Genomic DNA, 68,831 nt, shown 5'->3' on the forward strand with positions numbered 1-68,831 from the left:
ACTCCCATGACTGGAGTGCTGCAATGGGTGGCTACAAGCTCTTCAGAAGGGATAGGCGAGGTAGAAGAGGTGGTGGGGTGGCTCTCTATGTTAGGGAATGTTTTGACTGTACAGAGCTACACGATTCTGATGACAAGGTGGAGTGCTTATGGCTGAGGATGAGAGGGAAAGCCAATAAGACAGATATTGTGCTGGGAGTCTGTTATAGTCTGCCCGACCAGGTTGAAGAGATGGATGAATCATTCTACAAGCGGCTGGCAGTAGTCTCAGAATCGTGTGCCCTTGTTCGCGTGGGGGACTTTAACTTTCCAGACATCTGCTGGAAATACAACACAGCAGTGAGTAAACAATCTAGGAGGTTCCTGGAGTGTGTGGAAGATAACTTCCTGACACAGCCGGTAGGTGAGCCAACCAGGGGAGGAGCCTTGCTAGATCTGTTGTTTACGAACAGGGAAGGACTGGTGGGAGGTGTGATGGTCGGAGGCCGTCTTGGGCTTAGCGACCCTGAAATGATAGAATTCTCAATTCTTGGTGAGGCAAGGAAGGTGGTCAGCAAAACCACCACTATGGACTTCCAGAGGGCTAACTTTGGCCTCTTCGAGGCACTGGTTGAGAGAGTCCCTTGGGAGACGGTCCTGAAGGGCAAAGGGGTCCAGGAGGGATGGACGTTGTTTAAGAAGGAAATCTTAATGGCTCAGGACCAGGCTATTCCCATGTGCCGCAAGTCGAACCGCCGAGGAAAAGGACTGGCCTGGCTGAACGGGGAGCTTTTGCTAGGACTCAAGAAAAAAAGGAGAGTTTATCATCTCTGGAGGAAAGGGCGGGCAACTTGAGAGGAGTACCGGGATCTTGTTAGATCATACCGAGAGAAAATTAGAAAGGCAAAAGCTCAGCTAGAACTAAATCTGGCCACTATCGTAAGGGTCAACAAAAAATGTTTTTACAAATATGTTAACAGTAGAAAGAATCCCAAGGAGAATATCTTTCCTTTAATGGATACAGAAGGGAACGTAGCAACCAGTGATGAGGAAAAGGCCGAGGTACTTAATGCCTTCTTTGCCTCAGTCTTTAATAGTGAGTCCAGTTATCCCCAGGGTACTCCACCCCTTGAGCTGGAAGGTAAGGATGAAGAGCATAACATACCCCCCTTAATCCAGGAGGAAATAGTTAGGGACCTACTACGCCATCTGGACACTCACAAATCTATGGGACCTGATGGGATCCATCCAAGAGTACTGAGGGAACTGGCAGAGGTCCTTGCCAAGCCACTCCCTATCATCTATCAGCGTTCCTGGTCAACAGGGGAGGTCCCAGAGGACTGGAGGCTTGCCAATGTGACTCCCATTTATAAGAAGGGTCGGAGGGAGGATCCGGGGAACTACGGGCCTGTCAGCCTGACCTCGGTACCGGGGAAGATTATGGAACGGTTTGTCTTGAGAGCACTCACATGGCAAGTCCAGGATAAGAAGGGGATCAGGCCCACTCAGCATGGGTTTACGAAAGGCAGGTCCTGCTTGACCAACCTGATCTCGTTCTATGACCAGGTGACCCGCCTAGTGGATGAGGCAAAGGCTGTGGATGTTGTCTACCTTGACTTCAGCAAGGCCTTTGACAGTGTCTCTCATGGCATACTCCTTGAGAAACTGGCGTCTCGTGGCCTGGATAAGCGTACTCTTCACTGGGTGAAAAACTGGCTGGATGGCCGAGCCCAGAGGGTTGTGGTGAAATCCAGTTGGCGGCGGGTCACAAGTGGTGTTCCCCAGAGCTCGGTGTTGGGCCCTGTTCTGTTTAATATCTTTATCGATGATTTGGATGAGGGGATCGAGTGCACCCTCAGCAAGTTTGCAGATGACACCAAGTTGGGAGGCAGGATCGATCTGCTTGAGGGTAGGGAGGCTCTACAGAGAGATCTGGACAGGCTGGATCGATGGGCTGAGGCCAATCGTATGAAGTTCAACAAGGCCAAGTGCCGGGTCCTGCACTTCGGTCACGGCAACCCCATGCAGTGCTGCAGGCTTGGGGAAGAGTGGCTGGAAAGCTGCCTGGCAGAGAAAGACCTGGGTGTGCTGGTTGACAGCCGGCTGAGTATGAGCCAGCAGTGTGCCCAGGTGGCCAAGAAGGCCAATGGCATCGTAGCCTGTATCAGAAATAGTGTTGTGGCCAGCAGCAGCAGGGAGGTAATTGTTCCCCTGTATTCGGCACTGGTGAGGCCGCACCTCGAGTACTGCGTTCAGTTTTGGGCCCCTCGCTATGGGAAAGACATTGAGTTGCTGGAATGTGTCCGGAGAAGGGCAACCGAATTGGAGAGGGGCCTGGAGCATAAGTCTTATGAAGACTGGCTGAGGGAGCTGGGGTGGTTTAGTCTGGAGTAAAGGACGCTGAGGGGAGACCTTATCGCTCTCTACAACTACCTGAAGGGGGTTGTACAGGAGGTGGGTGCTGGTCTCTTCTGTCAGGTGGCTGGAGATAGGACGAGAGGAAATGGCCTCAAGTTGCGGCAAGGGAGGCTTAGGTTGGAGATTAGGAAAAATTTCTTTACTGAGAGGGTTGTCAAACATTGGAATAGGCTGCCCAGGGAAGTGGTTGAGTCACCATCCCTGGAGGTATTCAGAAAGCGAGTGGACGGGGGTACTTCAGGACATGGTTTAGTGGGCATGGTTGATGGTTGGACTCGATGATCTTGAAGGTCTTTTCCAACCTAAATGATTCTATGATTCTTCCACACTTGTGTAGAACCAGGAGATGCCATAGTGTGCCGATTCAGTAATGCCCTGGCAGCGGGGCTGCGCTGGGGAGGCCTGGCGGAAGGGGTGGTCCGACAGGGCTGTGAGGTCACAGAGCCCCGCTTTGACATGCTGTGCTGTGCCAGCTGCGGGCAACGCTGCGGCAGCAGTGGCAGCAGCGGCAGCAGCATGGTGCGAGCCTGGGGGGCCGTGGTCCTCGCCTGCCTCCTCGTGCTGGCCCTGCAAGCCTGGGACGCCCAGGCTGCTCCAAGGCGAGCGCAGGGAGCAGGTAGGCAGGGGGGCAGGGGGCCAGCACCCAGCTCCGAGCAGGGCAGCGTGGCATCCACCGCACCTCAGCGGGGCAGCAGTGGGGCCGGGGCTAGGGCTGGGTCCGGGAGAGCAGCTGGGTCAGGCTGAGCGAGCCAGGCAGACACCCTGTGGGGAGGCATAGAGGGGCTGCAGCTGCTTCGGGGGCGTTTTCTGGGTGAGCAGGGGAGCTGGGAGCGGCGGTGCGGGGTAAGAAACCCAGCGCTGAGTCCCTGCGGGACCCTCCCTGCCGCCCAGCCCAGTCTGCCCCCAGTATGTGTGTTGGGCTGGGGGTGGCGAGTAAGTGGTGCTGCAGGAGCCAGGCGACAGCCCGTGGCAGCGCTTCTCCCCGGGCTGGCTGCAGCCGTGCCCAGGGCCGTGGGTCTGGCCTTCAGCCTCGGGGACGTCCCGGAGGGGCGTGCTCAGGACTCGTCCGCTTGGGAAAATGGGAGCATTCCTGCTCCCCTTGGATGACCCGCAGGTCCCCAGCCCGGAGGAACACGCAGGGGTAGCGCTGGCGCAGCCTTTCACAGGCTCTTGTCCCCAAGAAGCGTGGGCGATCACTTTTTCCTCCAGTTTGTTGGTGTTGGCTTCCTCAGCCAGTTTAACAGAGTGATTCGATGGAATTTGTTACAATGAAATCTGTGACTTAAAGATTCGAAAATGGCAAGGATCGCCCGAAACTTGCAGCAGGGTTGCACACAGGTGGAGGTTAAATCAAATCACACATGTGCACAGACGGAGAATTCCTGAGGTTGGGGGGGAATCCCAGAGGTAAGAAGTATTCAGTCTTCATTTGTTACTGGCCTTTTGTATTTTTTAATATTTGGTTTGTTATCTGTTAATGTTTTGTTGTGGTAGTTCAGCCTTCCAATGGCCAGCAGGCTCTTCTCTGTAAGAATCGTGAATGATCATTTTTTCCTCCGGGGCTACACGCTCCCACTTTAGTGTGGGCTTCCTTTTGTGTGTGTGAGAGGTCTGGTGAGAAGGCCCTGAGAGGCCGTATGTTTGTCCATCTGGTCCTTGAGGGGTGTTGCACATGGGCTGGAGACAGAGGTTTGAAAGCTGCCAGGTCCCAGCCAGGTCCCTCTGCAGCTTTGGACATCTCAGCCCGCGTCTGGGTCCCGTGTTGTTGCCTGACCCCCTTCCAGTCACTGCGGGTCACTAAGGAAGAGGTAGATCACAACATGCGATGGGAACGTTTTTCATCTCTGCTTGGTTACAGCTGTCCGTGGAGACAGGGGCTACTTGACTTCTCAACTTGAGCCTGTCCGTGAGCCTTGGGGTGATCCCACAGGTAAGGCCCTTCAGTGAATGAGCATTTACATTTTAATTTTCTGTTCCTGTGAAATTTAGCTTACTACTCTCTTGTCTGATGCTCAGGCAGGCAGAAGAGCAGAGAGGGAATGGGTCTGGCTCAGTGATGTGCCCCGGGGCGCTCTGCCTTGCTAAGCTGTCTTTGCCAGCCTCTCTGCCCCTGCAGTGCTTCTAGGGCTGGCCGCAAGGCCAGTGGGCATGTCGGGGTTGAGCTTGGAGCTGGTGTGAGCTCCAGGGAGTCCTTTCTCCTGACAGTTCCATGCCTGGTTAGTGGCCACTGCAGGCGCCCGGTAAATGTTTGCAAGATTCTCCTGAGTGGAAGGGAGAGGGGAGTGCTCTGGAGTAATCCTGTGTTTGAATTGCATTCACTGTCATTCAGATCTGAAGAAGTATGTTGGAAGTATTTCACGGGAGCTGCTCTGTCCTATGTTCATTTACAGATGTGGCTGCAGGCGATGGTTATCCAGCTTCCTGGCTGGGTTTCAGGGCTGACCCACAGGCAGGTCGCATGGGTACGTCATGGCTTTTCACTTCTTTGAGAGCTGCCAGCTCAAAGTCCCAATGTCAGCCAGGTGCCTCTGCAGGTGTGAGCATACAGACCTGCATGTGCGTGCCGTGTCATGACGTGATCCCCTTGCATGTTCTGCTACTCAGTTATGACGATGTAGATCAGAACACGTGATGGTAACTTCTCGTGGGTGTTTGGTTGCAGACGTGGCCAGACAGAGGGCTTTTCCAGCTCCTTGGCTGAATCCTGGGCTGAATCCCAGCTGGCATCCCAGGGGTGAGTAGTCAGTCTTTATTGACTTGACAGAATAAGCACTCATTTTCAATATTTTATTCATGTGACTTTTACCTTCATAATTCCTGTTAATGTCCTCAAAGACGAAAGTATAAAGCTAAAATAGGGAACTATTCCCAAAAGATATCTGCAGTTCCAAAGGAAATCCTGAAAGACTTGGAGAAAGCAGCACCTGGTTAATGTATTTCACTCTGTTAACCGTACAGCTTGGGAAGCTGAGGTTTTAGATTCATGTGTGGACGTGCTGTAGCCTGCACAGCAGGAAGGGATCAGTCAGAGCCTCGCTGCAATGGCACTCGATTTCATGCCTTGCCTGGGCCGATGAGCCACAGAGATGATCCAGCACAGCGTCTGCTACCCGTTGTGGTTCTGGCTGAGTCCCAGAGGCAGCTGCTGCCCCAGTTGTACCATTACTGGTCAGAGCTGCTTTGTGCAGATGCTGGTATCCAGATGTCAGGAACCAGTGTGTGCTGAATTTCTGTTCAGCTCATGCACAGCCCAGTTTGCGGCTGGGCAAGTTCAAGGCAGGAATGACGTCCCAAGAAGTCTTGGCTGCCCTTTCCTAATGTTGGAAGTCAGGTGCAGATGCTGATTCTGCAGGCATTTGTTTGTGATTGACGTTCAGCCTGCAGACTGATAGCTGTGGTAGGATGACTGTGACTGTTGGTGCTGCTCCCGGAGCATGTGAGGCACATGCGGAGGAGCTAATTGCTCATGAGCCATGAGAGGGCCAGCACCCTGCCAGTCGCTGGAGGGGAGAGGGCCCTTGGCTTGTGGAGATGATGCGCAAGCAGATTTCGGTCGCTGGGACCAGCAGGCTTTGCCTGGGCTGCAGGCAGGATTGATCCTCCAGCCGGGTTTGGAGCAGCCCAGGCTTCACAGCCTGGTCCAGCCCCTTTGCTCTCCCTGATGTCTGAGGACTTTCGGTGACACCTTGGGGTCAGGGGTGGGTTGCAGCCGGACACCCAGCTTGAGGCCGGACACCTCCCTTGAAGGCGGCCTTAAGTGGATCGTTCAGTTAATTCAGTCTTGGGTGGTTTAGCTCTCCATTTCTAGTTGTGTTTCAGAAAACTTGGCTGTGGTTTTCCTCTTGTTTTGGGGGACTTCACTGCCGCTTGTGAAAGTGCCCAGAACATGGTTGCAAGAGCTTGGGGGTCAGTCCACCGTGTGTGTCTGTTCCCCTTCCCGTGTGCTGGAGTTGTCACGGTGGGATGTGCTTCTCAGAAGGCCTCTTTCGCCAGCTGAGCTGGCTGCGGCTTTTTCCCATCCTCTTTGAAGGAAGCAATTTAGCATCATCTTGCAGTTTGCCAAAAATGCAGTACATGTAATGTGAACAAGAAGATCACACGTGCAATTTCCTGTTTCCCAGCAGGTCAGGTTTTGCTGTCTGTATTGGTAGAGTGAAAAGTGTCATGTGCTTAATTTTTTCTCTGTGAACGTCACATTCTTTGGACTAGATGCACTCCCCAAAGCCCAGGCTTTGTTTCTAAGCTTTATTAATGTATTTGGAGAGTATCGCCTCGTGAAGGTATCGTCTTCCTGATGAGGAACGGTTGCTTCTAATTGTCCCGCTTTCTTTCTACAGAGACCAACCGTGAGAGTGTGCAGAAGGAGGCCTTTCAGAAGGGAAGCAGGCACACCGTGCCAGTCTCCAATGAAGAAAGAGAGGCAATGCAAGAGACTGGCATGCCAGGTAATTGCTGTCCCGTGGTCATCCAGTGTCACCAGTCAGAATCACTGTGTGCCTGCAGGCTCTTCCCCCGGAGCCCGCTCTTGCATGTCATGTCAGCAGCCAAACCTGGAAGTGTTAGTGCAGAGAAGGTGTTGTCAAAGAAGCCAGGAGTGGCTCTCTGAGGACGACTGTCGTCTCTGGTGTGTGGAGGTTATTGCCAGCAGCGTGCCAGAGAGATGCTCTTAGACCTCTCTGGACGTGGTTAGAGATTGCTCACCTCCTGCCGCACCCAGTTCCCAGGAATTTAGGAACTTTGCCCTTTTGGGCGTGAGGTCATTTGGGGGCTACAACCCAGCCCTGCGCCACGCTCTCCCGGGGCCAGCCTTCCCGCAACGTGTGCATCGGGGCTGGGGGTGACAAGCAGGTGGCACTGCAGGAGCGAGGCAATACCCCGTGGGCTGGATCCCATCTTTCAGCCTCTGGGACGTCCTGAAGGGGAGTGCTCAGGAGATGTCCGCTTGGGAAAACAGGAGCATTTCTGCTCTACCCCTGCAGTGCTGTTCGTTGGTTGACCCGCAGGTCCCCAGCACACAGCCCTGGCCTGCAGCCCAGAGGAACAGAGAGGTAGTGCTGGTGCAACTGCTCGCTGGCACGTGGGTTCTTCTCCCCGAGAAGTTTAAGCGATCCTTCTTGTCCTCTGGCGCTAAGACACCAGAGCCAGAGGCACCAACCACTGAAAAACAAATCTCTTGGGCATGTGAAGCACACTGTGAGGCTATCCATAGCGCAGAGCACAGTAATGTGTGGCGTTGTCTTTTCTCCTGCAGGGGCAGATGCTGGGAGAAGGTCTGAGGCTGCTGGTCACGAATTGCTGCGCAAGTACTATATGCCAGTGACCGCAGTAGCCTTGGCTGTGGTGCTGTCTGGGCTAGTTGGATCTTGCGTAGTCATTTCACGGCTGAGGAAGAGAGACCCGTGAGTTGGCTTTTCCCCAGAGTTAGTTATTGCTGCAGTTGGCAATGGGGTATTTGCAGTTAGAGTATCCTGGAGTGCCAAGGCAGCTGCTGGCAGTACTCTGCTGAGATTTCTGCTGTAAGATTTTTTTACCTGGCCTCTTAATTCATATCAATGAGTAGTCTTTTCTGAAACCCATTTCTACAGAAGGAGCCAGGGAGATGAAGCAGCACTGGGACAAGCTGATACTGACTCTGCCTGGAAAAGTGAAGATCCAACTAGAGATAAAGGCAAAGCAGAGTCAGGAGAAGGAGCAAGAAAAGTTGAGGTTGCTCAAGAAAATGGGACTTTCAACAACAGCTCCAGCCCATCACCATGGCCTTTTGTGGCAGAGCTCACGCAGCTGTACAGGAGCGCGAGCGCAGACCCCTCACCTCTGCCCGCTTGTCCCAGCTGCTCTTTCACCGACGATACCTCTTCACTGGACACTTCGATTTCTCTCGACTCACCTCAGCCTAACCCCTTCTGGTGTCCCTGTCACCAGTTCAACAGGGATACTGTACCTCAGAAGATGAGTCTTTTTAGAGTAAATAAAAAAACCATTTTGGCCAAAAGCAGTGCGTCCTTGGCTGTTTTGGCCGTTTCCGTCGGGGTATAACGCACAGAGCTGGGACCAGTGCTGGATCTGTGAGAGAAGCTGTCAGAGACCTGCGCTCCAGTGAGGGACCCCTTTGTCCCAGCATCAGCCTGGTTTCCCAGCTGGGGCTGTAAGAAGGCTTTCACCCACCAGAATGGGGGCGTGCTGGTGGGACGCGAGATGCGAAGGGTTGTCCTTGAGCTGACTGGGGATGCTGCCCTGAATGAGGATGGACTGGGCAGAGAGGGAAGGGGGTGCTGGAAAGGATGGCCGACCAGCGCTGAGCATGTCAAGGAGGGCTGATGGGGTGGCAGAGGCTGGGGGGCTGGAGCAGCGTTCCCCACCCCAGACCTTGGAGATGATAAATGAGCGGAAAGCTGGAGTGGGGCTGGGTGGGAGAAGGAGTGGAAGGAATGTGGTATTGGTAACCAGGCTGGCATTAAAAATGGAACAGAGTATAACGAAATATTGATAATACTGTAAAAAGAAATGGGTTAAGCTTTGCAGACTGTCACCAAAGGGGAGGAACACCTTTGGAGTACATCTAAAGTCACGCTGGCCAAATACAGCGGATCCCGTTAAGGATGACGTGGAGGCCTGACCTCGCTGGAGGTGATCCAGGGTGAGACCATTGGAGCTCTCTGGGACTTCAGCGGGCTGTGTGACCCAGTGTCTCCACCTGAGCTGGGAAGCCTCTCAGGGTAGATTTTGTGAGGACTGAGAGATCGTCTTTTGATGATTTCATGAGGGCTTAAAGCCTTGAACAAGGATTTTGACCCGAAAACGGGGCTTTGGGCCCTACAAATAGGTGTTTGGACACTCAAAATGAGGCCTTGGACATGAAGGAAATGGGGCTTTGAGCCCTAAGTAAGTGAGGCGTTTGTACCCTAACATGAGGGTTGGGACCCTAGCATGGAGTCTTTCAACCCTGGAATCAAGGATTTGGACCCTAGAAAGGAGGCTTTGGGACCTAAACCTGAGGCTTTGAGCCCTAAAAGGGGGTTCTGGACCCTCCAAATGAGGGTTTGGACACTCCAGATGTGGCTTGCACCCTAAAAATGCCTGTCTGGACCCTAAAAAGAGGCTTCGGACCCTGAACATGAGACTATGCAAACTAAAACTAAGCCTTTGCACCCTGAAAATGAGGGGTGTGGAGCCTAAAATGAGCATTTGGTAGGCAAAATGAAGACTTGGACCCTAGAAATGCGGCTTTGGACTCTACAAATGAGGCTTTGGACCTTCAAAATCAGACTTTGGGGCATAAAAATGATGCTGTGGGCCCTAGAAATGCATCTTTGAACCTTAAAAGCGTGAACCCTGGAACTTTGGACCCTCCAAATAAGGGTTTGGACACTGCAGATGTGGCTAGGACCCTAAAAATGCCTGTCTGCATACTAAAAAAGCAGCTTTGGACCCTGAAAAAAAGGCATTTTTGGAGCCTGATGTGAGGCTTTGGAAGGCTAAGACTTTAGAAAGTAAACAATGAGGCTTTGGACCCTAGAAATGCAGCTTTGGACTCTATAAAGAGGCTTTGGACCATCAAAATCAGACTTTGGGCTTAAAAATGATGTTCTGGACCCTTTAAAATGAGCCGTTGAACCTTAAAAGCGTGAACCCTGGAACTTTAGGAATGAGGCTTTGGACCCTGACAGGGAGGGTTTGGACCCTAAAACTGAAACTTTGGGCCTGGAAAAAAGGCTGTGGGTACTAAAAGATGGGCTTGGGCCCTAAAACCAAGGACTGGGGCCCGAAAACTGGGCTTTGGGGCCTAGAAATGGGTCTTTGGACGCTCAAAATGAGGCCTTGGACATGAAGGAAACGAGGCTTTGAGCCCCAGGTGAGGAGTCTGTAGCCTAAAATGAGGGTTGGGACCCTAGCATGGAGTCTTTCAACCCCGGAATCAAAGCTTTGGACCCTAGAAATGAGGCTTTGGGACCTAAACCTGAGGCGTTGAGCCCTAAAAGGGGGTTCTGGACCCTCCAAATGAGGGTTTGGACACTCCAGATGCAGCTTGGACCCTAAAAATGCCTGTCTGGAATCTAAACCTGATGCTTTGGACCCTGAATATGAGACTGTTGAAAATAAAACTGAGCCTTTACACTCTAAAAATGAGGGGTTGGTTGCCTAAAATGAGGCTTTGGAAAGTAAACACGAGGCTCTGGACCCTAGAAATGCAGGCTTTGGACTCTACAAATGAGGCTTTGGACCTTCCAAATCAGACTTTGGGGCTTAAAAATGATGCTCTGGACCCTTTAAAATGAGCCGTTGAACCTTAAAAGCGTAAACCCTCGAACTTAGGAATGACACTTTGGACCCTGAAAAGGAGGGTTTGGACCCTAAAACTGAAACTTTGGGCCTGGAAAAAAGGCTGTGGGTACTAAACAACAGGCTTGGACCCTAAATACGAGGATTTTAGTCCTCAACTGGGGCACTGGACCCTTACCATGAGGCTTTAGACGTGAAGGAAATATGCAGTTTTGCAGCCTAGAATGAGGCCTCGATAGCAGACTTTGGGCCTTCCAAATGATGGTCTGCGCCCTTGAAATGAGTCTTTGAACCTTTACGAAGCCTGTGATGGAATTACTCCTTCATTGTTTATAATGTTGAGCAGATGCATGGATTAGTAATGTTTCATAGTATTAATTCAGCAGGCTCTCAGTCACTTACTGAGGACCTGTGACGGGTAAGGGGTCTCTCTTCCTTGGGTACGGATCTGAAACCTTGAGAGGTGTCCCTGCTCGAGGGGACAGTCGCTGGGCGTGCAGTCCAGCTGCACTTCAGGGAGAGCTCGACGTGGGCACAACCTGATGAGCCAAGTGGCTGGCTGCTAGCCAAGAGCCGAGACAGGCTGGATGTCTTCATTTCCTCTCCGGTATCTTGTTCTGTACTTTGGTTATCTTGCACTTCTTTTTGGGTGTCGAAACCACCTTTCGAAGTCTTTTCCGAGACACCTTCGCTCCCTCGCCTGTGAGCCAGGGGCTTTCCAGCTTGCAAGTTCACCCCCAGGACGCCAAGGAGCCTGTCGCTCCTCAGTCACCCCGCACCAAAGCACGGCTAGGGGTCAAGTGTATCCATCCCACCCGTGCCGGTGAAGGACCGTTGTGAACAATTAAAAAAGTCGGCGCTCTTTCGCAGCTTCCCGTCCCCGCAGAGCTTTCCCTCCCCTCAGGGCTTTCCCGCCTCTCTGCCGCCTCCCGAGAGCGGCGCTGGGATTGGGCAGTGCAGGCCCAGCTCTGATTGGCGGCGCTTCCCGCGGCAGCAGCCGATTGGCTGTCGCTCTGCCGGCCGGGGAGGGCTCTGGGCTGCAGGGGGGAGCGCTCCGGGGCGGGGCGGGGGGGGGGCGGTTGTCATGGCAGCGGCGCGGCCCAGCCCCTGCCGCGGCCTGCGCTGTCAGGCGCTGGTGGCGGGGGGCTCGGGGCCTGCCCTCCCGAGCAGCACCGCGAGTTAAGGCTGGGCAGTGTCAGGGAAATTCCCTTCCCGAGCGATCCTGTCGGCCAGTCTTCACAGTAGGAGAGCGTATGAACTTTGTGGCTGTAGCTGTTAGTTCAGCGTAGGGGCTGCAGGGTAATGAGGTACTGGAATGTGGCCGCAGGCTCTGGGGTTGCTTATGCCGAAGGAAAACAAACAAAAGGCAGGATGCGAGCTGCAATCCAGCTTGCTTAGAAGAAGGAGCACTACCTGCGCCTAGCGTCAGGCTTCAGACCGCGTCAGGATGGCTTTGTCCCCTCAGAGCAAGTAGTGAGGCTTTAAAAACGAGGCTTGGGGCCCTAAAAATTAGGGTTTGGACCCCAGAAAGGAGGCTTTCAGTCCTCAAAAATAATGAACGTTTGGGCCCTACAATGAGGCTTTCAGCCCTTCCAATTAGGCTTTAGGCCTGAAAGAGTTAGACCCCCAAATGAATATCTGGACCATAAAAATGAGTATTTGGACACCCAACGTGCGGCTTTGGCCCTTAGAAATGCGTCCTTGTACGCCCCGAATAACCCTTTGGACCCTGAACCTGAGGATTTGCTTTTTAAGTGGGGGCTTACACCCTACAAATGAGCATTTGGGCTGTCAAAATGAGGCTTGAGACCCTTAAAATGAGGAGAGGGATCCTACAAATGAGGCTTTGGGCCCTACAAATGAGACATGCAGGGAGAAATTGTGGCTTTCAAGATGAGGCTTTGGACCCTAAAAACTAAGATTTGGACCCTAGAAGTGAGGCTTAGAACCCTAAAAATGAGGCATTGGACCCCGAAAATGAGACTTTGGAACCTCAAAATTTGGGACTAGAAACAAAAGACAAGAATTTGGACAATAAAATGAGATTTTGGACTCTAAAAGATAAAGATCGGGGTCTTATAAATGAGGCTGTGGAGCCTCCAAATAAAGCTTTGGACCCTAAACCCAGTCCTTCGTTCCCTAACAAGAGGGTTTAGACCCTACAAATCAGTATTTGGCCACTCAAAATGAGGCTTTGGACTGGGAAATCAGGTTGTGTCCTATAATAAGGATTTGAACCCCATAAATGCAGCTATGGATCCTAACAATGAGGGGTTGGGCCATATAAATGGGAACGTTGACTCTCATCATCCCAGTAAACTAAAACTGAGGCTTTGGGCTCTAAAAATGAGGCTTGGTACCCTAAAATGAGGGCGAAGGCCCTACCAATGAAGCTTTGGATTCTAAAAATGAAGGTTTTGATCCGAAACTGACTCTTTGAGCCTTAAAAATGAGGCTGTGGACAAAGAATGCCCCAAGCCTGTCAGTGTTTAAGAGGCATTTGGACAATGCCCTCATTAACATGCTTTAACTTTGTCAGCCCTGAATTGGTCAGGCAGTTGGACTAGATGATTGTCGTAGGTCCCTTGCAACTGAAATAGTCTATGCTGTTCTATTCTAAAAAAACGAGGCTATGGGAGCTAAACTGAGGGTTTGGACCCTAAAAATGAAGCTTTGGACATTCAAAATCAGACTTGGGGCATTAAAAGTGATGCTTTGGGCCCTTAAAAAGTCTTTGCACCTTTGAAGCGGGGTTCGGAACTTACAGATGCGTGTTTGTATCATAAAAATGAGGTTTTGGACCTTAAAAATGACTTTCTGGACCCCCAAAAGGAGGCTTTGGGCCCTAAAAATGAGGCTTGCATCTTGAAAATGAGTGTTTGGATCTTAAAAATGAGTCTTTAGAGACTAAAACGAGGCTTTGGACCCTGAAAGTAATGATTTAGGCTGTAAATTGAGGCTTTGGGGCCCTTAAGTAGGTTTTTGTGCATTTAAGATGCAGCTTTGGGCTCTCAAAAGGAGGCTTTGTACCCTAAACATGAGGGTTGGGCCTCAGAAATGATGATTTGGGCCTTAAAAAGGAGGGCTTTTTTACCCAAAGTGTGCACAGACCTTGTAGCCCAAGGGGCAAGACTTGGATGGTATTCATACCTCAACCAGGCATGTCCTTGAGCAGCCTGATGGGCCCTGCTGTGAGCATGGGGTTGGGCTAGAAACTGCTTGATGTCCTGATTTGACGAGCTCAGCTGGGCAGGGTGACACTACAGACTCCCCGGTGAGACACATCTCACCCCAACACTGAGCTCCTCGTTCTGGGTAGATCTCTCAAGTTTGGCACTTCAACAAGATATTCAAATTCCCAGCCTGGCACCCTCAGATCTCTTGCAAACGGTGCAGAAAGATCTGCCCCTGCAAAGTGAAATTCAGCTTTACAGACACTCATCACACTGTTCCCCTCAGGAACAACCTTCACTCAAGGTCAGGCTTGAATTTTTAGGGACCCTTGCCCCAGATGCTGGAGGGGGTCCTAAGCAGAAGCTTCCTGTAAGGACGGTTTGGTTCCTGGGTTGAATAGGATGGATTTGTGCAAAGAGGAAAATGCCAGGAAACAGGAGGCTACGTGATGAGTGCCATAGTGCTGGGACTGGAGCTGGACCTTCTGTCAGTGTGCTTGGCCCATGGGATGGCCACATGGGGCACCTACTTGGAGGATTTCCTAAGTAGAGATATAAATAGGATATAAATTGGGTAAATTGGGAGTCAAGAGCCCTGAGTGGAAGTAGAAAGTCCAGCCCAGCAGAGCTGGGCTCAGCCTTGCTCTCTTTCCTTCCCTGGTCCCTTATGGCCCTGGGTGAAAGCTCGAGTGGCCTCCACTGCCCCTGCCATAGGTGCCCTCCATGCCTCCCGAGCTGCACTCGCATCTTCTCCTTTCCCCTCCAGGGACTTTCAGTTCTTCACAACATTGCTCCAAGTGTCTGGTTGCCCTCCCTTGCCCCAGAAAGCAGGTTCCTTTCCATAGCGGCCATGGAAAAGGTCCCTTGGATGGAAGAGGTCCTGAAAGAAGGTCCCTCAGATGGCCCCGCTTCCAGGACCATGCTGGGCTGGTCTCAGAGCCATGGCCAACTGTAAAACCCTTCTGCCCCATTCCAGTGAAGGACCATTGCGAACAATTAAAAAAGTCAACACTCTTTTGCAACCTCTCCTTTGTGTTCTTACTCATCTCTCTCCCAAGCTCCTTGTGTCCCAAAGACAGATGGGTTTCTTGAAAAGAAGAGAGACCTCTAAAACAGTACTGCACGTTTTGGGAGCTCTTTGCCCACAGGAATGGCTTCAGGTCAGGACACTGAGGACAGGGCAGCTGTTTCTCTCCCTCTGTTTGCCCCTTCTCTGCAGCCTCTCCAGCAGCAGTGGTTTGCTCCCAAGCTGTGCCAGATGCACCCAAAAAGCCTTTCTTTTCCCACCGGGGATGTGAAGGAGCAATGAGCTGGGAAGAAACAGTCCCCTCTCCGGCCCAGAGCAGCCTTGTGGTTAGTTAGACCTTCCAAACATGGCCAAATAACATGCCCTTGTGTGTTTCCTGAGAAAAGAGAACGCCACTGGAAAATGAGTACCGCGCCCCAGGTGATGGAAAAGCCCAAGGTGGCAATTTAGCCATGACATCAGTTACATCTAAGGGCTCTTTGAAGAGTCCCCACTGTCCCTCTAAATGTGCATTTCTAGAAGGAAGCGGCACCCCAGAACACAGATTCAAATCACGTACCTGTTTTGCCACTTCAGGTGGTGCTCCCTCTGCTCCGGGCACTCCAAGCTCTGGTCATTCTGGCTTGGGTCACTCCATCCTGGGTAGCCGTGATCTTCTCTTCTGGTAGTAGCATCGCATTGACGCCTCGTCCACTGGTGGCATCAGAAAAGAGGTGTCGTAGAGGGGCACCTCGAGTGGGCTGGTCTCAGGGCTTGATGGCGAAAGTATGGCTATTCGGGGTGGTGGAGGCAGGGTCTGGACTCCGCAACTGCTGGAAGGTCTTTCCTTTGGCCATCTTCAGCTCTCCACCTTCAAGGGCATCTTTCTTCTCTCCTTTTCCCTTTCCCCTGCACCTCGGAGGTTTTGCTGCCTGTGCTCGGCCCAGCTCTGATGCTCGGCCTTTGGGTGCGGGTTTGCCCTTGGGTTGGCCGGTCTTACGCTGCTTTTTGGCAAAGGAGGCTCCTGGGATCTCTGGCAGCCGCCTGGAAGGACACAACAGGAGGAGTCTGCCTGAGGGCACGGTGGGTTTGGGGCTGCATCCTGCCAGCAAGCCGTACACCTGTTTGCGCAGCCTCTGGCAGCTCAGCTCAGGAGAGGAAACCCCTGAGCTGAGACCCTCGGCTGACACACGGCTGTCCCCGTGCACAGCTCAGGAGGCCATGCTGGGGGTCTCCTGAATGGCTGGAGAGGAACCAGCCCTGTGAAATGGGGAGCTCCCGGCAGCCTCATCCCATGCCTCCAGGCGCTGCCTTCACCACTGTCGGGCAGCGATGAACGGCAAGTGTTTGGGTCTGCACAATGGGCTCTTGCCGGGTCAGAAAATGACCCTGTGCAGCACCAGCCCTGAACCTCCAGACTCACCTGACCCGCAAGTTGTTCCTCATCTCCATCACCGCCTTATCCCAGAGCTGCTCACATTCGTTATTAGTCAAGCTTGAATTAGCAGGCAAGGGCGGTTCAGGAAATCTCGCTGGAAGCGGGAGGGAGAGATCTCGTCAGAAGAGCACTGTTGTGACGCTGCCGGCCCCACTGATACACAGGGGTGCTCAGGCCTCTTCCCAAAACACCCGAGTGGGCTGTTCTGCTTCCCTCACAGCTGCCAGAGGCCTCATGCCCTCCTCAACACTAGCTCTTTCCCAGCCCCCTCATTTCCATGGTGTAATACGGTTTTGCAACCACACCATTGGCGCCAGATTTGGAAAAGAGGAGCAGGTGCTGTTGAGGTGACAGTCTCTTTTGGAGATCTAATTCCTCGGGGGTGGGTGGGGAGGGGGGGACAGGGTCTTGGATCGCATCCTCCCACCACACCCTTGGGTGCATCCCACCCCAGGGCTCTGTTTTGGTGAAGCCAACGAGTTGTCAGGATAAAAAGCTGTGCCAAGCTGGTGTGAAGCTTTGGTGCAAGTCAGAGCCTTTTGACTGTCATCACCGGGGACTTTCTCATCAGATCACAGAAGGTGGTTGCCCGCGCTATGGAAACAAGCCAGGAGCTGCTTTACCTTCCGTGTCTTGCCCGAGAGGTGGCAAACCCTCTTTTTTCTTCCCCTTGTCCTCAGCAGGGACATTTCTCAAGGCCTTCAGAGGGTCCCTGGGTGTTGGTTTGGTCACAAGCTCCAGTTCAAACCTGGAGACAAAGAGATGACACCAGCATGACCCACGGCACCAGCAGCCCTTGCCGCTTGCCGCGATCACCTGCTCACTGGCAGATTTTGGCACTGTTGTAGAGGCCGTTGTTTTCTCAAGTCAACTCTCCCCCGTCCCTGAGGGCTGTCCTAGGAAATGGGGTCACCTGCCAAATAAGTCCAGGTCACCTAAACTCCTCTACCTGTGCCATCAAGTCTGCCTACAGGCTGGGGATATGCATGATTGTCACTGCCTGTGTCTCCCTGGGAGGACACCCATGGTCATAAGGAGCAAATGCTACCAAACTGCAGCTGAGCAGCCGCGTCAGCTGGAAACATACTCACTCAGGAAAGATGATAACACGGCCAGAGAGAGTCAAGGAAGCAATGGATGCCACCCGGGACACCACCATTTTGAGCAGCTGGGGGACCTGCAACAGATGAGCATGAAGGTGGCGGGAAATCCTCAATGTGGCCGAGGCACTCAATTTGGGAGGAGTCCAAGGCAGCGAGAGATGTTGAGACCGTAGCTCTCACTGGTCACGACTGGCTGGCCACGTCCTGGCGGGCCACATGCAAGCAGTGCTGGGGCACTGCAGTGGGACTGCCCGAGCAGTGGGGAGACCAAAAGGCTCACCTTGAATGCAGCCTTTTCTAGGTTCCTCTTCCCAGACATCCTTTCCAGGAAGTCAAAGTAGAATCTCATTTGCACACTCCTGCCTTCGATGAGGAGCACCCCCACGTCCCTCAGGACAAGGGCAACGTTCTCCCCCTTCCCCAGGCACTGAGACAGGAGGGACGTGACGCCTAGGATGCAGCCCTCCACTTTTCGCCGGGACACAGAGGCATCCATGGCCACCTTGGCATATTTCATAGGCTCCAGCACCTTACTGCCTGGAAAAACACACAAGAGGGACAGAGGCGCTCACCCAGTGGCCGTTCCACAGCCATTTCCCAAGGGCTGCTTATTGCAGTCATCGCCCAGAAAGGCCCCATTTTTGGACCTGCTCCGCAGAGGGGGCAGTTTGCTTTCAGAAAAGGGATGCGATATCCCCTTTCACCCCGACCGTGCAGGCAGCCAGGGTTTAATCCGCCATCTTACCAGGAAGGTTGTCTTTATCGTCCATGAGATTGTGCACAGTTGCAAGGTTCCTGGCCAGGCGAAACACCGGCCTCTGGATAATCACAATCTCATTCCCAACCTGTGTCCGTGTGGGGACCACATCGAAGGAGCCAAGGGTGGGAATTCGGACCCTCTGTGAGTGGAAGAGAAGGGAAGAGCTGAAGGGTGAGGACTGGCTGGAGGGAAGAGCGGGGGGTGGCCCTGTTTAGGCCGGACCCTGCCAGCTCCCGCTGTTCAGAGGCACGAGCCAGGGCAGTGGGGAGAGCTTTGAGGAAGAGATGCTGAGTCCTCTCCCTCTCCTTTCCCCTCTAAAAGAACAGTGCTGGAGTCAGGGCAGAAGCAGCCCGAGGGCATCCAGGGGTCTCCAGTGACCAGGATCAGCCCTGTGGTACAATACCACCTACCACAGGTGATACCACCCTTGCACGAGCCCTGTTTGTCCCTCAGTGTGGGCTTTTGGGGGGGGTGTCCTGCCTGCTGAGGAGGGGAAGAGTAACTGCAGGCCATGCCCCAGGGCCATGGGGACTCCCCACTTCTCTGGGTGGATGAGGAGGATGCGGGTGTCGCCCCACCTTGTGCAGCAGGAGCTGTTCTTGAACGTAGCCGGCCACTGCATCCCAGACAGAGGTTTGCTCTGGAAAGCAAAGGAAGATCAGGTCCTGCTCTGCATTTGCTGGCCCTCAACCCTCCAGCATCCCCTGAGCTGCGGCACATTGGCAGATGTGAAGTGTCATTGCTGTCCCCAGCCCCAGATGGAGACACCCCTGAGGTGGCTGCTGTGCTGAGTCTCGCCTACACAATGCTACAGCTGTTGGTCCTGACAATGCTCCTGCGGTGGCTGTGGCTGCCTGTACCTTTGGCGGTGGCGCTGGGCATCATGAAGGCGTGCTCCATCCCATCCCAGAAGTCCATCTTGGTCCGCCTCACGCTGGTGGGTTGCTCCTTAGGGGCGACAGCCATGTAGGAGCTCATCCCTGCGTTCATCCTATGGATGCTCCTCCAGGGTGCAGGACCCACTGTGGCCCACTTTTGTACTCCTGTGCAGGCGTGTCAGAGACCCAGTGTGACACCACGGTGACATAGCCACTGCTGACTCTGCTGCCCACTGTGACATACAAGTGACCTGCTGCCCACTGTGACACGGTCTCAAGTGACCTGCTGCCTGCTCTGACATCCATCACCTTCTGCCTGCCGTGACATTGCCACCACTATAACTGTTCGCTCAGCTCCTGCTCAGGTTTTGGCTGGACACGCAACTCACACTGAGGCCTGACACGTGCTGGGAGCAGGGCCATTAGGTCAAAGCGTGGGTAAGACATTCGCAAGACACGATAGACAAGACAGGGTGATGGCTGTTCTGCAGCCCTTAAGACCTGCAGCTCACTGTCTCCGGTGGCCTTCGCCGCCTGTATTTTTGCCTAGTAACTGTCTGGCAGTTTCTTCAATATCCACTAACTTCCAGACATGGTATAGCTGGGAGGTAGAAATACGTCAGCTTGCCCAAAAAGCTATTGAAGTGGAGCCAACAGCAGCCGGGCTGTTGGGGCTGACGTGCTTCCCAGTGCGATACAGGGGACACCCACACCATGACGGAGGAGGAAGGATGAGCACTCTCACCATTGCCTCAGGAACTACTTTGCTCATAAGCGCATGAGTTGGAAGTGAGGAGTCAGAGAACGTGGGAGTGAGACGTGTCGTGAATTACTGAGTTAGTGACTCCAGGTGTCAGACTAGTCTGTGCTAGTGGGATTGAGCCCTTCTTTGATGTGTTTGGTTTTTTTCCAATGAGCTTCATAAAGTAAAGTTTCATTTACAGAGTACATTGGCCTGCAAATTTAAGAGATCCAAATGGACCGTAACATTGCATTGGTATCAGAAGCGGGATCTCTCTCAGACGGATTTTGTTGGAGGCACAAGGTGCTTTCGCCATGCCAACTGAGGCATTCATTTAAGGGTGAGTGTAGAGATACTGCGTGTCTGTAGATGCATGTCATGATGCAGGAAGAAAATCTGGACAGTGAGCAGCCACAACTGGGAGATAAATTTGAGAAGGGGGAGTGGCAAAACCCCCCAAGTGGGATTTATCCTGGGTTGAGAGCCACTGCATGAATACTGGTAGTATTTGGCATGAGTTTGACAGATGGCAGCTTTCTTGTCAGTTAAGGAAGGGAAAAGGAAAAGATGCGGTGTGTTGGCTACTGGAGAGGTGTCTTAGAGCAGCAATGGATACGATTGATGAGTTGAAGGGGGAGGATGTATGACCGAAAGAAGAAAACAAGTGTCGTGGTTTAACCCCAGCCAGCAACTGAACACCACACAGCTGCTCACTCACTGCCCCCCCACCCAGTGGGATGGGGGAGAAAATCGGGAAAAGAAGTAAAACTCGTGGGTTGAGAGAAGAACGGTTTCATAGAACAGAAAAGAAGAAACTAATAATGATAATGATAACACTAATAAAATGACAACAGTAATAATAAAAGGATTGGAATGTACAGATGATGGGCAGTGCAATTGCTCACCACCCGCCAATCGACACCCAGTTAGTCCCTGAGCGGCGATTCCCCCCCGCCCCCACTCCCCCCAGTTTATATACTAGATGATAGGAGGAGGAGCATGGCATCTGACTGCTGCAGTGCCGGAAAGGAAGAGGAATCCAGGAATTGAGGAAGCATCAAAACTTCCCCCAGCAGGGACCAAGCTGCACAAAGGGCACCAGCAGCCCACCCTGTCCCTCCTCCCAGTGCTGCCCCTGGCCAGGAAGAGCTCAGAGAGACCTTCCAGAGACTCGGACAGCTCTGCCGGCTGGCCTGCCTGCCCACAGGTCCCTCGAGGAAGAGCTTTAATCCGTGTTCAGCTTCTGGGATTGCCTTGCAGAAACAACACTCGTTTGGACCCAGCAGGCAGAAAAGCCAAAGCCAGAATTAAAAACACTCGTTGGCCTTGCCTGTGGAATTTATGGGGTGTTTCCTTTCTCTGTAGGTTTTGCGGCAATTGGTGGAAATACCCAGTCCGAGAAGTTTACATTGTGGGATTTTGAAAGCAGTGTGTTTGCATGTGCCCATCTTGCAATCTCTTCTTTTTAAAGCTGGAGTTAAAGTCACTCGAATGGAAGTGGGCTGGATGAGCCGACAGCGAGCGGGACTGCAACGGGCTGAACGGCCGGGCCCTGAGGGTGCTGCTCAGTGGCACCAAGTCTAGTGTGAGGCCAGGAGCTAGCGGCGCCTCCCGGGGGTCAGTACCGGGTCCGATCCTGTTTAACATCTTCCTTAACTAATGGTCTGGGTGATGGGCAGAGTGCACCCTCAGCAAGTTGGCAGATGACACCAGGCTGGGAGGAGAGGCGCTTCAGCCAGGGGGTCGTGCTGCCATCCCGAGGGGCCTGGGCAGGCTGGACAGATGGGCTGACAGGGACCTCACGCAGTTCAGCAAGGGGGAGTGCAAAGGGTGCTGTGCAGGTGACGAGCACCGGCACAGGCTGCCCAGGGAGCCTGTGGAGTCTCCATCCTTGGAGATGTTCCACAGCCCTCTGGACATGGTCATGGACAACCGGCTGCAGGCAGCCCTGCTTGAGCAGGGGGCTGGGACCAGGTGACTTCACCCTCCAGGTGACCTCCTGGCCAGCCTCAAGTAGCCTGTGTTTCCGTGAAATGGGCACCTAGAAGAGGATCCAGCCACCACCGCTGTCACCCTCAGGTGGCCATCGACAGCCCCACCAGGAGCTGTCCCACCACATCATCCCAAGTAGGTGACGGGTCAGGAGCAGGCCCCTGGCTTCTGATGTCATAGGTGGCTGAGTAGGTGACTGGGCAGGAAGATGCACCTGGCTTGTTCAGGTGCTTGTGATGTCACTGGTGGCTGAGTAGTTGATTGGGTATGAATGGACACCTGGCTTGTGTAGGTGCTTGTGATGTCACATGTTCCTAAGTAGGTGATAAGACAGGATCAGCGAACTGGGTCGTGCAGCTGCTGGTGAGGTCATACGTGCCTGAGTCGGTGATAGGGCAGTAGCTGGCCAAAATCTCATTTTTACTTTCCAAAGTCCTAGTTTTGGCACCCAAAGCCTCTTTTTAGGCTTCAAAGCCTCAGATTTAGGGTCCAAAAGCTCAGGTTTAGTGGCAAAGTTGTATTTTTAGAGTCCAAAGCTGCATTTTTATCTCCAAAGCCTCATTTTCAGGGTCCAGCATGTGGTTTGGAGGGTCCAAGTCACATCTTGAGTGTCCAAATGCTCATTTTTATGGTCCAAACCCCTCTTGAAGAGCTCAAAGCCTCATTTTTAGGTCCAAAGCTTTGATTCTAGGGTCAAAAGCCTCATTTTTATGGTCCAAACCCTCACTTTTAGGGCAGAAAGCCTCTTTGTAGGCTCCAAAGCTACATTTATAGTCGTCACACCTCATTTTCACTTTCCAAAGCCACATTTTTGTGTCCAAAGCCTCATCTCCAGGCTCCAAAGGCTCAGTTTGAGGATCCAGGTAGTCATTTTTAGGGTCCAAGCCACATCTTGAGTGTCCAAACCCTCATTTTTATGGTTAGTACCCCTCTTTTAGCTCCCAAAGCCTTAAGTTTAGAGTCCAAAGCTTTGATTCTAGGGTTGAAAGCTTCGTTTTTATGGTCCAAACCCCCATTTACAAGTTCCAAGCCCTGCTTGTACACTCCAAAAGCTCATTTTAAGGACCCAAAGCATCATGTTTAAGGGCCAAAGTCTGATTTTGAATGTCCAAAGCCTCATTTATAGAGTCCAAAGCCTTATTTATAGGGTCCAAAGGCTCAGTTTCAGGAACCATAGCCTTATTTTTAGGATCCAGTCTGCAAGTTGGAGGGCCCAAAGCCTTATTTTAGGGTTGAAACTCGTCATTTAGGGCACAAAGCCTCATTTGTTATAAGTCCAAAGGCTCATTTTGAGGGTCCAGAGATCGATTTTTAGGGTGCAAAGCCTTATTTTTTGGTACCAAAGCATGATTTGAGGGCACCAAACCTAACTTCAGGGTTCAAAACCTCATTTGCATTTCCAAAGCCCCATTTTTAGGGCCCAAAGACTCATTCTTAAGGCCAAACCCCTCATTTCAAGGGTCTAAACTCACATTTTGAGGGTCCAAACTCTCATTTATACAGACGAATCCCCTCTTTTACAGCTCTAAGCCTCCACTGGAGTGCCCAAAGCCCTGTATTTGGGATCAAAGCTTCATTTCTGGGGACTATAGAGGAACCAAGAGGTTCCCCTCCTTTTCAGGGTCCAAAGCATCATTTGTAGCACCTAGCCCATCATTTTTAGTGCCCAGAGGCTCATTTTGAGGGCCCAAAGCCTCATTTGTCTTGTCCAAACCCACCTTTTATGACCCATAGCCTTTTCTCAGGGCACACAGTTTCATGTGGGGGGTCCCAACCTCCACTTTTGGAGCAGAAAGCCTATTTTTAGGGTCCAAAGCCTCATGTATAGTATACAAAGCCTCATTTTTCCTTTCCAAAGCCTCATTTTCAGGCTCCAGCTGCACATTTTGAGGGTCCAAACTGCATCTTGAGTGTCCGAGCCCTCATTTTTGTGGTCCAAACCCCTCTTCTAGGGCTCAAAGCTTCATTTTTAGGGTCCAAAGCTTCGATTCTAGCTTTGAAAGCCTCCATTTCAGGGTCCAAACCCTCCTTTTTATGGTCAGCCGTCCCATGCCCAGCTCCCTGCCTGCTGACACCACAGGCCTCCACGTGCCCCCGTGCCCCGACACGAAGTTCAGCCCAGAACTGGTGAATTCCTGGGTTTGCTGCCATTACGACCCAGACAATTGTGCTACTGCTCCATATTTATTGCTGTGCTCTTATTCAGCAATAAACGGTCAACCCCTGAAGCTGTCCATCGGGAGCGTCTCATCGCACCCCGCAGCCTGTACCCTGCTGGGGCCACCTCAACCTCTTGTAGGAGGATCGGGGCCATGCGCTTGCAGGGTGGGCGGACAGTTTCAGTTCCTCTGGGTCCCGGAGGGCACTGGGCTGGTCCCACAACAGCCGGCTGGGTGAGTAGGAAAGCCACTGGGGCCTTGCTGGGGGCGGGCGGGCCGGGTGGCTGGCCAGGCTCGCGCGGGCCCATCCCTCGGTGCTCCACGGCAGGCGGGCCGGTTTTCCAGGCACAGGCGGTGGCTGTTGGCGTCGGGTCCGGCTCTCGGGGGTGCTTTGGTGGGAGGTCCAGTTGTCTGGGCGTGAGGGGTAGCTGCTGGTGTCCGGCCAGGCTTGCGAAGCTGCGGCGAGGCGCCTGTGGAGAGAAGAGGCTGCTGAGGCCCCAGTGCGGCTGTGGTGCCGGGCGGGTGCGAGGGTGCGGGGCAGCGCTGGGTGCACTGTGGGGTGCGGGCACCCGGCTGCACGTGGGAGCTGTGGGCACGGAGAGCTCCGTGCAGAAAACGGGACGCCCCGCACCCCTCGGCTGGGGCTCTGCTCGCCTGCCCATGGCTTGTCTCCTCTCGGCCCTGACCATCCTGACCGGCCGGCTCTACACGTGCCAGGAAGGAGACCTGACCCTGCAGACCGAGGGGACCAAAGCTGGGCATGGTAGGGAGATGGCACTCTTGCGGGTCTCACTTTCTATGGCCATGTCATCCCTTGCTGGTTTTACTTTCTGACCTTGCTCTGCCTACGTCTGTCGCTGGGTCTGCTCTTGTCCAGGCAGGGTCACTTTTAACTAACAATTCCCACAGGAAGAAGGCGTTTCAGAAAAGAATGCCCATCAATTGAGAGGTCAGTTGAAACATGATACAGTAGAAACCAACTCAGTCGAGCCTGGCCAGTAAATAACTCAGCACTCCAGAATACCTTACCTCTAAATGCTTCATGTCTAATACATCTCAGCCAGCTAATACACAAGTTTGGCAAAAAACACTCCCAACAACTCACCGTCTTCTCTTCCTCCACAGACGGACCACGCAACACAAGACCATGCCAAGCAGCACGGAGACCAAGACCACCGTGGCACCTTCTATGCCGTACTTCTGGAAATCCTTAGCGTCTGCGGCATTTGCATTTCTCTTGCCATCCACACCTGGAGGAAAAATTCTGCACGTTAGTGGGTCCTGCGCACTACTGGTGATCTCACAGGAGGTCTGACATTGCCAGGAAATGTTCTTTCTCACTTTGTTAGCATCTCCGAACGAGTGAACATCCTGGGGCTGCAACATTTCCTTGGTTTCAGCAGAAACAAAGGAACCTTGCAAAGCCATTGCAAGTCAATGCACTCTGGAGCCTCTCTTTCTCCTCTCAGCTTTGCTTACACTCTGGGATGGCCGTAATCCAGTTTTCCCAGTGTCATGGCTTTGCTCCCCCTTCTCGGCCACCTTCACATTTGTGCGCAATTTCTTTTCCGCTCGCCCACGTTCACTCTCCGAGGCTCGCTAGTGCTGCTGCCTGGAGGCTCTCGCTGACCCGTTGGGACAAGCTGTCCCACTGAACAGAACTCAGGAGGCCAGATGGAGAGCACGTGGGGGAGCGCAGCTCTTTGACCAATCGCTCCTTTGAGCCACACCGACAAAAACCATCCCTGCCTCAGGGAGTGCCACCCGCAGCTCTCCCCCCCAGCCCAGCACCCACACCCCTGAGGGGATGGAGTCAGGCCCTCTCAGGAGACACCTGAACCTCGCTCTCCCCCTTTGCCTTTTCTCCAGCACGGGCACCGCTTGCACACCCCCTGGTTTTCAGGACTTGTCTCCCACTTATGGCTCCCTGCAAGACTGCTCAGTACCTGGATTCTTTTGAAAAACATCATACATCCCGGCGTGGTGAGCTTCCCCGGGGCTGCCCAGCACTGCTAAGAATCAGAGAAAGGTAAAGCCTCAGCGTGGCTCAGGCACAGAGGATGCGGAAGGATGGTGCAGGTTCCCTCTAAGCCCGTGCTGGATCTGCAAGTCAGTGCATCCCTTTGGCCCTCAGTTCACGGGAGGGATCCCTCTCTGTTGTGCCTAGGGCCTCCAGGGACTCACGGCAAGCTCTGGGATGCAGGGACTGGGGGAGGTACATTCAATCAAGAGTCACATTTCCCATCATCTGCTGAGCGTGGTTCAGATGGCCTCATTACCAAAACAGCAGAGTTCTGAAATTCCTGTGAATGGGGTGCGGTGGGCGGTGAACATCTCACCGCGTCCAGAGAGGGTTACCGGCATCTCTGGCACGCTTATGGCGATAACCTCCACACCCCAGAGATGACCGTCATCCTCAGAGAGCCGTGCCTGGCTTCTTTTCGAACACTTGCTCTGTACTAACAATTTGGCTGCTGACAGGATGTGCAGTAGGAGGCACCAGGGGAAGAGCCTGCAGACACCCAGTGATTTTGATTCACGACACGGGATGATGGAGGGACAGCAATTACCTGGCACGCCTGTTGATTGAATTACCCCTGTTTTTTCATCAGAGACTGGCACTGTGGGACCGTGTCCTTCCTCAAGCGCCTCCTCCTCCACAGTCTCACAGTCCGTCTCTTTAGAAAGAAAGTTGGTCAGTTTAATTAGAAGGAACCGCTCCTCGTCAGGAAGACGACATCTTCAGGAGGCAAAATACATTAATAATGCTTAAGAAGCAAAGCCTGGGCATTTGGGGCTGCACCTCGTCACTAGTCGAAACAATGTGTCATTCATGGAGAAAAATGAACGAGCTAGACATTTTCCGGTTTCCCAGTAGACAGCCCAACCTGACCTGCTGAGAGACTAGGAGGATTGCATGTCATCCTCTTGTTCGCACTGAGAGCATTTTTGGCAAACTGCAAGATGATGGTAAATTACTTCCTTCAGAGAGGACAGGAAGATGCTGCAGCCAGTTCAGCTGGGGAAAGGGCCCTTCGGAGAAGCACGTCCCCCCATGCCAACTCCAGCACACGGGAAGAGGAACAGACACACACGGTGGACTGACCCCTCAGCTCTTGCAACCATGTTCTGGGCACTTTCACAAGTGGCAGTGAAGGGCCCACAGTCCCCTTGTATTGACAAGAGGAAAACCACAGCCAAGTCACCTAAAACACAACTAGAAACAGACGGCTAAACCACCCGAGACTGAATTCACAGCCCTTCATTTTAGCTGCCTTCAAGTGAGGTGTCCAGCCTCAAGCTGGGTGTCCAGCTTCCACCTCTCCTTGACCCCAAGGTGTCACCGAGAGTCCTCAAATGTCAAGAAGAACAACAGGGCTGGAGCAGGCTGTGAAGCTGGGGCTGCTTCGATCCTGGCCAGGGCATGCCTGCAGCCCCAGCAAAGTCTGCCGGTCTCCCAAGCTGCCTGCCCATCCTCTCCGCCGCCCAAGGGCACTCTCCCCTCCGGCGACCGGCAGCAAGGCCTGAGCAGCGCCAGTCCCTGCCAGCTGGATACCAATGTCTGCCCAGAACAGCTCCGGCTAGTAATAGTACAACTGGGGCAGCAGCTGTCCCTGGGGCTCAGCTTGAACCACAACTGCCCTCTGGACCATCTCTGGACCATCTCTGTGGCCCACCAGTGCCTGTCAGGCGTGAAATGGAGTGTCAGTGCAGTGAGGCTTGGACTGATCCCTTTCTCCTTGTGTAGGCTACAGCTTGTCCATACGTGAATCTAAAACCTCAGCTTCCCAGCTCTTCTGGTTAAGAGGGCTATATACCCACCACGTGCTGCTTTCTCCAGTTCTTGCAGGATTTCCTTTAGGTCTTCGGATGACTGCTGGGAAGATTTCCCTACGTTGACTTTATACTTTGCTCTTCGAGGACCTTAACAGAAAGTATTAGGTTAAATTTCTCACTAATAAAATATTGGAAAGGAGTGCTTAGCCTGTGAAGTCAGTCAAGACTGACTCCTCAGCCCTGGGATGCCGGGTGAGCTCCAGCCCAGGATCCAGCCGAGGAGATGGAGATGGAGCCACACCTGCAACCAAACACCCACGAGAAGTTTTCATCATCCATTGTGATATACACCCTCATAACTGAACAGCAGAACATATGAGGGGACCACGACTGACACGGCACAGAGAATGCGGGTCTATATTCTCACACTCGCAAGAGACGCCTCGCTCACATTTGGGCTTTGAGCTGGCAGCTCTGAAAAGAAGGAAAAAGCCATGAGGTACCCATGCGATCTCCCAGCGTGTCAACCCTGGAACCCAGCTGGGAAGCTGGACATCCATCGCCCTCAGCCACGTCTGTAAAGAAACACAACAGAGCAGCTCTCGTGAAATATTTCAATAGACTTCTTCAGATCTGAATGGCAGTGAATGCCATTCAAATGTGAGATTGTTCCACGGCACTCGTCTCTCCCTTTCACTCAGGAGTGTCATGCAGACAGTTACTGGGTGCCTGGACCATGCTGATCCAAAAGAAACCATGCACGGAGCTGTTGGGAGAAAGGACTCCCTGGAGTTCACACCAGCTCCAAACTCAAGCCCAACAAGCCCGCTGGCTTTGCAGCAGGCACTGGAAGAACCGCAGGCTCGGAGAGGCTGGCAAAGACAGCTTCGCAAGGCAGAGCAGAGAGCCCCGGGGCACATCACTGAGCCCGACCCATTCCCCCTCTGCTCTTCTGCATGTCTGAGCATTGGCCAAGAAAATACTAAATTTCATATGAAGAGAATGTTAAAACCTACATGCTTATTCATTCAAGCGACATACCTGTGGGATGGCCCTGAGGCTCCCAGACAGGGTCCGGCTGAGCACTCAGGTGGCCATGGCCTGCAGGCACAGCTGTAATCAAGCACATTTCCATTAGAGGTTGTGATCTACTTCTTTCTGAGTGACCTGCAGTGACTGGAGGGGGGGTCAGGTAATGACGGGTGACCCAGACGTGGGTGGAGATTTCTAAAGCTGCAGAGGGGCCTGAGTGACCTGTTGGCTGGAACCTGGAAGCTCTCCAAATACCATTTCCAGCCCACGTGCAACACCCCTCCAGGACCGGACGGGCAAACATACGTCCCTTGGGGATTTCTTACTGGGAGATCTCTACTGTGCGCAAAAGAAGCCCACAGGAAATCATCGGTGGAGAAAAATGATCATTCCCACTTCTCGTGGAGAAGAGCCCACTGGCCAGGGAGAGGCTGCACCAGCGCTGCCCCGTCTGTTCCCCGAGCTGCGGGCTGGGGCTGTGTGTTGGGGACCTGGGTTTGCCCCAGGAGAGCATTGCAGGACTGGAGCAGGACCGCTCCCGTTTTCCTGAGAGGATATCTCCCGAGGACAGACGTCCCCGAGGCTGAACGCCGGCCCTCTCCCACCCGCCTACCTAATTCCTGTGCTTGCCATGGAGCAACCCAGGCATCCCGGGCTGACTGGGCCACCAGGAGGAGGAGGAGAAGGAGGTGGATGGGGGCCATGGCCCCCCACGCCTGCACCATGCTGCGGCTGCTGCTGCGGCTGCTGCTGCTGCGGCTGCTGCTGCCACTGTTGCTGCTGCCGTCGCCAGCACTGCCGGAGCAGTGGTCGTCGCACAGCACAGCACAGCACAGCACAGCAGGGCGTGGCACAATGGGAGTCTGTGACCTCACAGCCCCGCCTCCCCACCATAGCCCCAGGGGTACCGCCCCCAAGCCCCACCCCCATAAGCCCCACCCCCACAGGTCACCTCGGGAGGGCGGGGCTCCAGGGGAGGAGACCGTGCTTAAGGAGTGTTTTGACTGTCCAGAGCTTGAGGCTGGTGATGGTGAAAGGGTAGAGTGGTGTTGGTCGGTACGAATCAGGGGAAAGGCCAACAAGGCAGATCTCGTGGTGGGAGTCTGTTATAGACCACCCAACTGGGATGAGGAGATGGGTGAAATATTCTACAGGCAGCTGGGAGAAGCCTCACGCTCACTAGCCCTTGTTCTCGCAGGGACACGAGTTTTCAAAGCAAAAACCTTAATCCACCTCCCACGGATGATAAGCAGCAGCAAGTGAGGTGATATGTAACACAACTCTAAGCACGAGCGCCACAACTCTAAGAACCAATAAATCAACACTGTGACCAGCGACTGTTAGACTAATATAATGAATCCTTGTAACAAATTCATTTTAACACGCTCTGGTCAGGTCTGTCGTTATCTCAACCCTTCGTGCCCCATGTTGGGCACCAAAAAGGACTGTTGTGGTTTAACCCCAGCCAGCAACTAAGCACCATGCAGCCGCTCGCTCACTTCCCCCCCACCCTGTGGGATGGGGGAGAGAATCAGGAAAAAAAAAAAGTAAAATTCGTGGGTTGAAATAAGAACAGTTTAATAGGACAGAAAGGAAGAAAATAATTATGATAATAATAATAAAATGATTGGAATATACAAAGGAAGTGATGCGCAATGTAGTTGCTCACCACTCGCTGACAGATGCCCAGTTAGTTCCCAAGCAGCAATCTGCGCCCCCCCCCCCCCCCCCAACTCCCCCCAGTTTCTATACTGGGCATGATGTCACATGGTGTGGAATACCCCTTTGGCCAGTTTGGGTCAGCTGTCCTGGCTGTGTCCCCTCCCAACTTCTTGTGCCCCTCCAGCCTGCTTGCTGGCTGGGCATGAGAAGCTGCAAAATCCTTGACTTTATCTAAACATTCCTTCGCAACAACTGAAAACATCAGTGTGTTATCAACATTCTTGTCATCCTGAACCCAAACCATAACACTATACCAGCTACTGGAAAGAAAATTAACTCTATCCCAGCCAAAACCAGGACCGCCTGAAAGAAACAGGAAAACTGCCCATCCCATGGAGCTCTGCAGAAGGAGGATGGAGCCGTACAAAACACGAGGTGATACAAGTGGGATTAGCACATAGAGAAGACTTTTGTGGGGAAGGCCCTGCAAGGGAGGACCCTGGCTTCACCCAGCTAAAACCAGAGAGCAGGCAGTGTGCTGAAGGAATGGGGAGAAGTGTTCTGCGTTAGAAGAGCATGGATGACAGAAGGTTGGAGAGATTTGGGTGGCAGAGATTTGAGGCTGTCCTTTCAAGATCTGAGCAGGCTGAGCTTTGAAGCCAAGACAAAATAAAGAAGCTCTCAGGGATGTTTTGGAATTAGTGGTACTGCCACTAATACCAGTAACAGGACAGTGCTGTAAGGGAACTGCTGCTGCTGAACTAAAACTCTTTAATTTCCTTCCCAACAGTTATTCTATATTGACAAACTAGCTATAAGTTCTCAGTAGCTAGCCTCTGGCATGAAGTTCTTAGAACAGTGGTTTTTCCTCTCACTGCTACCTCTTGGTTATCATTTAAAGATTACACCTCTTAGATTTATCCCTAAATCATCCCTGCACCATGTCTTTTTGCCCTCTTCTCGGGAGGCAGAGGAGGTGGAATAGCAGAATTGTTTCTTTTTTAGCCCAAGAAGACCAAAGGACCAATCCCAGGTTAGTGCAAAGGCACAAAGGAAGCCAGAATTTTTACCTGGTGTACACCGTGCTTCATATGGTTCATGTGGTGTACACCATTATGTGCATTTCCTCTCTCTGAAGTCCTAACTGTGCAGAAGAGAGCCTGGAAGCTCTGAGCTCCCTCCCTTCATCTGCTCTGCATGTCAGCATGTAAAATGAAACTAACCTAGTCCAAAAGTTGGGTTTGTTTCTCTTCACAGCCTAAAGCACCGCATGAGCCAGGAGACATAGACCCAGACACCTAAAGAGGAATCACACTTCTCTGGACAAAAAGCTTAGGTGTTCCCGGCATTCTTGGGAGGCATGGCATACCAATTCCTAGGTTCCAAGAGCTGGTCAAAGGCCTCGTCTCTGTTTCTGCAATGTTTCCGGGCTTCAGTGCCCGGATCATTTGTAGATTCTGTATGTGGGTGCTGACATTTGTTGAGCAGCCTGCTCTGAAAAGATTAACAGGATACGTTGTTATTTTTGGAGAGTGTTAGAATAGCAAAAGAGAACTTGGCTTTGGGCAAATGAAAAAGGAAGCAAAGGATGTGGTCAGGGCTGTTTAGGGGCACCTGTGAAGCAGCCAAGCACCTGATGTGAATTACTTCTGTGGTCAGGGAGAACCTGAGAGCTGTCCTGAATTTGAAAGCACAAAGGGAGAAGGAAGGAAAGCATCATTCAGGCTGGAATGGACCTTGGGAGATGTCTTGACCAACCTCCCGCACAAAGCAGGGTCAGACCTGAATACTTGGGGCTTTATTCAAACACGTCTTGATCACTTTCCCAGACAGAGCCAGTACACACTCCCTGGGAAACAGCTTCCCAGCGCTTGACTACTCTAATGCTGGAAAAGTTTCTCCCTGTATCTAGCCTGACCATCTCTTGTTTCAGCCCCTTGCCTCCTGTCCTTGTGTCTTCCACCACAGATGTGAAACTGAGTCCATCTTCTTAGGAACTGTGCAATGCTGCTGCATGTTCCCCCCCAAGATCTTCTCTACTCCCATCTGAGCAAGTCCAGCTCTCTAAGCCTCTTCTCACAGCACAAGTTCTCCCACCCTACTGGCCTTGATGGCCCTCCACTGAACTGGCTCCAGTTTGTCAAGGGCTCTCTGGCATTGTGGGGTGGCAAAACCTAGGGAAATATTCTGGATATGGTGTAAAAAGTGCTGAGCAGACTTGCTCGTACAGCCCAGGATACTGTTGGATGCCTTTGATGCTGGCTCATGTTTTACCTAATGTAACCCAAGGGCCACCTCAGCCTTTCCCGCAGAGCTGCTACCCGCCTGGGCAGTCCCTGGTCTCTATCATTGCAGGGGCTTAATCCACCTCAAGGTCAGGACTTACTGGCTATCATGAGGTTCCTATTGGCCCACTGCTCCAGCCTGTCTAGGTCCCTTGGGATGGCAACCCTGCCCTCCAGTGCAGTGTCTGCTCTCCTCAGTGTGATGTCATCTGCTAAGGTTATGAACAAGCGCTCATCTCCTCTGGGTCACTAAAGACACGTTGAACAGGCCAAGTTGCAGGATAGACCCCTGTAGGACCTTGCTAGCTACATGCCTCCAGGCAGAGTACCATGCCACTCCAGGCTTGATCATTCAGCTTGTTTTTTACTTGTCTAGTTATCCACCCTTGCAGACCATAATATCCTATCTTGGACACAAGAAAATTGTGGGAGACGATGTTGAAAGCCTTGATGACTTCTCAGTAAAAGAGCACTATTGCTCTCCTGAGTCCAGCCCAGAGAGCAAAGAGGCTGGCCAGGCACAGTCTACCCTGGGTAAATCCAGTCACCTTCTTTTTCAGATACCCAGAGATGGGATCTGGGTGGACACACTGTGATGCACAGCCTTTCATTCCCCTGCTCATCTGTTGGCTGTTTTTGAAAGGCGCAACGACCATCTGGGCGCTGCCCGTCATAAGGGAGTTCCTTCCATCTCCATGACCTTTCAAAGATGATGGAGAGTGGCTTCTCTGTGACACCGGCCTGCTCTCTAATGTTTCAGTTATTCCTATGATATCATAATTTGCTGACCGGGCACGGAACTCCAGTTCCTCCTGTTTGTCCCCCTCATTGGCTGGTCTTCTGGTTCTCATCTTGGGAGACAGCTAAGGAGCAGTTGTCGCTGCTCTCGTTGGCCTGGCTTATTCCCCGGTTGGTTGCAATGGCGTGAGCATTGCCACTTTGGACACCGCAAAGAGTGTCCAAAGAGTGGGGTTCGCAGGGACTGTTCCTCACCCTGGAGGGAAGGGGATGTCCTCTCCTGAGTGGACCGTCCCCAACCCAGTGCCATGATGAGAGAGCACGCTGTAGGGGGGGTGCCCATCTCCCCTGGGGAGGCAGGGGCTGCCCACCAGGCTGCTGTGGAGCACAGTGTCTCCCAGCTCCAGTCAAAGTCCCTTCCCCATCCACTGGCATTTCTGGGCCAGCTCTGCGCCACCCAGCTTTCCTTGTGCCAAAGCAGGGGGAGGAATTTGACTCCTCTCCTGAGGCACTGCTGTCCCCCGGCCTCCTGGTCCCTTCTGCTTTCCTCCCCAGATCTGCCCATCCTGCACGGGGAGCCTGGCCCTGAAACTCTGGTCTCCTGGCTTCCCCGGGGGCCGTTTCCCCATCCCCCACTGCAGAACCCCCCCCAGGGAGCCTTGGGAGCCAGTGTCTGCTCCCAGGGCACACCAGCAGCTTCTTTCCTCCCAGATGCTGCTGAACTTCACCAACTCTGAGAGAGCAGCTGTGTGGGAGAGGGCTGTGGGGAGGATCAGGATGCTGAGCCATTTGCTGTCCAACTCTTCCTCACTGGGGGTAAGGAGCCCAAGCACCCTCCAGCCAGGCCATCTGCCCTCCCTGCACACCAGAGCAGCCTGCAGCTCTCCCCACGGGGGGCTGCTGCCCAGCTCTAGCTGCTTTGGGAGCCGCAGCCGGCACGGTCCTGCAAAGCCCTGACTCACCGGGGATCCAGCCCTGGGCACACTCTTGGGTTTGGGGCTTTGGCCTGAGCTGCCTGCCCTCAACCCTTCTGCTGTTCTGCCTCCCTCGCCTAGACCTGGCTTCTCATTGGAATACACGAGTACAGCCCTGCCTGCCATGGAGAGCTCCAGATCCCAATCCTGGGACAGCTGGTGGGACAGCTAATCCTGCTCTGCTTTTGCAAGGAAGAAGAGAGCAGCCATGTGGCTTTGGATGCTCTCTAGTACCCCTTCAAATTCAACCGCCAGCAAAAATGGAAGAGAAGCTGTGGTGGGCTGCAACCCTCTGCACACAGACATCACCTGATAAGTCTGCTTATCTTCCTGGGTGTTGCGATGGACCATTCTTGTGCTTGGTGGAGGCACCACCATGTCACCAGCACTGCCTCTCCTCTGCTCCTGACCCGCACGCTCTCTCCCAGACTGTTGACTGTCCCATGTAGCTGAGCTGCTCCTTCACACGGGAGGCAGCCCCACTCCTCATCCTCCCCATCTCCCCCGAAGAGCTTGTATCCCTGCTCTCCAGCCATGCAAGCCGTGCCCCACGTCACCGTTATTCCAACCATGGTTTAATTGTGGGACTGACTGCCTGCAGAGCTCTAGGTCCTTGACATTTCCCAGGCCAGGACCATTCGCATACATACACTGGAGGTGGTCACCCTTTAATTTACACCACTGTCCACCACCTCCTCCCCTGACTGTGGGTCATAACCTCTCGCTGGTGGTGGGTGATGCTCTCGCTGGTGCTCAGGGGCCTCATCACGCTCTTGGAGAGACCTGACACCGTGAGCAGGGCGTCGTCAAGGGGAGCCATGTTGGCAGCCGGGGCCTGGGGCAGGGGGTAACACAGTGGCTTGGCCTTGGCTGGGAGTCAGGAGGTGGGGTGACTGCTCCAAATGCCCACCTTGTCATGGTGGGGCCTGGTGGCTGCCTGGGGGGCTTTCCAGGCACAGAGGGTTACCAAGCCATCCACCCCTTTGGGCCTGTGGGAAAAGGGGGTGGCTGAGCAGGGGACAGGGAGTCTTTGCTTTCCTGCCCTCCCACGTCCCCATCAGCATGCCCATGGCCACCACCAGTAGAAGCTCCTGGCCCTCTTTGACAATGTCAGGCTGACGTGGGATACTGAGCCCTGCAGATGGGCACACTGCAAGGACAGCTGCCCTTCAGCCCAGCCCTGAGAGCAGCACTTGGAGCAGGGTCTGCTCACCTGGCCTCTCGTGGGATGGCTCCTGGGCTTTGCAGCCCAGCACAGCTTCTCCCTGCTGCAGAATCTGACCCTGGAGCATCTCCCTTCACATCAGCCATGATAACGCCCCTGCTCACCATAGGCAGAGAGCCACTGTTTCTGAAGTCCACCTTTCCTTCTTCCTACCAGGAGTCCAGCTGGCTATGAGAGCTCTCCATCTGCCTCTTCAGAGTCCTGGTGGAGTCAGTGGTGGGGACTGACAAGAAGAGCATGAAGAATGATGTGTGGAGGGTACTGGTCCCGTTCTTCTTTTGCATGAGCGACCAGACCAACAGTGTGACCAATGTAAAGATCTCAAAGCTGACCACTGACACAGAGAAGGGCATGCTGACTCCACACGGGTGGCCTGGGCATCAGGGGCAAGGGCAGCTGGCAGCCCTCCTTCAGTGCAGCCCCTAGGAAGGTCCCCACAGAACCAGTGTGAGCAGGGGCAGAGAAGACGGCACAGACATTTCCAACACCTGCCCTACCTGCTCCAGCAGGGCTCAGCAGCAGCCCGTGGCCACCGAGGCCTGAACATGTGTGATGGGTTGACCCTGGCTGGTTGCCAGGTGCCCACCAAAGCCATTCTATCACTCCCCTCCTCAGCTGGACAGGGGAGAGAAAATATAACAAAGAGCTTGCGGGTCGAGATAAGGACAGGAGAGATCACTCACCAATTACCGTCACGGGCAAAACAGACTCAACTTGGGGAAAATTAACTCACTTTATTACAAATCAACCAGAGCAGGGTAATGAGAAATAAAACCAAATCTCAGAACACCTTCCCTCCACCCTTCCCTTCTTCCCGGGCACAACTTCACTCCCGGATTCTCTACCAACCCCCCCCAGCGGCACAGGGGGACGGGGAATGGGGTTTACGGTCAGTTCATCACACGTTATCTTCTGCCGCTTCATCCTCCTCAGGGGGAGGACTCATCACACTCTTCCCCTGCTCCAGTGTGGGGTCCCACCCACGGGAGACAGTCCTCCACGAACTTCTCCAACGTGGGTCCTTCCCAAGGGCTGCAGTTCTTCACGAACTGCTCCAGCATGGGTCCTTTCCACAGCGTGCAGTCCTTCAGGAGCACACTGTTCCAGTGTGGGTCCCCCACGAGGTCACAAGTCCTGCCAGAAAACCTGCTCCGTGGGCTCCTCTCTCCACAGATCCGCAGGTCCTGCCAGGAGCCTGCTCCAGCGCGGGGTTCCCACGGGGTCACAGCCTCCTTCGGGAACCCACCTGCTCCGGCGTGGGGTCCTCCCTGGGCTGCAGGTGGAGATCTGCTCCACTGTGGACCTCCATGGGCTGCAGGGGGACAGCCTGCCTCACCATGGTCTTGCCCACGGTCTGCAGGGGAATCTCTGCTCCGGCGCCTGGAGCACCTCCTCCCCCTCCTTCTTCACTGACCTTGGTGTCCACAGGGTTGTTTCTCTTACATGTTCTCACTCCTCTCTCCGGCTGCTGTCTTCTGTCTGTCCCAACTTTTTTCCTTCTTAAAAATGTTATCACAGAGGTGTTACCACTATCGCTGATTGGCTCGGCCTTGGCCAGTGGTGGGTCCGTCTTAGAGCCGGCTGGTATTGGCTCTCTCTCGAACACAGGGGAAGCTTCCAGCAGCTTCTTACAGAAGCCACCCCTGTAACCCCCCCTGCTACCAAAACCTTGCCATACAAAGCCAATACAACATGTGAGTCCCTAAAGGCTTTCCAGCTGTCCCTGCAGGTGTTGAAGGCCAGGGCTTTGAGCCCCAATCCCTATCCGCCAGGGCTGTGCCCAAGAGACCCCCAGCTATTTGGGCCAGGGCATGTCGCAGCTTCCTAAGGCCAGGGGTGTTGTCAATGAAAAACAGGATGACTTAAAAGCTGACGTGGAAAGGGGTTATTCAGACAATGTCCCTTGCCAAGCGGGTTCCCAGAGTCTCCCTTTCCACTGACACCTGACTTAAGACACAGGGTTGCTGTGGTGCTGAAACAGCAATGGCCAGGTGAAAGGATGACCTGTCCCGCAGCAAAATGTTGCTGGGAACTTTTTGCAGGATGGGGGATCTGCTCAGGGCCCATCACCTGGGTCCAGCCAGGGAGGCAGGACTGGCTGTGGGGGCATCCACCTGCTCTGGCGTGGGCTCCTCTCTCCCTGGGCTGCAGGTGGGCATCTGCTCCCCTGCTCACCTCCATGGGCTGGGGGGGACAGCCTGCCATCTCACCACGGGCTGCGGGGGCCATCCCCTCCTCCGGCGCACCTCCTCCCCCTCCCTCTTCACTGACCTTGGTATTTGCATAGGGCTTTCTCTCACATTCCAATCCCCTCCCCCACTGTAGGTTCCCCTTCTTAAATACATTATCCTAGAGGTACTACCACCGTCGCTGATTGGGTTGGCCTTGGCCAGCGGTGGGTCCGACTTGGAGCCGGGGAAGTTCCTAGCAGCTTCTCACAGGAGCCACCCCTGCAGCCCCCTCCCTCGCTACCAAAACCCTGCCACACAAACCCCAAACAGATCTGCAGCGGTGAGAAGGGGCAGTGCTGTGTTGGCCGGGGCTGGTGGGGCAGGGGACAGAGCCTGGGCAGGGTGCTTCAGGGGCAGGGGAACATGGCAGGGGCATTTGGGGCATTCCTGTGCAGCAGCTCTCTCCTGGCCAGGGAAAGAGGCGGGTGGGGATGCCTGGGGGTCTCTGCAGACAGGAGGGCTCGTCTCAGCTCTGTTTCTTCAGGTCACAGCCCCTCAGTCCCTGGAGACAGACAGCGATGCCTTCGTCTGCTCCCTGGCAGCTCAGACCATCCTCATCCCGGGCTCTCCAAGGGTGCAGCGAAAATCAGGACACACCCTTAGGACACACGGTGCTGCTGGTGCTGCTAAGCCAGGCAGAGGTGCAACTTTCCTCAGGAAAAGTACCATTTTAATAAAGCTGAAACGAGAAGCCCAAACCCATGGTGTCCCTCAGATGTGTAGAGCCCTGAGCGTGCTGAGCGGATGGAGTCATTCCGTGCCTCTCCCACTGCCTGCAGGACAGCTGCCCCCCTCAGCACACCCTGGCCCCAGGCTTGTTTGACAAGTTTACCCCTCTGAGAGGCTTTCCCCAGAAGCAGCTGTGTTTCTACAGACTATATTTCATTTATTGGGTTTGACCTGAAACTTGACTGTTTTGCTGAGACAGCGAATGGGGCTTGTGGGAATCGCTGAGAGCTCTTCGCAGAAGGTCGAGACTTACGCATTGATAAATACACATTTCTAAAGACCAGCGCTCCTGTTTCCTGGCAAGGCCGGTAGCAGGAAGAAGTTTGACCACAGCTGGGCAAGAGCAAAAGTTGTGACCGTAGGGATGTTTCTGGTTCTTCTTTTCTGCCCTGCCACTCTGTTGGTAGTTTCAAGGGTGACATTTCCTAGTTGCCATGCTTGAGCTAACCGTGACTCCCTGGCGAAAGATGCATTTTAGGCAGCAGGTTTTCCACTAAGCCTGGACATGCAGAAGAGGAAACCGACACTCGGCGTGCTGTTCCCTCCCACGTGTCTGCTTTGGCATCGGGCAGGCTATTCTCCAGGCCTGGAAACAGAACTGCCTGGAATAGGCCTGGCGCTTGTTTAGGAAGGGAGCTGCTGTGCTGGTGTCTCCATGGGGCAGGAGCTCCTCGGGCTGGCCCGGACCCCCGCCGTGGTGCTCGCAGGCGGGCGCTCGCGGGTGTCCCAGGCCCTCCGCAGCACCGGGATGCTGGCCGGGCGTCAAGGGCACCAGCGTGGGTGGGAGCAGCCGGTGACCAGCACCTGGAAAAAAAGAGGCTGGCTCCCCCGTGGGACTGCTTCCCCAGCGTGGCCGCGCATCTCGGCAGCAGGGTTTCAGCCTGTGGGCCCGGCTCCCAACAGGCCCTGCTGGGCTGCCAGCTCCCTGCCATTCCCACCAACGAGCCTGCGCAGGGAAAGGGAAGAGCGATGAGTGAAGCGGCTCCTCGGCTGGGGCTTTCCCCGGGGCCTACTTGCTTGCCCCGCTTGGGCTCTTCCTCCTGGCAAGAGGAGGCCCCTCGGCCGGGGCAGGGTCCCTGGGTGGCTGGCGTCGCCTGCCAGGGCTGGGGCAAGGGGCCGTGCCGCTTGCTACCTGCTGGGACTCGGTCTCCTCCATCTCCACCAGGAAAAAGGGCTGCACGAAGCCGCCGCGGACGGTGCCCTCCAGCCGCCGGATGTGGCGAGGGTGGGGGTGATTGAGCATCTCCCGCTGCCTCACCGGCGGCTTCGGCTGGCGGATGTCAGCCCTGGGGACGCGGTGGGGAGCAGGGTCCCGATGGAAAACGCGGCTGAAGGTGTCGGGACTGAAAGAACAGAGAGCGCGCTCTCAGGACAGGCCCGGGAGGTGGTGTCTCGCCGGGGGCTCTGCCCCGAGGTGCTGCCCCGGCCGGGAGCATCAGGAGCTCTGTGCTTCCCCCCCAGCCGAGCACTCTGGCTGCAGCAGCACCTACAAGTGCTCTGGAGCCACCTTCCTCTTCTGTTGAACACCCATCTCCAGCCGCTGGTGGAAGCGGGGAGGGTCCAGGTCCGAGCGCCGGGGGGGAGGCCGCAGCACGTGCCTCGTGCTGCTCCACGGTGCCGCGGGGACGGTCATGGCAGAGTTCGCCGGCAGCGTGCCTGGCCTGCTGCTCGTCACCATCCTGCGGGTAGCTGGCCAGGAGGGTCAGAGTGGCAGGGCCGTGCCCGGGAGCAGGACCAGCAGCCCCCGGCCATTGTGACAGGACAGACAGGGACAGGGACAGGCAGGGGTGAGGCAGGGGCACTTTATTACCATAGAAGGCAATGCCAGCCCCGCCCCCTGGGCCTGGACACTCCATAGAAGGCAATGCCAGCCCCGCCCCCTGGGCCTGGACACTCCATAGAAGGCAATGCCAGCCCCGCCCCCTGGGCCCAGACACTCCATAGAGGGCAATGCCAGCCCCGCCCCCTGGGCCTGGACACTCCATAGAAGGCAATGCCAGCCCCGCCCCCTGGGCCTGGTCACTCCATAGAAGGCAATGCCAGCCCCGCCCCCTGGGCCCAGACACTCCATAGAGGGCAATGCCAGCCCCGCCCCCTGGGCCTGGACACTCCATAGAAGGCAATGCCAGCCCCGCCCCCTGGGCCTGGACACTCCATAGAAGGCAATGCCAGCCCCCCCCCATTTTGGTGTGCACAGGACAGGACATACCAGAGAAGGCAATACTTGCCTGTCCCTGGGTGGGTTGATGACCCGGCCGCGTTTGGCTTGCACAGCCTCGGGGCCTCTTCCTTTTCCCACACTGCCCCCAGCGAGTGGGCTGAGGAGGGCGAGAAGGCGGGAGGGGACTCGGCTGGGATGGCTGACCAGGGGCATAGCCCACACCGCATGACATCGTGCTCAGCGGTAGCCACTCGCCTGTCCCACCGGAGGAAGAGGGAACCTTTGGGGTGACGGGGTTTGTCTTCCCAAGCCACCGCTATGCGTGACGGAGCCCTGCTTCCCAGCAAGTGGCTGGACATCCCCCCCGCCAGGGCAAGTGGTGAATCGGTTCCTCGCTTGGCTTTGCTTGCACGCACAGCTTTGCATCACTTACTAAACTGCCTTTATCACGACCCCCATGTTTACCTCCCTTTTTTGTCCACCTGATTCTGTCGCCCATCCCTGGGGTAGAGGACTGAGCGAGCGGCTGGCTGGGGACTTAGCTGCTGGCCAGGGTCGGCCCACCACACAGGTCAAGGACCGTTGCAGTTCAGGGAATAAGGTGCAACAGGCAAAGCCATAAATAAAACACACGATGACACAAACCTGTTCAGCAAGCCGTAAGGGAGACGCTGACAAAGACCAAAAGTGCTCAGCCATTAGCTGAGGGATCACTAAGGAGCCAGGAGTATGCGGGTCCTTGGGAGACCAGCGGGTGATTGCACGCATCTGTTTGCTGGCAGCCGTCCAGCTGGACTGGCTGGTGAGTATAAAGACATCAAAGTCACACGGAAAAAAAAAACCAAAAGAAGTGAGTGTTTAGGCTACGTTCCTCTGCATGGAATGCAAAATGCATCAATGCCACGGACACGGATTGCCTTTGGCTTGGCAAGTAAAGGGGAGCGGGGGCCTTGGCACAACCGCTGGTCTGGCAGACGCAGCCGTTCTCCATCTGCTCTGAACACCAGAGGAGCCTTAGCCCATCAGTACAAACAGAAGGAAGCCAGACCTTCCCTTCACAACTTCAGTGTGGTCTGAAGTTGGTTTGAACACAGAGAGCTGTAAAATGAGAAAATATTCTCAGGACTTACTCCTTCCAATGAACTGATCCCTTTGGCATTTTCAATCTCTACAGGGCAATACAAACCAAAAATCGGTGGGACCACCTTTTTCCTCTCAAATATTATTGTCTGACCAACAACGACCTTGTCTGGAGAGGTTTGATCCCTCCTCTGCCCTCTCCGGGGTACCCCTTTGCTGACGCTGGGGAGTGCTCCAGGTCTGCCTGACTACAGAAGCCAGTCAAACACAGGCGGTACAGTCAGGGCAGGTTTATTGTCCTGCTTCTAGGCTGCGCTGGGCAGGTACAGGGCTGCTGGACTGGGACCCCCGGAGTCCCAGCCTCATTCTTAGCTGCACCTTCTATTCCCTCTTTCCTTCTTTTCCTGATGCTCCGCTTTCATGTCTTTTGTCTGATAGTTTTCCCCCTTATTGTCGTACTAGTTTAACCCCACGCCAGCTAGATTTCCCCTTTTGTGGTCTGCCAGCTCCACCAGCTTCTCATTTTGGTATATGCTTAGTTTAACCTCGAGCCAGGGTTGGTGAAGACAAAGCTGAGTGAGAGCTTCTGTAAGCAGCGAGGCAGCAGACACCATAGAAAAAGTCTATCCTCTCTGCTGCCCACCCTAGAAATCCCTAGAAATGGCTAAAGGCCCACCAAAGGAGCAGCTTAGCTGCTCTTGAGGTCAGTCAACCAGGTGAACACGGGGCTCTGGGACACACCGGAGGGCAACGGGGAGGTCCCCAGGGGATGTGAGGGCAAAGGGGAGCCTGGAGGCACCCCGAGAGCACCCAGGTGCCCAGGGCCGAGCCGGCCCCGTGACCCCCCCGGGGACGCCCTGCCCCTCCCTGCCCGGGTGGCGGGTCACAGTGGGGCCCTTTGTGACCTTCCCTTTGTGACCCCCACTGCACCGCATATGATCAGCATGGCTGTGGCCCGCAGTGTCCGGCAGGACGGCAACGGGACAGGGCAAGAGCACGGGAGTGGCGAGGAGCCCCTGAGCACAGACGCCGTCTTTCCCCGCCGCCCCCGGCAGCCCTGCGGCGTTTTGCCAAAGCTTCCCCCTTCCCCACCCCTATCCCTTTCCTCCGTCCTGCAGGATGGCGGAGAGACCCCCCAGCCGCCCCAGGGTAGCCTGGGAGGAGGACAGGGCTTCCCAGGAGAGCAGCTCTCCCCCAGAGCTCTACAGGGTGTCCACGGCCCAGCCGCTGCAGACTGGTGAGTGAGTGGCCTCTGGGCTGGGAGTAGGGATGGGGCCAGCGAGCGCACCCTGCTCAGTGCCAGGGTCCCGTTTCCCCGGCATGCCGGCAGCGGGGGTCCAGCGGTCGGGGGGCACGGCAAAATGCTGGGTCAGCTCAGGGCTGGGAGCCGGCCCCAGCACAGCCACCCCCGGCGGGGAGAGAGCAGAAGGGACCCAGCTCCTTCTCCAGGGGACGGGCAGCGAGAGGCAGCTGGGCTGCCAGGAGGCAGCGATGCTCTGGGACGGGGACCTTGCCCGTCTGCAAGGGATTTCCTCAGCCCGATGAAGTCGGGGCTTTCCCTGCCACATCACGCCCCAGCATCGCAGCCCTTTTGCTGGGCACCCTCAAGCCCAAACACCTCCAGGGAGACTGCGCCAGGGGAGCGGGCACGGGGCTGGACGGAGGGCAGAGCTCCTTCTTCTGCTCTCTCCCGCCTTGGGGCCCTCTCGACAGCCCTCCTTGCTCTGCTCCTTGACTAGATGGCAGCCGGTTATCTGCCGATGAAGAGGAAGAGGAAACCGTGCACTGCATCCAGGCTTTTCTCACGAGCACCGAAAAGGTAACCGCAGTCATTCCCCTGCCAGCTCTGCCTGCGTCTCCTGATGGCCCCCCCAGCTCTGCTGCCTGCTGCCAGGCTGCTGGAGGGCTGCCGGCTGGGCAGAGCGACTCCCCGCCAGGTCCTCCACAAGGCACTGCACCCCCCTGTGCTCTGGTCGAGCTGGCCGTGTGTCTCCCCCTCTCACGCTACCCCTTTGTCTCCCTGTCCCCCGGCTGCCAGGACGAGACCCAGAAGATGCGTTTTCTCCAGAGCATCCGCACGATCTGCAGAGCCACCAGGCACAAGGGCTTGTCACAGGGCCTGGATGTCTTCTGCCATGGAGATGAGCTGGCAGGGAGTATCACGGTGAGGGGACACCCGGCGGGTTTGGCCGGGGGGCAAGGCCCCTGGGCACCGGCACACTGTGATGGCAGCGCTTAAGTGGGGACGGGGTGGTGGCGAGCGTGCGTGGACACCGAGCTGCCCCTCGGGGGACGTGGTTTCCGCTGAGAAGCCCTGCCAGCAGAGACCCCAGCACCGGGGGAGGAAGGGGGGCATTCTGGGGGCCGGCACCGGGCTGGGGACAGGGGGGCTCCGCCAGCCCCGCCGACCAGTGCCAGGTCTGCTGGCACTGGGTGCTGGCGGCTGACAGGTCCCATCCTGGCTGCGCTCTACAGGTGCTGCTGAAAGAGGAGCCCAGGGATCACCTGCGCACGGCAGTGCGGCAGCAAGCCATGCTTGCCATCTCTGCCTTGAGGTACTTGCCCAGCCCCTGCTTTGGCTGCCACCTCTCCGCAGCCAGCAGCCCTGGGCCTGGCTGGGGGGCAGCCCCCATCTGGGCGGAGTCAGACGGTGGCGTCTGCAGGAACTCTGCTCTCCCCTGTTCGGGGCTTGTCCGGAGGGCGGGAGGCATCAAGGACTGTCCTCTGGCCCAGGCCAGTGTCAGGGAGGGAGGAGGTGCCTCCAGGCAGGGCTCCCCCCACGGCCTCCGTCCTTCCCAGGGACCCATTCCCCAAAGGCGCCTCGAGGCACCACTCCCGGCACCTGTGTCCGACAGGCCCCTCTCTCTGCAGCTCAGTGGAGATGGTGCCGGAGGACCAAACGATGCACCTCTTAGACGCCTGCTTCAGCAGCGTCTTCTGCCTTCCTCCAAAAGAGGACATGCAGGGCTTGGACACTTCCCTCTACCACGAGGTAAGGGCTGGGTGAGCCCCAGGAGCTCTAGGGTCCCCTGGGGCCCCCGGTCGCCCTGTGCCGAGAGACGACCGGACATGCAAGGCAAGGCAGGCTCTTGGCTTTGCTTTCCCACCCTTGCTCTTTGCCCCCTTCCCACGGGCCTGGCCACACCCAGTGCCTCAGGCTGCACTGCCCACAGCAGCTTGTCTGGCCTGAAGCCTCTCCCGGGCACCATGAGGCAGCGCGGCTGTCCTCCCCTTGAACGGGGAGTTCGGATCTGTCTCCTGCAGGTAAGAGGGACCGCCAAAAGACTGCCACCACCCTTTGTCCTCCTTGCAGACCCTGCACGCCATGGACTGCATGCTGCAGACGTTGGTACTCCGCTCTCCTGCCTCCAGACTCAGCCAGGAGCTGCAGAGGATCTTGCAGGTCTGGCACGGGCAAAGCATGGGATTCGCAGGGGCTGCTCTCCACCCTGGGGGACAGCGCGTGTCCACTCTTGAGCGGACAGTCCCCACCCCACTGCCACGCACAGACCACACTGCAGGGAGGGTGCCAGCCTCCCGTGGGGGAGCCAGAGCTCTTCCAGAGCCCACTGTCACCTGGCTACAGGCAAAGTCCCTTTCCCCTCCGCGGAGTCCTCCTGTGTCATGAAAATGAAGTTAGTCCAGCCGGGAGTTCAGCAGTGCTGCTTCTGCTGGCACGGGCGTCAGCTCCCAGGGCACACCAGCAGCTTCTCTCCTCCCAGATGCTGCTGACCTTCACCAAGTCCCAGAGCGCGGCGGTGTGTGAGAGGGCCGTGAGGAGGATTGGGATGCTGATCTATTTGATGGCCAGATATTCCTCGCTGGAGGTAAGGAGCCAGGCCCCCTCCGGCCAGGCCGTCTCCCCTTCCCTGCACGCCAGAGCAGCCTGCAGCTCAGGGGTGCCTGCGAGGCAAGTCGGGGCACAGGTTAGGGCACTCAGCAAGGCTCTGCCCTGAAGCAGGGGTCTCGGCCCCTCCTTTCCCCAGGCTCTTCAATCCCCAGTCCCCTCTCTGCCAGGAGCCAGCTCTGCCCTCAGTCCTGCGCAGGACAGGACTGCCCCAGGAGCATGGCGGGAGCCCAGGCCTGGCAGCTCTCCCTGCGCAGGGATGCTGCCCAGCTCTAGCTGCTTTGGGAGCCGGGGCCGGCAGGGCCCTGCAAAGCTCCGACTCACCGGGCATCCAGCCCCGGCGGACTCTTGGCTTCACGGCTTTGGCCCGAGCTGCTGCCCCTCAGCCCTTCTGATGTTCTGCCTCCCTCGCCCAGGCCTGGCGCCCCTTTGGAAGAGAGGAGGACAGCCCTGCCTGCTACAGAGGCTTCCATATCCCCAAGCTGGGACAGCTGCTGGGACATCTCATCCTTCTCAGCTCTTGCAAGGACAAAGACACCAGCTGTGCCGCCTTGGATGCTCTTTACCTCCTCTTGATATTCCTCCTGCAGCAAAGATGTAAGAGAAGCTCTGGTGGGCTGTGTCCCTCCACACGCACACATCTTTTGCTATGTCTGCTTGTTTTCGTGAGCATTGCCATCGACTGTTCCTGTGCTTGGTGGAGGCTGTCCATGAACGTCGGCCAGCTTCCCTGACCTCCTTTGCCCTTCACAGCTGCTTTCTGTAGCATCCCAACTCTCATTTTGCTGCAGAAGCTGAATGCTCACCTGAAGTCCAGGATCTGTTCTCTGCTGCTCTCCTTCCTCACTCCTCCCAGGATCTCAACCCTGGCTGTTTCCTGGGCCCTGCAGCCGCAGCCACAGCCACCCTCCATGACCACCTCCCACAACCACTTCTTCCCTATCAGTGAAGAGCAGATCCAGCTGGGCATCACGCCGGCTGCCCCCTCCAGTGCCTGTAGCAAGAAGCCGTCCCTTCTCCCAGTCCTTCTCCATCATTCCTGAGCAACGTTCCCATCTTGTTCCCATCGCCCGTCACCCTTTGCTTTACACCCCTGCCCACCACCTCCTCCCCGACCATGGGTCATAACCTCCCTCCTCCGCTGTTCCCAGTCCAAAGCGCTTTTTGGCAAAGAGGTGGAGTCCTAACGACTCTTCAGTGTTTCTCCCCTGTTTAGGCAGTGCGTGGCCAGAGGATAGTCCACAGCACCAAAGCGTGTGGGGAGCTGCCGGCACCTCCTGTCTTTCTTTGCACAGCACCGGGGACTTGACCAAGGTAATGAGCTCTCCCCTTGCTGGGACTCCTGTCCATGGCATCGGCAGGGGAACTGTGCGAGCAAAGGGACCCAGAGTCAGCGGGGCCGGCATGGCCTCAGTGTCCCTGGTGAGAGGGTTCCTGCTGTCCCCAAGCAGGGACGATGTGAGGGCAGCACTCCAGTGTCCCAGCAGCAGCTCCAGCCCTCCTGGCCTCCAGCAAGCCCTGGATCTCTTTAGGGCCAGCACACTGTGCCCACGACCCCAACCCTCCTCCCTCACCCTGAGGGCCCTCTGTTCTCATCCTCCCCTGTGCAGTGACTGCAGCCCCTGCTGCCAGCTTTCCTGCAGGCACTGCTGGCAGCACTGCCGGGCCTCTCTTGCCAGAGCTGCTCTCATGGCTCAGCTAAGCATCACCACCAGGGCATTCGGTGTGACACGTCTTCCCTCCCTTCCTTCCTTCCTTCCTCCCTCCCATAGGCGTTTGGAAAATACCTCAAACCTGGGGAGAAGACAGATGTCATCCTCACGGCCATCAAGGCCATGACAGACACCAGCGCTTCTGACAAGGAGGGGGCCAGCAGCATGCTGGATGAGGCCATGAAAGACCCTGACTCCTGGCTGATGGACGTAAGCAGCCTGTGGCTGGATTTCCCTGCCCACAAGCCCTTTCAGGCTTGTTCGTTCTTTTCCTTCCTCCCTCCCTTCCCAAGCTGAAGCTCCCTTAAGCCAGCGGAGAGGGATGGGAAGGGCAGCAGTTTCAGTGGCAGCAGCTGGGGAAAGGGTTGCACTCCAGTGGCAGCACCATCCTCACCTGTGTCCCCTCCAGGTGCCAAAGATCATTAATGGCATCCACGAAAACCTGGAGCACATCTGCACGGCGCCAGCCAGGCACAGCATAGACTCACTCCTTCTCCTGCTGACCAACCAGTACCCCAGCAAAGTGGTCAGAAGCCTGCTGAAGTACTCTAAACTAGCTGACAGGTACCGGCCCCAACAGCCCTGAGGGCTTGTTCCACATGGGGAGAGGGGCCCGGGGACTCTGGCTGCCAGACCCACGGAAAACTGCAGGACATCCCCGAGGAGCAGGGCCCTCCGTCCCACCACGCCCTCCGGCTCCGCTGGGTCGGCCAGGCCCGCAGCAGCCAAAGCTGGCCAAGCCAGCCCACAGCCCTGCCACCAGGCTCCCCCCTGCCCCACAGGGAACACCACCGCAGCCCTCTCCTGCCTGCCCAGGCAGGGCCCCCAGGCACTCCAATCCACGGGGGCAGGCAGACCCAGGGTTGCAGGACCCGGCACGGTGGCCGAGGCAGCCCTGCTGACAGAGCGCTCTGGGTCTGCAGTGCTGCCCTGGCCATGTGGAAGGTGATGTTCTCCCTGCTCCAGCCTTTGGAGAAGGTCTTGAGGGAGCTGCACAGAGAATACAGGAAGCGGCGGATCCACATGCTGTTTGGCACCATGACAGGGGACAGCAGCATCCTCTGCCTGGCCGTGAGTGACCAGAGCAAACCTGGCTCTCCTGCAGGGCTGTGTGTGCCTCTCGAGGAAAACAGGCACAGCCCTCTCCCCTCCCATCTGCCCCCAAACACTGCTCAGTTGCTCCTCAGAGGCGTGCGAACAAGAGGCTGATGACGGTCAGAGGACAGGAGGAGCCAACAAAGACACTGTGCGGTGTGCAGCGAGGCACAGGGCATGGGGGCGGCCAAGTGGCCCTCCGCAGGCAGAGCTGCCCCCAGGACGGGCTTTCTGGCCCCAGTGCCCTTGCCCTGAGCTGCCAGTGGGAACTGGGAGCCGCACGGTGCGGGGAGCCCTGCAGGCTCTGCCAGTCTCTCACTGCTGTCTTTGTTTCAGATCATCGCCACCAGCAACATTCCATCAGAGACCTTTGCTGCCGCGATCTCTTTCTGGGGGTGTCTGAGGGATGAGAGCCTGGAGGTGATCTCGCTGGTGCTCCAAGGCCTCATCACGCTGTCGCAGAGACCCGAGATGGTGAGTGGGGCATAGTCGAGTGGAGCCACATTGGCAGCCTGGAGGCTGGGGCAGGGGGTAACACGGTGGCTTGGCCTTGGCTGGGAGTCAGGAGGTGGGGTGCTGGCTCCAAACGCCTTCCCTGCCATGACGTGGCCTGCTGGCTTCCTGGGGAGCTCTCTGGGCACAGAGGGCTGGCTACCAACTCATCTGCGCTTTGGGCTGGTGGGAAAAGGGGCCGGCTGAGCAGGGGACATGGAGTCTTTGCTCTCCTAGCCTCCCTTTCCTCCCCTCGCTCTCCCCGCATCCCCATGAGTGTGCCCATGGCCACCGCCGGCCAGGAGGCTGCTGCAGCAATTCTCGTGCCTGCTGCCAGGAAGCTGGACGGGAGGCTGGTGCTCAGAGGCTGGAGCATTTTTGCCAGGGTGGTCTTTCACCGCTTCGCAGAAAGGAAATGGTGTGTTTCATACAGGCAAGAAAAATGAAGGTCCTGCTGGAAGACATTGTGAAGACCCTGCAGTATGCCAGTGAAGATGTCCAGATGAAGGCCCTGCTTGTCTTCAGAAACATGCTGGGTCATATGACGAGGGAGGAGGCCAGTCCCATCGCTCTGAAGCTGGCAGAGAGGCTCCTGCTGCTCTTCAGCAATGTAAGGCTGCTGCAGGAGCCTGAGCCACGGCGATGGGCGCGCCGCAAGGAAAGCTGCCTGTCAGCCAAGCCCTGCGGTCGGCACTCAGGCAGGGCTGCTCCTCTCTGCACTCCCCTGGGCTCTGCAGCCCAGCATGGCTTCTCCCTGACAAGTTGATGCCTCCGGGCGACCTTGAGACCCCAGGCTGGGTCCCAGCCCGGCCCCTGGGCAAAGCACCAGCAGGCCAAGAGCTGCTCTCAGAGCCCCGAGGGCTCCCCTGGCTGCGCTGCCAGGCAGGACCAGACGTTCTGCCCAGGCACTGTAGCAGGGGGGCCGAGGCTGAGCCGGCAGCGTGTGCCCCAGGGGCGTTGACGAGGGCCAGCCTGGTCTCCTCCTCAGCCCGTCCCCGGGGAGCTCTGTGCTGGCGTGGCTGGTGCGGCTGGTGGTGAATGCTGGGTGGCTAGGGGAGCACTCGGAGGCACAGGCACCGCCTGATGGAAACCTCTCGCGTGGCCTTTCACGGGCCCGGGGCCGTTCAGCCACTGCTGCAGATCTGGTCCACAGATCCCGCGTTCAGAACCCGACGCCGCAGCATCTCCCCTCGCATCAGCCACGCTAAAGCCCTTGCTCACCGTGGGCAGGGAGCGGCTGTTGCTGAAGTTCTCCTGTCTTCCTCCCGACCAGGCGTCCAGCCAGCTGCGAGAGTCCTCCATCTGCCTCTTCAGAGACGTGATGCAGATGGTGGTGTGGAGACACAGGAGAAAAATGAGGAAGAACGTGCAGCGGGGCCTGCTCCCACTGCTCTTTCACATGAGTGACCAGACCCAGAGCGTGGCCAAGGTACAGATTCAAACCCGACCAGTGACGCGAGGAAGGGTGTGCTGACACCACAGGGGTGATCTGGGCATGAGGGGCAAGGGCTGCTGACAGTCGGAGTCTAGGAATATGTGCCACCTCAGGGTCCCACCGCTTGAGTCACTGAGCACAGGGCAGAGCTCCCCTCCTTCCCTGCACCGGTCCCACCGCTGCCTTCCTCCTCCCCCCGTGCCTCCTTCCCCCATGCAGCCCTCCTCCGGCACAGCTCTGAGGAAGGTCCCCGCGGCGTGAGCAGGGGCAGAGAAGCCGGCACGGACGTTTCCAACACCTGCCCCACCTGCTCCAGCAGGGCTCAGCAGCAGCCTGTGGCCACCGAGCACGCAAGTCCCTACAGGCTTCCCAGCCGTCCCTGCAGGCGTCGGAGGCCAGGGCTTTGAGCCCCCAGGGCTGTGCCCAAGAGCCCCCCAGATGTTTGCGCCGGGCCATGTCCCAGCTCCCTGAGGGCAGGACTGCCGCAGGAACAAAACCCCGCTCACCGAGGTCCCCTTGCGTGGGGCCAGCGAACTTGGCCTCTGCACAGAACTGCAGTGCCTGCAAGGGGCGCAGAGCCAGCTTGTTCCCCAGGCTGGGGCAGGGAGAGCATGGGAAGGGAGATGCAGCTGGAGGCAGACTGGCCCCGCATCCCGGGACCAAAGCTCTGCCCACGCAGCGCCTGGGCACGAAGGAGCTGGGGCAGCCCCAGCTGGGGAGCCAAGCATTCTGCTGGGGGATGCCCATGGGAGGTGCTGCTGGCGCCGTCCTGCCCCAGCGTCTCTGGGACTCCAGCCCTCGCTGCCTACAGCCGTGGGCTTACACCTCCTTTGCCCTCCAGTCTGCCCCCAGCCCTGGCAGCAGCTCAGCAGCTCTTGAGGATCTCTGTTCTGCTAGCTGGCAGCATGAGATACGTGAGGTGGTGGCTGCCCCGTGTCCCTGCCCCGGGAATTGACTCCAGTTCAGACTCGGGCCCCCGCCGCCTCTTCCCATAACGGGCTGGGAACGGTCCGGAGCCTTGCCAAGAAGCAGGGGACGCCAGGTCTCCTTCCTAGGGCTGTGGTGACATCTCCCAGCCTCTGCTGCACTGCAGGCCTCCAGGGAAGCCCTCCTAGCTGCTGCGGAATTCCTGGAGCAGAAGCAGCTCAAGTACCTGACCCAGACGGAGCAGGCATGGAGGATTGGAGAGTGCTTGGTGAGGACAACCCCCAAGCCCCAGGGCCAGGCTGGATGAGGGCTGCCCCACGTGCCCGTGGGGTGGGCTGTGCAGCTGTGCCTCCCCTGCCCTGCTCCAGCCCGGAGCCCGGAGCCTGGAGCTGCATCCTCCTTCCCTGCCCTCAAGGGCTCTTCTCCAGGACTCTCTCCCCTCCCCGCACACGCCCCAGGGTGCTGAAGGTGACCCCGGCCCATCTGGGCCCGGGCAGCAGGATGGAGGGGTCTCAGTACCGCTGGGCCCCCTCTGCGTGCGGCTCTTTCTGGACCTCGGCCCCACAGGGCTCCTGGCTGGGTGACGGGAAAGGCCTGGCGGGGGAAGGGGGTGCTGGGAGGAAGGACTGCTCTGGCTGGCTGGGGAGGGTCTGTGCCAGCCCCGTGCCCTTGTGCTCTCTCCAGCTGGTGCAGGCCAGGAACAGGGTGGAAGAATACCTGTGGCAGAGCCTGCTGTACCTGAATGATGCTCAGGCCAGCGTGCAAGAGGAGGCCATCAGGTTCACCGGTAAGCCACAGCCCCTGGAATCCGTCTTCTGGCAGCCTGGCCCCACTCCCAGCCACTGCGCTGGCAGCAAGGAGCAGCCTGGGGCTGCCAGAGCCCCGGCTGCCCCGTGCAGGGCCTGGGCAGACAGGGGCTCTGCGCTTCCCTCCCACCCCTGCCCGTGCAAGTGAGCCTGGTGGCCGCCTTGCTCAGTGCCCCCCTGCCTCGGGTGCTGTCCTTCCCTGGGGTCGCCCTGCTGAGGGGGAGGAGGCCGTGCAGCCGAGCCGGCAGGGCCGGGCTCTGCGCTGCTAGGAGAGTGCTGGGGAGCGAGAGGTCTGACGACGCTCTGTGCCTAGGGCTTGCCACGCGGCACCTGAGGGACCAAAGTGCGGAGAGGCTGCAGGAAGTCTGTGATGGTGAGCGGGGGCAGTGCTTGTGGGGCTAGGAACAGACCTGGGACGGATGCGGCCATGCCTTGCCCTGCTCCGGGGAAACACTTCGGGGCCAGGGGAACATCTCAGGGGCCAGGGACAGAGCCGGGTGGGGCTGGCGTGCTCCAGAGGGGATGCCTGGGGGTCTCTGGAGACACGGGGGTTTCATCTCTGCTCCGTGTCTTTCTGTCGCAGCCCTCAAGCCCTTGCAGGGAGACATCGAGCCCTCCATCCGTTCGCTGGCAGCTCAGACCATGCTGATCGTGGGTTCTCCAAGGAAGCGGCCAGCATCAGGATGGACCAGGGTGCTGTGCTGCTGGCCCTGCAAAGCCAGGGAAAGGTGAAGGTCTCCTTGGGAAAATGGAAAATTAAAGCTGCATCAGCCAACTCAGCGCTGTGGTCTCCTTCCCGCGGGGAGCGCCCCGAGCAGGCAGAGCAGGCAGCGCCGTTCCTGCCCTCTGCCGCTGCCTGCAGGACAGCTCATCCCTCAGCACACCTTGGCCACTCAAGACTTTGTTTGACAAGTTCACCCCTCGGCCAGGCTCTCCCCGAGAAGCAGCTGTGTTTGTTCACCCCCTGCAGAAATCTTTTCTTCAGGGGGGTGGAGGGCGAAGGGGAAATGGCAGCCCCCAGAAGAAGCAGGGCTGCCTGGGGAGCTGCCCAACGCCCTCCCTTTCCAGCAGCCCGTGGCAGCCCAGCACACACTGGCTCGGGGTGCCCTTGCAACAGAGCCCCAGCTGCCCCGCTGGACCACAAAAACCCGGAGGGGAAGAGGAGAGAAGCTTTAGGCAACCTGGCCCCTCCCGAGACAGCCCAGTGCAGGAAAAGGCACCCGCGCTCTGCCAAGCTGGCCAGTCGTCTCTCGGTCCCGGTCTTCAGAGGTGGCTCTGGGCACCTCCTGCGTGCTCTGGGCTGGCACAGCCTTGCCCGTGAGCCACGGGAAGTTTCCCTCTCCCTGAGTCCAGAGTCCTGCCCCATAGGCGGCACCCTGGGGCAAAGGGGAGAGGAACCAAGAGGTTCCCCTCCTTCGCAGGGTCCCAAGCGTCAACTGTAGCATCTTGCCCGTCCTTTGTAGTGCCCAGAGCCTCACGTTTCGGGCCGAAATCCTCAGTTTTAGGGTCTAAACCCACCTTTGATGGCCCACAGCCTTTCCTCAGGGCCCACAGCTCCATCGTGAGGCTCCAAGCCCTCAAGGTGGAGCTCGTTGCCTGGCAACGCCCACCCAGTAGTCTGGAGGGAGTCAGTGGACCCAGGAGAGCCAATCACATTCGAGGAGGGCAGGGGGGGCGGGCAAGGCACGTGATTGATATGTAACCAACCAGTCAAGGTTCGGGGCCTGCAGGAAAGGTGGCAGGAGTGGAAAAAGCTGGGTACTGGGGGGCAGGGCACGCCGGCTCCACCAATCATAGCTGGCAGTAGAGCAGCACAAAGATGATCGATAAGCGGTCTGACCCATCATTTGATGGGAGGAGCAAGGGAGAAATCCCAAGCAGCCAATCAGAGGAAACGTCACCTCAGGGGAGGGCGGGCAGCACACCTCGGCACACTGACAGCCCAGGCAGCCAATCACAGAGAGCATCACCTCAGGTGAACTGCACCTGGGCAGCCCTGTGGCCCAATCAGAGGCAGCCCTCAGGGAAGGGCAGGCCCCAAACCAGAGCACAGTGACAGCCTAGGGGACCAATCCGAGGCAGCATCACCTCAAGAGAGGAGACTGACAGCCCTCCCCACCTGTGCTGACCGATGGGAGAAGGATGCGAGCTACGCTGGGGACCAGACCCAGCTTCGACATGGCACACGCGGGGCCTGCCCCGAGGCCCAGCAGCCCCCAGCCCAGGCCCAGGGCCCCTACCATCCCTTCCACCCCTGCCCCCGCTCTCCCTCCCGCCTTACGTAGCCTTTCATTCCAAGTGGGCTTTGGGCCCTCCAAAAGAGGGCTCGGACCCTCCAGAGGCGGCTCGGACGCTGAGGGTGCCTGTCTGGATGCTAAAAAAAGAGGCTTTGGACCCTGAAATGAGACTACGCAAACTAACAGTGAGCCTTTGGGCCGTAAAAATGTGGGGTTTGGAGCCTAAAATGCGGCATTGTAAGACAAGAGTAAGACTTTGGAAAGTAAAAATGAGGCTCTGGACCCTAGAAATGTGGGTTTGGACCCTAGAGATGAGGCTTTGAACCATCAAAATCAGACTTCGGGGCTTAAAAATGATGCTCTGGGCCTTTAAAATGCAGCTTTGAACCTTAAAAGCGCAAACCCTGGAACTTTGGACCCTCCAAATAAGGGCTTGACACTCCAGATGCGGCTTGGACCCTAAAAATGCCTGTCTGGATACTAAAAACGTGGCTTTGGACTCTGAAAAAAGGCATTTTTGGAGCCTAACACGAGGCTTTGGAAGGCTAAGACTTTGGAAAGTAAAAATGAGGCTTTGGACCCTAGAAATGCAGCTTTGGACTCTACAAATGAGGCTTTGGGCCTTCAAAATCAGACTTTGGGGCTTAAAAATGATGCTCTGGGCCTTTAAAATGCATCTTTGAACCTTAAAAGCGCAAACCCTGGAACTTTGGACCCCCCAAATGAGGGCTTGGACTCTCCAGATGCGGCTTGGACCCTAAAAATGCCTGTCTGGATGCTAAAAAGAGGCTTTGGACCCTGAAATGAGACTACGCAAACTAACAGTGAGCCTTTGGGCCCTAAAAAAGAGGGCTTTGGAACCTAAAATGAGGTTTTGTAAGACAAGAGTAAGACTTTGGAAAGTAAAAATGAGGCTCTGGGCCCTAAAAATGTGGGTTTGGACTCTACAAATCAGGCTTTGGACCTTCCAGATCAGACTTTGGGCTTAAAAATGATGCTCTGGGCCCTTAAAATGCATCTTTGAACCTTAAAAGCGTGAACCCTGGAACTTCGGAATGAGGCTTTGGACCCTGACAGGGAGGGTTTGGACCCTAAAACTGAAACTTTTGGGCCTGGAAAAAAGGCTGTGGGTACTAAAAGATGGGCTTGGGCCCTAAAACCAAGGATTGGGGCCCGAAAACTGGGCTTTGGGGCCTAGAAATGGGTCTTTGGACGCTCAAAATGAGGCCTTGGACATGAAGGAAACGAGGCTTTGAGCCCCAGGTGAGGAGTCTGTAGCCTAAAATGAGGGTTGGGACCCTAGCATGGAGTCTTTCAACCCCGGAATCAAAGCTTTGGACCCTAGAAATGAGGCTTTGGGACCTAAACCTGAGGCGTTGAGCCCTAAAAGGGGGTTCTGGACCCTCCAAATGAGGGTTTGGACACTCCAGATGCAGCTTGGACCCTAAAAATGCCTGTCTGGAATCTAAACCTGATGCTTTGGACCCTGAATACGAGACTGTTGAAAATAAAACTGAGCCTTTACACTCTAAAAATGAGGGGTTGGTTGCCTAAAATGAGGCTTTGGAAAGTAAACACGAGGCTCTGGACCCTAGAAATGCGGCTTTGGACTCTACAAATGAGGCTTTGGACCTTCCAAATCAGACTTTGGGGCTTAAAAATGATGAAATGAGCCTTTAAAATGAGCCGTTGAACCTTAAAAGCGTAAACCCTCGAACTTAGCAATGACACTTTGGACCCTGAAAAGGAGGGTTTGGACCCTAAAACTGAAACTTTGGGCCTGGAAAAAAGGCTGTGGGTACTAAACAACAGGCTTGGACCCTAAATACGAGGATTTTAGTCCTCAACTGGGGCACTGGACCCTTACCATGAGGCTTTGGACGTGAAGGAAATATGCAGTTTTGCAGCCTAAAATGAGGCCTCGATAGCAGACTTTGGGCCTTCCAAATGATGGTCTGCGCCCTTGAAATGAGTCTTTGAACCTTTACGAAGCCTGTGATGGAATTACTCCTTCATTGTTTATAATGTTGAGCAGATGCATGGATTAGTAATGCTTCATAGTATTAATTCAGCAGGCTCTCAGTCACTTACTGAGGACCTGTGACGGGTAAGGGGTCTCTCTTCCTTGGGTACGGATCTGAAACCTTGAGAGGTGTCCCTGCTCGAGGGGACAGTCGCTGGGCGTGCAGTCCAGCTGCACTTCAGGGAGAGCTCGACGTGGGCACAACCTGATGAGCCAAGTGGCTGGCTGCTAGCCAAGAGCCGAGACAGGCTGGATGTCTTCATTTCCTCTCCGGTATCTTGTTCTGTACTTTGGTTATCTTGCACTTCTTTTTGGGTGTCGAAACCACCTTTCGAAGTCTTTTCCGAGACACCTTCGCTCCCTCGCCTGTGAGCCAGGGGCTTTCCAGCTTGCAAGTTCACCCCCAGGACGCCAAGGAGCCTGTCGCTCCTCAGTCACCCCGCACCAAAGCACGGCTAGGGGTCAAGTGTATCCATCCCACCCGTGCCGGTGAAGGACCGTTGTGAACAATTAAAAAAGTCGGCGCTCTTTCGCAGCTTCCCGTCCCCGCAGAGCTTTCCCTCCCCTCAGGGCTTTCCCGCCTCTCTGCCGCCTCCCGAGAGCGGCGCTGGGATTGGGCAGTGCAGGCCCAGCTCTGATTGGCGGCGCTTCCCGCGGCAGCAGCCGATTGGCTGTCGCTCTGCCGGCCGGGGAGGGCTCTGGGCTGCAGGGGGGAGCGCTCCGGGGCGGGGCGGGGGGGGGCGGTTGTCATGGCAGCGGCGCGGCCCAGCCCCTGCCGCGGCCTGCGCTGTCAGGCGCTGGTGGCGGGGGGCTCGGGGCCTGCCCTCCCGAGCAGCACCGCGAGTTAAGGCTGGGCAGTGTCAGGGAAATTCCCTTCCCGAGCGAGCCTGTCGGCCAGTCTTCACAGTAGGAGAGCGTATGAACTTTGTGGCTGTAGCTGTTAGTTCAGCGTAGGGGCTGCAGGGTAATGAGGTACTGGAATGTGGCCGCAGGCTCTGGGGTTGCTTATGCCGAAGGAAAACAAACAAAAGGCAGGATGCGAGCTGCAATCCAGCTTGCTTAGAAGAAGGAACACTACCTGCGCCTAGCGTCAGGCTTCAGACCGCGTCAGGATGGCTTTGTCCCCTCAGAGCAAGTAGTGAGGCTTTAAAAACGAGGCTTGGGGCCCTAAAAATTAGGGTTTGGACCCCAGAAAGGAGGCTTTCAGTCCTCAAAAATAATGAACGTTTGGGCCCCACAATGAGGCTTTCAGCCCTTCCAATTAGGCTTTAGGCCTGAAAGAGTTAGACCCCCAAATGAATATCTGGACCATAAAAATGAGTATTTGGACACCCAACGTGCGGCTTTGGCCCTTAGAAATGCGTCCTTGTACGCCCCGAATAACCCTTTGGACCCTGAACCTGAGGATTTGCTTTTTAAGTGGGGGCTTACACCCTACAAACGAGCATTTGGGCTGTCAAAATGAGGCTTGAGACCCTTAAAATGAGGAGAGGGATCCTACAAATGAGGCTTTGGGCCCTACAAATGAGACATGCAGGGAGAAATTGTGGCTTTCAAGATGAGGCTTTGGACCCTAAAAACTAAGATTTGGACCCTAGAAGTGAGGCTTAGAACCCTAAAAATGAGGCATTGGACCCCGAAAATGAGACTTTGGAACCTCAAAATTTGGGACTAGAAACAAAAGACAAGAATTTGGACAATAAAATGAGATTTTGGACTCTAAAAGATAAAGATCGGGGTCTTATAAATGAGGCTGTGGAGCCTCCAAATAAAGCTTTGGACCCTAAACCCAGTCCTTCGTTCCCTAACAAGAGGGTTTAGACCCTACAAATCAGTATTTGGCCACTCAAAATGAGGCTTTGGACTGGGAAATCAGGTTGTGTCCTATAATAAGGATTTGAACCCCATAAATGCAGCTATGGATCCTAACAATGAGGGGTTGGGCCATATAAATGGGAACGTTGACTCTCATCATCCCAGTAAACTAAAACTGAGGCTTTGGGCTCTAAAAATGAGGCTTGGTACCCTAAAATGAGGGCGAAGGCCCTACCAATGAAGCTTTGGATTCTAAAAATGAAGGTTTTGATCCGAAACTGACTCTTTGAGCCTTAAAAATGAGGCTGTGGACAAAGAATGCCCCAAGCCTGTCAGTGTTTAAGAGGCATTTGGACAATGCCCTCATTAACATGCTTTAACTTTGTCAGCCCTGAATTGGTCAGGCAGTTGGACTAGATGATTGTCGTAGGTCCCTTGCAACTGAAATAGTCTATGCTGTTCTATTCTAAAAAAACGAGGCTATGGGAGCTAAACTGAGGGTTTGGACCCTAAAAATGAAGCTTTGGACATTCAAAATCAGACTTGGGGCATTAAAAGTGATGCTTTGGGCCCTTAAAAAGTCTTTGCACCTTTGAAGCGGGGTTCGGAACTTACAGATGCGTGTTTGTATCATAAAAATGAGGTTTTGGACCTTAAAAATTACTTTCTGGACCCCCAAAAGGAGGCTTTGGGCCCTAAAAATGAGGCTTGCATCTTGAAAATGAGTGTTTGGATCTTAAAAATGAGTCTTTAGAGACTAAAACGAGGCTTTGGACCCTGAAAGTAATGATTTAGGCTGTAAATTGAGGCTTTGGGGCCCTTAAGTAGGTTTTTGTGCCTTTAAGATGCAGCTTTGGGCTCTCAAAAGGAGGCTTTGTACCCTAAACATGAGGGTTGGGCCTCAGAAATGATGATTTGGGCCTTAAAAAGGAGGGCTTTTTTACCCAAAGTGTGCACAGACCTTGTAGCCCAAGGGGCAAGACTTGGATGGTATTCATACCTCAACCAGGCATGTCCTTGAGCAGCCTGATGGGCCCTGCTGTGAGCATGGGGTTGGGCTAGAAACTGCTTGATGTCCTGATTTGACGAGCTCAGCTGGGCAGGGTGACACTACAGACTCCCCGGTGAGACACATCTCACCCCAACACTGAGCTCCTCGTTCTGGGTAGATCTCTCAAGTTTGGCACTTCAACAAGATATTCAAATTCCCAGCCTGGCACCCTCAGATCTCTTGCAAACGGTGCAGAAAGATCTGCCCCTGCAAAGTGAAATTCAGCTTTACAGACACTCATCACACTGTTCCCCTCAGGAGCAACCTTCACTCAAGGTCAGGCTTGAATTTTTAGGGACCCTTGCCCCAGATGCTGGAGGGGGTCCTAAGCAGAAGCTTCCTGTAAGGACGGTTTGGTTCCTGGGTTGAATAGGATGGATTTGTGCAAAGAGGAAAATGCCAGGAAACAGGAGGCTACGTGATGAGTGCCATAGTGCTGGGACTGGAGCTGGACCTTCTGTCAGTGTGCTTGGCCCATGGGATGGCCACATGGGGCACCTACTTGGAGGATTTCCTAAGTAGAGATATAAATAGGATATAAATTGGGAGTCAAGAGCCCTGAGTGGAAGTAGAAAGTCCAGCCCAGCAGAGCTGGGCTCAGCCTTGCTCTCTTTCCTTCCCTGGTCCCTTATGGCCCTGGGTGAAAGCTCGAGTGGCCTCCACTGCCCCTGCCATAGGTGCCCTCCATGCCTCCCGAGCTGCACTCGCATCTTCTCCTTTCCCCTCCAGGGACTTTCAGTTCTTCACAACATTGCTCCAAGTGTCTGGTTGCCCTCCCTTGCCCCAGAAAGCAGGTTCCTTTCCATAGCGGCCATGGAAAAGGTCCCTTGGATGGAAGAGGTCCTGAAAGAAGGTCCCTCAGATGGCCCCGCTTCCAGGACCATGCTGGGCTGGTCTCAGAGCCATGGCCAACTGTAAAACCCTTCTGCCCCATTCCAGTGAAGGACCATTGCGAACAATTAAAAAAGTCAACACTCTTTTGCAACCTCTCCTTTGTGTTCTTACTCATCTCTCTCCCAAGCTCCTTGTGTCCCAAAGACAGATGGGTTTCTTGAAAAGAAGAGAGACCTCTAAAACAGTACTGCACGTTTTGGGAGCTCTTTGCCCACAGGAATGGCTTCAGGTCAGGACACTGAGGACAGGGCAGCTGTTTCTCTCCCTCTGTTTGCCCCTTCTCTGCAGCCTCTCCAGCAGCAGTGGTTTGCTCCCAAGCTGTGCCAGATGCACCCAAAAAGCCTTTCTTTTCCCACCGGGGATGTGAAGGAGCAATGAGCTGGGAAGAAACAGTCCCCTCTCCGGCCCAGAGCAGCCTTGTGGTTAGTTAGACCTTCCAAACATGGCCAAATAACATGCCCTTGTGTGTTTCCTGAGAAAAGAGAATGCCACTGGAAAATGAGTACCGCGCCCCAGGTGATGGAAAAGCCCAAGGTGGCAATTTAGCCATGACATCAGTTACATCTAAGGGCTCTTTGAAGAGTCCCCACTGTCCCTCTAAATGTGCATTTCTAGAAGGAAGCGGCACCCCAGAACACAGATTCAAATCACGTACCTGTTTTGCCACTTCAGGTGGTGCTCCCTCTGCTCCGGGCACTCCAAGCTCTGGTCATTCTGGCTTGGGTCACTCCATCCTGGGTAGCCGTGATCTTCTCTTCTGGTAGTAGCATCGCATTGACGCCTCGTCCACTGGTGGCATCAGAAAAGAGGTGTCGTAGAGGGGCACCTCGAGTGGGCTGGTCTCAGGGCTTGATGGCGAAAGTATGGCTATTCGGGGTGGTGGAGGCAGGGTCTGGACTCCGCAACTGTGGAAGGTCTTTCCTTTGGCCATCTTCAGCTCTCCACCTTCAAGGGCATCTTTCTTCTCTCCTTTTCCCTTTCCCCTGCACCTCGGAGGTTTTGCTGCCTGTGCTCGGCCCAGCTCTGATGCTCGGCCTTTGGGTGCGGGTTTGCCCTTGGGTTGGCCGGTCTTACGCTGCTTTTTGGCAAAGGAGGCTCCTGGGATCTCTGGCAGCCGCCTGGAAGGACACAACAGGAGGAGTCTGCCTGAGGACACGGTGGGTTTGGGGCTGCATCCTGCCAGCAAGCCGTACGCCTGTTTGCGCAGCCTCTGGCAGCTCAGCTCAGGAGAGGAAACCCCTGAGCTGAGACCCTCGGCTGACACACGGCTGTCCCCGTGCACAGCTCAGGAGGCCATGCTGGGGGTCTCCTGAATGGCTGGAGAGGAACCAGCCCTGTGAAATGGGGAGCTCCCGGCAGCCTCATCCCACGCCTCCAGGCGCTGCCTTCACCACTGTCGGGCAGCGATGAACGGCAAGTGTTTGGGTCTGCACAATGGGCTCTTGCCGGGTCAGAAAATGACCCTGTGCAGCACCAGCCCTGAACCTCCAGACTCACCTGACCCGCAAGTTGTTCCTCATCTCCATCACCGCCTTATCCCAGAGCTGCTCACATTCGTTATTAGTCAAGCTTGAATTAGCAGGCAAGGGCGGTTCAGGAAATCTCGCTGGAAGCGGGAGGGAGAGATCTCGTCAGAAGAGCACTGCTGTGACGCTGCCGGCCCCACTGATACACAGGGGTGCTCAGGCCTCTTCCCAAAACACCTGAGTGGGCTGTTCTGCTTCCCTCACAGCTGCCAGAGGCCTCATGCCCTCCTCAACACTAGCTCTTTCCCAGCCCCCTCATTTCCATGGTGTAATACGGTTTTGCAACCACACCATTGGCGCCAGATTTGGAAAAGAGGAGCAGGTGCTGTTGAGGTGACAGTCTCTTTTGGAGATCTAATTCCTCGGGGGTGGGTGGGGAGGGGGGGACAGGGTCTTGGATCGCATCCTCCCACCACACCCTTGGGTGCATCCCACCCCAGGGCTCTGTTTTGGTGAAGCCAACGAGTTGTCAGGATAAAAAGCTGTGCCAAGCTGGTGTGAAGCTTTGGTGCAAGTCAGAGCCTTTTGACTGTCATCACCGGGGACTTTCTCATCAGATCACAGAAGGTGGTTGCCCGCGCTATGGAAACAAGCCAGGAGCTGCTTTACCTTCCGTGTCTTGCCCGAGAGGTGGCAAACCCTCTTTTTTCTTCCCCTTGTCCTCAGCAGGGACATTTCTCAAGGCCTTCAGAGGGTCCCTGGGTGTTGGTTTGGTCACAAGCTCCAGTTCAAACCTGGAGACAAAGAGATGACACCAGCATGACCCACGGCACCAGCAGCCCTTGCCGCTTGCCGCGATCACCTGCTCACTGGCAGATTTTGGCACTGTTGTAGAGGCCGTTGTTTTCTCAAGTCAACTCTCCCCCGTCCCTGAGGGCTGTCCTAGGAAATGGGGTCACCTGCCAAATAAGTCCAGGTCACCTAAACTCCTCTACCTGTGCCATCAAGTCTGCCTACAGGCTGGGGATATGCATGATTGTCACTGCCTGTGTCTCCCTGGGAGGACACCCATGGTCATAAGGAGCAAATGCTACCAAACTGCAGCTGAGCAGCCGCGTCAGCTGGAAACATACTCACTCAGGAAAGATGATAACACGGCCAGAGAGAGTCAAGGAAGCAATGGATGCCACCCGGGACACCACCATTTTGAGCAGCTGGGGGACCTGCAACAGATGAGCATGAAGGTGGCGGGAAATCCTCAATGTGGCCGAGGCACTCAATTTGGGAGGAGTCCAAGGCAGCGAGAGATGTTGAGACCGTAGCTCTCACTGGTCACGACTGGCTGGCCACGTCCTGGCGGGCCACATGCAAGCAGTGCTGGGGCACTGCAGTGGGACTGCCCGAGCAGTGGGGAGACCAAAAGGCTCACCTTGAATGCAGCCTTTTCTAGGTTCCTCTTCCCAGACATCCTTTCCAGGAAGTCAAAGTAGAATCTCATTTGCACACTCCTGCCTTCGATGAGGAGCACCCCCACGTCCCTCAGGACAAGGGCAACGTTCTCCCCCTTCCCCAGGCACTGAGACAGGAGGGACGTGACGCCTAGGATGCAGCCCTCCACTTTTCGCCGGGACACAGAGGCATCCATGGCCACCTTGGCATATTTCATAGGCTCCAGCACCTTACTGCCTGGAAAAACACACAAGAGGGACAGAGGCGCTCACCCAGTGGCCGTTCCACAGCCATTTCCCAAGGGCTGCTTATTGCAGTCATCGCCCAGAAAGGCCCCATTTTTGGACCTGCTCCGCAGAGGGGGCAGTTTGCTTTCAGAAAAGGGATGCGATATCCCCTTTCACCCCGACCGTGCAGGCAGCCAGGGTTTAATCCGCCATCTTACCAGGAAGGTTGTCTTTATCGTCCATGAGATTGTGCACAGTTGCAAGGTTCCTGGCCAGGCGAAACACCGGCCTCTGGATAATCACAATCTCATTCCCAACCTGTGTCCGTGTGGGGACCACATCGAAGGAGCCAAGGGTGGGAATTCGGACCCTCTGTGAGTGGAAGAGAAGGGAAGAGCTGAAGGGTGAGGACTGGCTGGAGGGAAGAGCGGGGGGTGGCCCTGTTTAGGCCAGACCCTGCCAGCTCCCGCTGTTCAGAGGCACGAGCCAGGGCAGTGGGGAGAGCTTTGAGGAAGAGATGCTGAGTCCTCTCCCTCTGCTTTCCCCTCTAAAAGAACAGTGCTGGAGTCAGGGCAGAAGCAGCCCGAGGGCATCCAGGGGTCTCCAGTGACCAGGATCAGCCCTGTGGTACAATACCACCTACCACAGGTGATACCACCCTTGCACGAGCCCTGTTTGTCCCTCAGTGTGGGCTTTTGGGGGGGGTGTCCTGCCTTCTGAGGAGGGGAAGAGTAACTGCAGGCCATGCCCCAGGGCCATGGGGACTCCCCACTTCTCTGGGTGGATGAGGAGGATGCGGGTGTCGCCCCACCTTGTGCAGCAGGAGCTGTTCTTGAACGTAGCCGGCCACTGCATCCCAGACAGAGGTTTGCTCTGGAAAGCAAAGGAAGATCAGGTCCTGCTCTGCATTTGCTGGCCCTCAACCCTCCAGCATCCCCTGAGCTGCGGCACATTGGCAGATGTGAAGTGTCATTGCTGTCCCCAGCCCCAGATGGAGACACCCCTGAGGTGGCTGCTGTGCTGAGTCTCGCCTACACAATGCTACAGCTGTTGGTCCTGACAATGCTCCTGCGGTGGCTGTGGCTGCCTGTACCTTTGGCGGTGGCGCTGGGCATCATGAAGGCGTGCTCCATCCCATCCCAGAAGTCCATCTTGGTCCGCCTCACGCTGGTGGGTTGCTCCTTAGGGGCGACAGCCATGTAGGAGCTCATCCCTGCGTTCATCCTATGGATGCTCCTCCAGGGTGCAGGACCCACTGTGGCCCACTTTTGTACTCCTGTGCAGGCGTGTCAGAGACCCAGTGTGACACCACGGTGACATAGCCACTGCTGACTCTGCTGCCCACTGTGACATACAAGTGACCTGCTGCCCACTGTGACACGGTCTCAAGTGACCTGCTGCCTGCTCTGACATCCATCACCTTCTGCCTGCCGTGACATTGCCACCACTATAACTGTTCGCTCAGCTCCTGCTCAGGTTTTGGCTGGACACGCAACTCACACTGAGGCCTGACACGTGCTGGGAGCAGGGCCATTAGGTCAAAGCATGGGTAAGACATTCGCAAGACACGATAGACAAGACAGGGTGACGGCTGTTCTGCAGCCCTTAAGACCTGCAGCTCACTGTCTCCGGTGGCCTTCGCCACCTGTATTTTTGCCTAGTAACTGTCTGGCAGTTTCTTCAATATCCACTAACTTCCAGACATGGTATAGCTGGGAGGTAGAAATACGTCAGCTTGCCCAAAAAGCTATTGAAGTGGAGCCAACAGCAGCCGGGCTGTTGGGGCTGACGTGCTTCCCAGTGCGATACAGGGGACACCCACACCATGACGGAGGAGGAAGGATGAGCACTCTCACCATTGCCTCAGGAACTACTTTGCTCATAAGCGCATGAGTTGGAAGTGAGGAGTCAGAGAACGTGGGAGTGAGACGTGTCGTGAATTACTGAGTTAGTGACTCCAGGTGTCAGACTAGTCTGTGCTAGTGGGATTGAGCCCTTCTTTGATGTGTTTGGTTTTTTTCCAATGAGCTTCATAAAGTAAAGTTTCATTTACAGAGTACATTGGCCTGCAAATTTAAGAGATCCAAATGGACCGTAACATTGCATTGGTATCAGAAGCGGGATCTCTCTCAGACGGATTTTGTTGGAGGCACAAGGTGCTTTCGCCATGCCAACTGAGGCATTCATTTAAGGGTGAGTGTAGAGATACTGCGTGTCTGTAGATGCATGTCATGATGCAGGAAGAAAATCTGGACAGTGAGCAGCCACAACTGGGAGATAAATTTGAGAAGGGGGAGTGGCAAAACCCCCCAAGTGGGATTTATCCTGGGTTGAGAGCCACTGCATGAATACTGGTAGTATTTGGCATGAGTTTGACAGATGGCAGCTTTCTTGTCAGTTAAGGAAGGGAAAAGGAAAAGATGCGGTGTGTTGGCTACTGGAGAGGTGTCTTAGAGCAGCAATGGATACGATTGATGAGTTGAAGGGGGAGGATGTATGACCGAAAGAAGAAAACAAGTGTCGTGGTTTAACCCCAGCCAGCAACTGAACACCACACAGCTGCTCACTCACTGCCCCCCCACCCAGTGGGATGGGGGAGAAAATCGGGAAAAGAAGTAAAACTCGTGGGTTGAGATAAGAACGGTTTCATAAAACAGAAAAGAAGAAACTAATAATGATAATGATAACACTAATAAAATGACAATAGCAATAATAAAAGGATTGGAATGTACAGATGATGGGCAGTGCAATTGCTCACCACCCACCAATTGACACGCAGTTAGTCCCTGAGCGGCGATTCCCCCCCGCCCCCACTCCCCCCAGTTTATATACTAGATGTGATGTCCCATGGTATGGAATACCCCGTTGGCCAGTTTGGGTCAGCTGCCCTGGCTGTGTCCTGTGCCAACTTGTTGTGCCCCTCCAGCTTTCTCGCTGGCTGGGCTTGAGAAGCTGAAAAATCCTTGACTTTAGACTAAACACTACTTAGCAACAACTGAAAACATCAGTGTTACCAGCATTCTTCGCATACTGAACTCAAAACGTAGCACTGTACCAGCTACTAGGAAGACAATTAACTCTATCCCAGCTGAAACCAGGACAACAAGGAAAAAGAAAACCAAAGGAATACTTGGGAAGTAAAGTGCAGAGAATTAAAAACGCAACTGAAATTGCTTGAGTCAAAACTTTAGCCCCAGGTAACTGCTGAGGCTGAAGGGTGCGGGAGGAGGTTGCTGGGAGCAACTGCAGTAGAGCCAGTTAAAGTTTATTGTGCCTTGTGTGAAGATGGTATCTGGAAACGGGTTGGATTCAGTGGAACTACTTGTGGCCGCTGCTCCCACTGCTACAGACCCCAGTCCCGAGTTAGGGATTGCTACTTTACCACGTTCGTCATTCCACAGGAGCCCAAATGTGGATGGTAGATAAGGACAGTTACGCAAGACAGCCTGCACTTAGGAAGCAATGAGTTTCTGTTGTAGGCCTTAATGGGCACGTCACTACCCACGCGCTGGTCAGGGCTAAATTATTTCTGTCTAATGGATGGACAGTCCTCCCAACTGTACTCCAGGTCCCTGCAATATATATTAAGTGTGGAGGTACTGAAGGGTCAGGCATGACCCCTGCTCATGCTACATTGGCTAAAGAGCTAGAAGGTTGCTGTGGTGCAGTATACAGATGTCTTAACAGAGGGCCACTCTACAGAACCTGCGGAACAGGACAGTCAATTGGGGTCACGTTTGAGGCTTTGGACTTTACTAATGAAGCTTTGGTCCTTCCAGATCAGACTTTGGGGCTTAAAAATGATGCTCTGGGCCCTTACAATGAGTCTCTGCACCTTAAACGTGGAGCTTGGAACTAATAAATGAGTTTTTGTACTCCATATATGTGGGTCTGGACCTTAAAAATGACTGTTTGCACCCCCAAAAGTAGGCTTTGGTCTTTTAAATTTATGCTTTTTGCCCTAACATTGAGGCTTGCATTATAAAAACAAGGGTTTACCCTTGAAAAACTCAGGGTTGAATTTTAAAAATGATGCTTTGTGCTTTGAAAATGATCGTTTAGGCTCAAAATTTTTGCTTTGTTGCGTTTTAATAGGGGTTTTTTTTGCCTTTAAGATTCAGGTTTCCACTCTAAGAATGAGGGTTTTGCCTTAAACAGGATGGTTGGGACTCAAAAATGAGGAGTTGGGTGTTAAAAAGGAGGGCTTTTTTACCCAAATTGTGCGCAGATCTTGTAGCCGGAGGGGCAAGGCTTTGATGGTGTTTGTTCCTCAGTTGGGCATGTCCTTGAGCAGCCTTCTGGGACCTGCTGTGAGCGTGGGGTTGGGCTGGAAACTGCTCAATGTAGAAATAGAAAGACCCAGTTTGACAAGCCTAGCTGGACAGGGTGACACTACAGACTCCCCAGTGAGACACATCTCACTCCAGCACTGCGCTCCCGGTTCTGGGTAGATCTCTTAATTTTGGCTCTTCAACAAGATGTTCCAATTCCCAGCCTGGCACCCTCGGATGCCCAGCTAGACCCCAAGCAATGGCAGCCCCTGCCAACCTCCACCTCCCTGTCTAGTTTTATTGCTGAGCATGACATCATATGGTATAGAATATGCCATTGGTCAGTTAGGGTCAGCTGTCCCAGCTGTGTCCCTCCCCAACTTACTCATTGGCAGGGCAGCGTGAGGAGCTGCAAAGGCCTTAATGCTGTGTAAGCGCTGCTCAACACTAACTAAAACATCAGTGTGTTATCATCAGCACTGTTTCCAGCACAAATCCGAACCATAGCCCCATGCAAGCTACAATGAAGAAATTTAACGATCCCAGCCAAAACCAGTACAGGTGGTTAACCCTGGTTTCCCATCACCCCTTAGGCCCATCACCCTTGGGGTAGTTAAACCTGGGGGTCCATCAACCATGGGCTGGTAAAGCCCAGCATCCAATCAGCGCAGGGGCCCATCACCATTGGGTTGTTTAACAATATTGGGCCATCATGTCTTTGGCCCATCACCCTCAGGGTGGTTAAGCCTGGGACCCATAACCCCTTGGACCCATCAACTTCGGGGTGTTTAACTGTGGGGGTCCATCACCCCTTGAATCCAGTCACCCTTTGGGTGTTTAACCCCAGGGGCCCATCAGCTTTGGAGCCCCTCAGCTTTGGGGTGTTTAAACTCCAGGTGCCCATCGCTCCTTGGGCCCATCAACCTCGGGGTATTTAACCCCAGGGGCCCATCAGCTTTGGAGCCCCTCAGCTTTGGGGTGTTTAAACTCCAGGTGCCCATCGCTCCTTGGGCCCATCAACCTCGGGGTATTTAACCCCAGGTTCCCATCACACTTGGGGTGGATAACCTTGGGAGCCCATCACCCCAAGGTGCCCACCAGCCTCGGGGTGGTTAACACTAGTGGCCAGTCACCCCTTGGGCCCGTTATCCTTGGTGGCTTAACACTGGGTGACCATCACTTCTTGGGCCTATCGCCCTTAGGATGGTTCAACACTTGGGGGCCCATCGCCTCTTGGGCCCATCACTTTTGGGGTAGTTAACC

General features: G+C 55.3%; 1 protein-coding gene and 1 long non-coding RNA gene across 2 annotated transcripts; both read left to right on the top strand.

Annotated features, from left to right (window-relative positions):
• Nucleotides 1-3,813: 3,813 nt before the first annotated feature.
• On the top strand, nt 3,814-52,867 carry LOC115337785. The gene is made up of 25 exons (XM_030006185.2): nt 3,814-4,326; nt 4,787-4,858; nt 5,059-5,130; nt 6,734-6,841; nt 7,648-7,699; nt 42,337-42,524; nt 42,940-43,058; nt 43,561-43,640; nt 43,860-43,985; nt 44,297-44,376; nt 44,693-44,813; nt 45,135-45,224; nt 45,544-45,648; nt 46,085-46,265; nt 46,885-46,982; nt 47,441-47,590; nt 47,790-47,944; nt 48,304-48,451; nt 48,812-48,949; nt 49,401-49,577; nt 50,241-50,396; nt 51,496-51,597; nt 52,014-52,116; nt 52,449-52,508; nt 52,719-52,867. The coding sequence occupies exons 7-25, from the start codon at nt 42,941-42,943 to the stop codon at nt 52,865-52,867; spliced, it is 2,337 nt and encodes a 778-aa protein (XP_029862045.1). The 5' UTR covers nt 3,814-4,326; nt 4,787-4,858; nt 5,059-5,130; nt 6,734-6,841; nt 7,648-7,699; nt 42,337-42,524; nt 42,940.
• A 1,571-nt stretch (nt 52,868-54,438) lies between these two features.
• Nucleotides 54,439-55,157, top strand: LOC115337801. The gene is made up of 2 exons (XR_003922246.1): nt 54,439-54,668; nt 54,966-55,157. It is a non-coding gene; the product is annotated as an uncharacterized LOC115337801 (long non-coding RNA).
• Nucleotides 55,158-68,831: the final 13,674 nt, after the last annotated feature.

Source organism: Aquila chrysaetos, unplaced genomic scaffold (assembly GCF_900496995.4).
Source record: "Aquila chrysaetos chrysaetos unplaced genomic scaffold, bAquChr1.4, whole genome shotgun sequence".
In the NCBI taxonomy this organism is placed as follows: domain Eukaryota; kingdom Metazoa; phylum Chordata; class Aves; order Accipitriformes; family Accipitridae; genus Aquila; species Aquila chrysaetos.

Coding starts and splice junctions, on each gene's coding strand:
- LOC115337785 (XM_030006185.2), top strand. CDS start 42,941: ATGGCGGAGAGACCCCCCAGCCGCCCCAGGGTAGCCTGGGAGGAGGAC. Junction 43,059..43,560: donor GGCCCAGCCGCTGCAGACTG/GTGAGTGAGTGG, acceptor CTCCTTGACTAG/ATGGCAGCCGGTTATCTGCC. Junction 45,225..45,543: donor AGCTGCAGAGGATCTTGCAG/GTCTGGCACGGG, acceptor CTCTCCTCCCAG/ATGCTGCTGACCTTCACCAA.